Source organism: Melospiza georgiana, chromosome 1 (genome assembly GCF_028018845.1).
Source record: "Melospiza georgiana isolate bMelGeo1 chromosome 1, bMelGeo1.pri, whole genome shotgun sequence".
Taxonomy (NCBI): Eukaryota; Metazoa; Chordata; class Aves; order Passeriformes; family Passerellidae; genus Melospiza; species Melospiza georgiana.
Window position 1 is genome coordinate 138389310 of NC_080430.1, and position 72089 is coordinate 138461398.

Sequence of the window (72089 nt, forward strand, 5' to 3'; positions counted from 1 at the left end):
TAGCAGTGAAGTTTCTTTTATGTTTCATTTAAGAATAGGTTTTATTTCAGTAAAAAGAAATGAAAAACAAGAACAAATTTTAATGCACAGGACAGGCAATAGGGCACAAGGCATTTCTGGGCTTTTTGCCCAGATCTGTCACTGACTTCTTGATTATATCTGTGGGTCTGTTTTATGTTTTGAAGATAAAAAAATAATAATTCAGTAACGCAAATGTTAGGAAAAAGGAGAGGTTTGATTCACTGCAGTGTGATCTGCAGGGTCATGTTGCAGGCTGGGTTAAGAGACCTTCAGTATATTTCAGTCCTTATCTGTATCCATTTTGATCTATTTTGCCTTTTTTCTTTATTATGTCCTGGCCCCATATCTGTTTTCTTCAGGGCCAATGCTCTCTCTGGCTGTGTGGGTGCAGCAAAGTAGCCATGCAGGACAGAGACATCTGTGCTGGCTTCAGAGTGCATGTCTCATTACAGAGGGCACTCCTGCAGGCAAAGACACCAGGGTTCTCTGAGGTGCTGAAGGGCCATGCTGAACTGGGGGAGACCCTTTGTATGTTTGAGTTAGCTCAGAGCCATGATGCAATATTCAGCATAGACATGGGAATTTTATACAGGATGGTGTAAACAGAGCACTCCATTCTCCAGGAGGACTCAGGAAGGGCTGCTTGCACCTTACTGATCCTTGTCACAACCTGTTCCTCTTGGTGAATTTGGGGAATGGGCTCCGTGCACACAGGTGTGCTCACAGGCAATGCCACCAGAAAACAGCAAGAGGAAGAGTTTGGAGAGAGAGTGCCTGTGGAAGTCTCACAAAAAGATGATGAGCTCTGGAGACTTGTGTTTCTCTTGAATCTGAGGTAGCTGATAAACTCAGACCAGCAAGAGCCTTGCAGATTGTCCAAAGCCATCACCTTGGCATGGCAAGAGCATCAGCACAGTGCTTTGTAACTCACACCATAGTCAAGGAGGTGGTGGCTGCCATATTAGACAGAGCCCAGTCTACAGGGGTGACACAAGGGAGGAAGGGACTTCTGAACACCTTCCTAAAAGCTACTGGTGCATTACTGTGAACCTCTGCTTCTCAGCGAATATCCAGAGCTGGCCTCCCCACTGCTGCTCCAGCTGGGTAGAATGAGTGACTGAGAGGGGCAACTGAGTGGGCCGCACCAACAATTACCTGCTGTTAACAGCAACTGCTTTTTTCTCTTATTAATATTTTATTGATATTTATTCTCTCATTAATAACTGTGTAACTCATAAAATGTGTTCCAATAAATGTTGGTGGTAATCTGTATTTCCCCCAACTGCTTCCCTTGTCTGGAAAATTTACCTCCTTCTCCCCCATAGTTGGAGACAAGCAGACAGTGAAAAGATGATTCCATTCTGTCCTTGTTGGGAATTGGGAAGGCAGGGATGACGCTCTGGAGCAAGAGGCAGGAGAGAGGAAAGCTTTTACAGGGGCAGAGAAGGAGAGGCCAGAAACACATCCCAGGTATGAGCCCAATGACTTGACCTAGGGGTGACTCAAAACATCTAGGTACTGATAGAAATATAATACATACATTGACAATAATGGTGACATTAAATGACCAAACTCCTTAGACAGATGGTACTACAGGACGTTCTGCCTCTTTCATTTGGTGCTTTAAGCACACATAAATAGATAGTCATGTAAAAGATTGCTAAGAATTCCTGTTCACAGATGTCTTTTTGCAGAGACTGATTTTTAGATGGTGTTTAATTTTTGGAAACAGAACATTTCAGTCCACAGAATGGGCTCATGAATGGACAGTAAAATCTTTGCCTTTATATTCTCCAGCCCCATTGCTAAGAGCTATATGAGTTACAAACTGTTCATACAAAATTTCACATTTTTCTTCACTAAAACTCCAACAGGAAGAAAAAAAATCTGCTGACATTGATGAAGATTTTGAATAAGCTCCTATGGTTTTGGCCACACCAGGCCAAATTATAAACAGTTCCCAGTTTATATTCTGGGATTATTATCACAGTTTCATTTCCACAACAAAAAGGCTCCATTCTTTTCTTCAAGGTTTGGCCTTTAGCCCTGTCCTTGGTGTTCTGCATCAGAAATGCACTTGTGTTGTCAGCCCCTCTATTAGCTCTCACTTATCGAGGGTGCCAAGGGAAAGTAAAAGAAAAGGACAAGTGTCTTCACAGGTTGCTATAGTTTCTTTTGTGCTCTCAAAATTTGTAGGCTTCAGGCATTTAAAAATGTAATTAACATTTGTGCATATGATAAATTTTAAAAATGGGTGAAGTTTTCACACTTGAATGTTAACAATTTCCATTGTCTGTTACCAGTAAATTTCAATGGCTGGTAATTTTTACTCAACAGATTTTGATCAGGCTACAATGCTGATAGGTTGTACTGAGCAGACTATGCCAGGTTGGGTGAGAAGGTAGGAAGGCATTGCAGAGGAATCCAGTCTGGATTCATGGGCCAAGACCAACTGCATGAGTTCAACAAGGGCTGGGTCCTGCACTTGGGTCACAACAACCCCATGCAGTCCTACAGGCTGGGAAGGGACCTGGGGGTGCTGTCAGCAGTGACTGAACATGAGCCAGGGTGCGCCCAGGTGGCCAAGAACGCCAATGGCATCCTGGCCTGGATCAGAAACAGTGTGGCCAGCAGGAGCAGGGCAGGGATTGTCCCTCTGTACTCAGCACTGGTGAGGCCACACCTCGAGAGCTGTGTCCAGTTCTGGGCCTTTCACCACAAGAAGGACACTGAGGGGCTGGAGCGTGTCCAGAGAAGGGCAACAGAGCTGGGGAAGGGTCTGGAGCACAACTCAGGTGAGGAGCAGCTGAGGGAGCTGGGGATGTTTGGCCTGGAGAAAAGGAGGCTCAGGGGGGACCTTGTCACTCCCTACAACTCCCGGAGAGGAGGCTGGAGCCAGGTGGGGTTGGTCTCTTCTCTCAGGTAACAGTGACAGGGTGAGAGGATACAGTCTCAAACTGTGCCAGGGGAGATACAGGTTGGATATCAGGGTGAATTTCTTCAAGAAACAGGTTGTTAAACATTGGAACAGAATGCCCTGGGAGGTGGTGGACTCACCATGCTTGGAGGTGTTCCAGAGATGACTGGATGTGACATTTAGTGCCATGGTGTAGTTGACAAGGTGGTGATTGTTCAAAGTTTGGACTCAATAATCTCAGAGGTCTTTTTCAACCTAAATTATTCTGTGATTTTACAGACACAGAACAGGAAACAACCGTTTAAAAACCGTTCAGTGTAAAATAAAAGGTATTTTCCCTCCAAAAGTGAAAGAAAGTAATTTCAATTATTGCAGGCTGGTAGGTGGGAGGCATCTTGCTAATATTACATATTGCTAATTCTTTTTCCTTTCACTGCCATTTTATACAGTCATTTAGTCACAAGCTATGAAAATGTGTGAATAATCCACTTCTGCTATGCCAACTTAACACTGCTCCATAAGCAAATCAAATATGATCTTGGCAACATCTGAAGGAACAGCAAAATTAATGCAGTGGAGAATGGAGAGATCATGCAGCCAGAGATCTCACATGACAGTGTTCTTCCTTTGAAGTATCCCTGTTAAATTCCAGAACAGTCTAACTATTAATGGAAATATCATTTTACAGTTGTCCTACAAGGAGTCCAGAGGTTTTAGCATTGTCTAGTTTAAAGCACTGTGGTATCTGCAGCACAAAACTGTATCATGGGTGACAGCCTGGCTGGCAAACTCACCAGCAAATCCAATAACTATTGCACTAGCTCTTGGTGCCAGCATTTGCAGGTCAGAGTAAGGTAACACAGCACCAGGAAGCCTGCACTGTGCATATTCTGTGGTACCAACCTGAACTTCTCTCTGAGACTGGCAGTGATGCCTAAGAAAGGTGTTGAAATGCAGCTGAAGCTCAGACATTATACCCATCTGAGCAATGAGGTTTGGAAAGAGACAGAATTAAGTCAGTACTACTGAATTTTGTTGTCTCTTTAAAGATTGGTGCCCAAGAGAAAGAAAAAATGCTGTAACAGAGAATTTGGAAGTAAACACCTCAGCATTTTAATAACTGTAAAAGCCATTTTTGCTAGAATACCATGGACATTATTGCTGTAAGACAAAGGGAAGGACAGTCCTATAAACAATACATAAAAAGACAAAGACACTGCTTGTAACACTGCTTTTTTCAGGGCTAAAATGCTGCCTACAAGTTACTATTGCCCTATTTTAATGTTCCCAGCTGGCTTCTGCAGGGAAATGCTTACTTTTTCTCATGAAGGAATGAGAGTATACCTTCATCTAATACAATTCATCAGGGAAGACAGAAGAACTATTTCCCTGTTACCTTTTTGTTTCCCATCTCCCTGGATGGTGAGACAAAGGTATACTAATTGCAGATCACCAGCAGTGATATGACGAGAATTTCTGGAAAAACCTGTAAATAAATCAATGTTTAATCAAAGGGTTGTAATAAATTCAGTTGAGAAGCCTCACTCCATCGCATCTCTCCATGGTCTCTCTAGTTATAGGATGTCTAGTATATCTGCTGGTGGCAGGTGTGACCATCTCAACAGCATTAAAGGCATTCATCTGCCTGCTCATATCAGAGATAGGATGAAAAAACAGAACCCAGAATATTTATTCCTCCCTAAATGAGACCTGGAAAGAAAGGACAATGAAATAAAGAGCTTGGGAGTTAAAAAAAAAAAAAAAAAAAAAAAAAAAAGGGGGTGGGGGGAGGAGAGAGATGAAGAACAGGCTGCGGCTTGAGGTAAATTCTGAGAGGTTCTTGGAGGGACAGATTATCCAAGGCATTCAAAAGGTTTACAGATTTGGACTCATGAAGCAGGTGAAATTATTCAGATTGGAAGAAGACATGATTAGAAGAGAAGGTGAAGAAGAGTTTAGCAAATTTGTTTCAATCACCAAAAGGATGATTAGAAATGAGGGCAGAAAAAGATAAGTATTTTGACAACAAAGATAAATTGTCATGAATAGGCTTGGTGATGCTACGTAGAATAAAATAATTATATTTACTAAGTGAGTAGATGGAGATACAGAATGAGAAGTCAAACATAACAGTAAGGCTACAAGAAAAGGAGGAGAGTAAAATTCTGAACAAACAGAAAAGGGACAAAAGAACATCCTGACGACATCTAAAAAAAAGTCTCACGTTGGAGAGAGTTTGAAATCGCAAGGTAATACCAAAGAAGCTATATCAGAGACAAAAATTCACAACAGGAGGAAAAAAAGAGTTGTAAGCAACAGAAATGGTTGGGGAGGATGAGGATGAGGTAGTCAAAATAAAGACTATAAAGATAAAAGGAGGAGGGCTGAGGGTGAAAACTTGAACAGATAATGGACAGGGATCTACCAGAGGAGATGCTGAAGAGAACCTCCTCCTGAGAGTGTTTGATATTAAAGTAAAAAGCAGAGAGCAGAGTTCACCAAAAGGTAAGATGGAAAGGAAGAAGACATGGAGAAGTGCCAGTGGTCCTGGAGACTGCATCAAGGGCATCCCGACTGAAAGAAGCCCTCCAGCTTGGCTAGGAAAGAACATAGGTGAAGGGGGTGTCCACAGATACTGAAACTAGATAAAACAGAAAGTCTGACAAGATGGGAATGAATATTTGGAAGTCTAATTGGGCGTGAGAAAAGCTCAGTGGAGAAGTGCAACTATGGTTCCATGTGGGGGGATAGAATGTAAGAAAATAAAGAAAATAAAGGTAGTGCAGAAGGTAATCTCACCCCTGAGGAGTTGCAGATGTACTAATCACCAAAAATTAGGATCACACAGCTGTGTCCAATGAGGATGAATGAGTGGGTTAGCTGAGTGAGCAGAGAGTTGGAGTTTGTTGGTTGTGCTGTGAAGAAGGAGTCAGTTCTGTGAGGAGATGCCCCTGAGAGATCACCAAGAAGGTATGGAACTTTTGCAATAAGGTGGCAACAGTTCCAAGCTGACTGAAAAAAGCTGGAGAAGGGAGGCAGGGCAGAAGAGGAACTGTTGAGGAATGAAAGAACAAAGGGTATTGATTGGACTGTGTCAAACAAGAAGTAGAGAGGAAACACCAAAAAAATCTTACCCTCTGAGGTAAAAAAAGCAAGATGAGTTTGGATTTAATTGAGAGTAAATAGAAGAGGTGGGAAAATCAAAGTGGTATTAATTGTCTTAAAGCAGATTTTGCTCTTTCATACTAGTAAAGGATTGCACACTTTGAAATTGTCACTTACAACTGCAAGATCCAGAAATCTCGATAGATGCAGACCTGTAGACCCATATATTAAACTGATGCTATGGTTGACCTTGTTTTCTGAAGGAGAGACAAGAGATTAATTTATATGGAAGCCTTCCAGCCACTAAAAGCACAATTGAACTAGACAAAATATCATAAAATCTGCCTCAGTTATGGGGCAATCTAGCCATTAGCACTGGGCTGAAAACATTTTGGAGAATGATTAGGGTTGAATAGATTTATAGCCCTGGGAATTGCAGAATAAAACTCTATGGGAGCCCTTATTTTCAGGCTTTTTCTGAGGAGAGTACAGGACTACTGGGACCATAGCAGCCCAGTATCCATGCAAGGTGGTTTTGCTCAGTAACTAGAAGTTTGACTCACCTGGCATGGGTTGGATGGAGAAATTGTGCCTAGATTATTAGTTTAGGAAGTTAGCACAGATCTTTTGTGGTTTTTCAGTTATTAAATGATCGTGACAAAGAAGCCTAACTCCCAATTTCCAAGCCACTTGTGGCTTACCAAGCAGTTGATGCTTCTCAGAAGGGCTGCTGTTGAGACAAGCTCTACTTGCACATTGGCACCAACTATTTTATGCCCTGGTTCCATGGCAAGGTGATGACCGTGTGATGTGCTGCGCTTGTACTTGAGTGCTATGCCTGTACTTCCATGGAGGCTGCAGGCCCCTGACAGCTGCAGCTGATGCCTTGGGGAGGCTGCCTGGAACAGAGGATAGACAAAGTTAAAAGAATAAAGAAGGTATTTATTAAAAGGCCTTCAAAGATACACCTTGGGCAGTGCAAAGCCTTGCAGAGGCTACATCCAAGATGGGCAATAGTCACAAGTTTCTCAGACAGACATAAGTCTGGTCTATTTGCATATCAGAGGTTAATTGTCCAATTAATTATAGCTTTAGGTAATGAAGTCATATTTCCCTGGTTTGCTTCCCCCCGATTCACTTTTGTTTAAACTTCTCGGGGCCTGAGGCCGATGGTGTGACCTTGGTTCCCAGGCCCAGAAGGATTGCTTAGTCTGACCTAAATGTCAAGAAAGCTAACTAGTGTTCTATCTAGAGTTCAGATTTCTACACTAATGCAGTACAGAAACTGAAAAATGTAAAAGCTAAAAAACTTAAGGCATCACAGTGAATTTGCCTCAAACATCCATCACTGCAGTGCCAGCTGCTGTTGGCCACACCTCGCGTGGTTTGCAGGGAGTGTTAGCAGGGCTGACAGCTTTGCTCCAGGTGAGCACAGAACCTGGCCCACAGTAAGCCACTGACTAAGGCTGTCATGTCTTTCTCTGAAATATAAAAGTGAATTTATGTATCCAGCAGAGAAAATGTGAGAGCACACCCCCATTACCAACCAGAAACATATCCTTGCAAATTACTCCCCTGCCACAGGACGAGACAAAGAAATTGTAAAATGAGCTTTATAAATATATTGTTCTATTTTGTTTTGGTTGAAGAGTACCAAATAATGAATCACATGAGAATAAAAAATGCTTTTTAAAAATTCCACCTGCTTAAGTATGCTATAGCATAATTAAGTTCATTTAACAGGGCAGTGACTTGCCTCTTCTACCTATCCTCTTGCAGGCTGATCTTGTTAAAGATGTTAAAGAACACATTTTTAAGAAGCAATCACTCTTCAAATCACTTAAACAAAAATATTGAGTTTTATCTGCTTTGAAAGTTAATATTTTTTAGAAATACAAAATCAGTAATACAGTAGTCAGCTTTCTATTTTGAAACAGCATGACACGAGGAGGCTTTCAGGTTGTTGGTTTTTTGGGGTTTTCTTGTTTTTGTTTTTTGTTTGTTTTGCAAAAATTAAATAGTCATTATGATTTAAGTAGAGAAACAGCCTAGCCTTGTTAAGAAGCTGGGCTGACAAAAATTTCAGAGGCTCTATACAAATCTATACATTAATACATCAAATGATTACAGTGTGTGAATTTCTCACAACTCAGATTAACTTATATCTATTAAGAGGCAAGAACTTTTGCAAAACTTCTAGTCAGAAGAAGAACCCAAAATCTGTTTCCAGAAAAAGTGCAGTTTCTCTCAATTGCGCCATTCTGTCCTAGAGGGAAATACAGAGATATAATTTCCCTATTCTTGCCTCTCATATAGATGTTGATAGAACTTCTACTTTCCTTTTCAAATCCCCACTCTGAGAAGTGCAAAGGAAATATAAGAGGATGACAAAATCTGTCAGATGAGATTTGCCACAAAATGCTTGAAAGCCAAAAGCATGCATGATTGATGAAAAGGCATGGCATCCTGAGATCCATCAGAAATTTAGAGAGAGCATGCACTGCATACTGCTCACAAACCTGCAGTTTTTCCCATGACTCAAAAACCAATCATCTCAGCTGAAAAATATCCTGGGCGCCACAAACCCACGACAAATCCAGGTTGGATTTTAATGACTGAAATTCATCAATAATGGCTGGCTAGTAAAAAGCCAGCTGTGGTCCAATTGCAGGTCCCTGTGAGTTCATTGCTGCATGGAAAAGCCAACACAGCATTTGACCAATGGTGACTGATGGTGGATCTCCAGGAGCTAAGAACCACACAGGTACAAAGCTGCAAGGTTTTCTCACACATGATGTTACTGGGGCACCTGTACTGGTGGCACATGGTAATAACTTGCAGTTTTAAAATTTTCATTGTATTTGTTCTACAAATCATCATAGGATTTTGCTCAACTTCCTTATGATGGCACCTTTAGGTACCAGCTAAGTGACAAAACTGTACATGATCATGCAAATGAGGAGAATTAAACCTAGGGAGAACAAATGGAACTCAGGATTCTGAGATTTACATTTCATTTATTTTAAAACTGCTAGAACTCTACTTAAGTCTTATTATACACCTTAAAAAATTAGGATATACCCATTTTTAACATAATAATCTTTGTAGAACCTACAAATTTTTACTTTGTGCATATAATTTCTTTCCTTTACTAACCCTTTCTTCAGCCTGACCTGACCTGGCTGGGTTTAGGAGCTGTCCCAGGGAGGTTTCAGTCTGGAAGGTGGCACTGGAGGTCCCCTCCACACCCCCACCTGAGCACTGGAGATGTGGCCCCAGTGCAATCCTCCCCAGAGCCTCTCTGAGGAGAGAGGGGAAAGAGAGCATAGCTTGAGTGGCACAGACAGCCAGGAGCTATAACACTCCTCACATGCCTCAAGGACACTGCAGATATTGGCAGAGGACCAGGAGTGTGGATATCACATGGGCACTGCCATCCAAGGATCCTAATGCTGTTGCTTAGTGGATAAACTCTGTATTTGGTTTTGTGTCCCTCTGTATTTGGTTTTGTTGCCCATCACAATCAGACCACGGTGCCAGTTCTGTCATGCTGACAGAGCCCTCCAGTGGGAGGACAGCAAACACCAGACAAGCATTTTCTGCAAAGCCAGTTCAAGTGGCTCTCCACAGAGCTCACCCTCAGGGTTCTGCAGCTGACCCTGCTGACCATAGGTGTGGGCTTTTCCCTCCAGCCCTGGCTGGTCACAGACACCACACAGAAACACTCTGTACTCACCAGCCTTGGCATCTGGGGGTGCAGGGAGCTGAATTCATTACAGAGAATGGCTGCACTGGGTTATTGGCATTGCAGAGCTGGGAGCAAGGGCATTTATTCCCATGAAGGGACAGGGCAGAACTGGAGGAGTGCAAAGCAGGGGTGTGTGGTGTGCACAGAGCAGTATGACAGGAGATGGGTGAGGTTTGCCAAGCTGTCAGCAGCAGGGGGAGTTGGCATGTAAGGACACTGTGAATTGAATGTCTGTCGTGCTGTATAGCCCCTCACTGACCAAAGAAGTTTTAAAACCAACTTTGTCCTACTATGCAAGGATTTAAAGCATAAGCTCTGACATTAATCCCAAACATTATCCTAATCTTCAATTAAATAGCTGCCATTTTATTTCAACTCTACATGGATTCTCTGAATTTCTTTCATCAGGAATGGCTAAAACAGTTCAGATACCCCTGGCATCAGTCTGGCATATGTGGTGTATACTGAGACTTCTTCTTCACCCACATTTATTCTGGTGTAAAACTGACATAATAGAGTACTAAGTCCCCAGCCTCTGTGTTTGATTTATCAGACATTAGCTTGAGTATAGGAAAAAAAAAAAATCAATGCATCTGTTACATATTTCTTGTCTTTCTTATCTCCAAAGGCAAAATCATTTTGGATAGTTGCCCTAGGGAGCACAAAGACCATATGTTTTCAGCTTTTGTGATATTTGTTGCTTATTGGATCAGAAGATTACACAGTAATCCAAAAAAAAATCCACCCAGAAAAAACCTCCAATAATAATATCCAAATGTTATAGCTGTCTGAAGAAAAAACATCTTCCGTGAAGACTGCAATGAATTAACAGGTGATAGAGAAGTTAATTTGGAAGTAATTCTTAAGGTTATTTGACTTGTGACTTGGAGCAGCACTACTGAAGAAAGCATGTTAAACCTCTCTGGTAGGAGTTTATTTCAATCGCTAGCAAAGGTCCTGTCAAAAAGCTGTAGCAGTGGTCCACAGTTCCCAGGGAGCAGCTGATGCAGGCACTGCACATATGCAGCCTTCAGCACACAGCCCAGGATGCTCAGCTGTTGCTCTGCCTCTGCTCTCCCATCATCTCTTCTCTTTGCCCAAAAAAAGGCTCATGGAGCTGACTTCGTGCCTCCCTCCAGCCCCAAACTTCACAGTTTTCTCCTGATTTCTAAGAATATGCAAGTATAATCTTAGATAAGAACTTGTTTCCTAAATCTAAGCTCTATGAAAAACAGTTAGATGCTTAGTGAAAGCATTATTTCTCTTCATTCCTATTCATGTTGCAAAATAACAGCAAACACAACAAGGGCTCCCTCCTTCCCCCTGAGCAAACACTCGCTGACACTCCAGTGGCTGTGGTTAAACTGATGAGTGAGCTGCAAGCACAAACTGCTGGCACAAAGGGGCTCAGGGCCAGGCACGTGTTTCTCACAGCTGTTACCTAGCAAACATGAAATTTACTGTTAGAAAAGACACTTCCTTTTTTGAAATTGTTGCTAACTTTGAGAAAAAATAACACATTTGAAGCTTTCTTTGCATATTGTAAGAGAGCACAAACCACAATGGCAAGATTGCAAACAACATTTAGAGATTCTTTGCCAGTCACCTTTAAAAGCCTGCTAGTTTTTGTAAAAGGATTCTGCTGCATATTTTTTACCATTAAATCCTGTATATCTCAGGCCTTCTCAGTTCTTTGTTTCTGCTAGGTGGGGAAAGGTGTGTTAGCAATGCAATATGCCAGGGATGTGATGTGGCATACTGCTTCAGCACAGTTTAAGGAATCATCTGGGCTGAAGTCAGATATTATTTTATATTCAATTATTGTCTTAAAAGATGTGTTACACTCTTTTGGGAAAATGAGGGGAAAAAAACAAGATCCAAAAATGCCAGGGGAAGTAAACTGTAGAGACATACACTTTTTCATAAAGAGACACTAAAAATATGCTAAAGGGCCCGAAAATATGGAAGCTCACTTCTGTACTCATATGTCTTTTCTGATAGATGTTCAAATCAAGATCTACTTGAGGAAAATACAGCTGCTATGACAGCAGTCCTTTTCTAGACTGAAATATCATCCTCACCTACATTTTCATTCCTGTCACAGATTGATGTACATCTTGGGAAGATTCATCTTTTCCCAAGATGTACATCTGCACCCAGCACTGTCAGTGGTAAAGTCTCTCTAAAATTTCTAAATGAACCTTTATGTGGTCATCCATGGTGCCTTCATCTTCACATTTTGTAATCTAAAATTTGGCCATCTAGTCCAAACCAGCTGTCCAGCACCAGTAAGAGGAACTGCCTTCTGGATGGACCTCCATCAGCTCACCAAATGTGGAGACAGCTAGGTGAGACAAGCTCAGCCTCTGCATGCCAGAACATGGGGGAGATAAAGCTCACCACAAATGTAACCTTGCACCTGGGCTGCTGTAAGGCTCAGATTCACTCCATCTTTATTTAGGTCAACATCCAAGGTACCTATGGGAGAAGTCATTTCCCAGAGGGACTTTCTATAAAGACTGAAGAATAACAGGCACATCCTGAGAGTGAGCCCTACCACAAAAGAATGTGAGAAAAACACGCAAATTCTATCCAGGCCACCAAACACCTGCTGGGAGACCACAGCCAAACCAGTGTCACCCTGTTCCATTTCAGGCAACCTGGACAAAGGGTTGGCATGTGTGATGAATCCCAGCCTAAACTCCACTAAACTGGATTTCACATGTAATGTACAGCACTAAATATATTATCATAGCTTGACATAAGATAAACAATACCTAACTAAGTATAAGGCAAGTTCATAATTGCCTGAAATGGTAGCTCTTAGAGACCTCTTATATAGCAGAGGAAACCAGATGTTGATTTTATGGAAGCAATAAACTGTTTTAAAAACCATAGTACAATAGGATTTCAGCTGTTCAAACAGATTCTGCTAAGTCATCTATGCCCAAGGAGAAAACCTGCCCTTAATGACCATGTTTCTGCTTATTTTTAACTGGCAACTTAAAAACATCAGTCAGCATGAAGTATTGGATCCAAGGGGTCACCTGCTATGTTTATTAATTAATTTCAGTACAAAGCCATTTAGCTTTGTTTTTTGACATTGAGATCTATGCACCATACTCCCTGATAATTCTGCTCACACTAGTGTGGTGCATGAAGATATGCACAGAGGTTGTGTCAGACCAAAGTCACTGAAGTGTTTCTGTTCCAAAGCATCAAAGTCAAGAGTCCAAATGAGTATCCAAACCAGCACAGCAGGAGTCTGGCTAACCCATGAAGTCCAGTTGCTATGGTTTAGCATTCTTGTCCACCCACACACTCTGCTCAGCTGTAATACCACTCTCAGCTGAATGCAAACCTTTTTTTCTCCAGCCTTCCCAGGTCTAAGCCCTACTCTGAAGTGCAGCTGCTTGGTTATTTCTGTGTTTACTGATATAACTGCTGTTACCTCAGTCCTGTTGGATCATAGAAGTAAAGTCAATGCTGCTGCTAACCTAGGCTGGGCTCCAGTGTGCAAAGAGCCAAGGCCAGTTTAGTCCACTCCTTCAGCTTCACTCTGCAAACCTCATTAGTTAAAACCAGATATCCAGCTCCTCCTTCTCCTCACCAAGCTGTCCATTCAGTCATGCAGAAGATGCTTTATGCCATATACCTGTTCATTAATTTTCTTTCATTACTAAGAAAACAACAGCATCCCAATTATATTTGAGGAAAACATAAACAAATAATACATAAAGATAAATTATGAATATGAAGTAGTGCAATTAATGCAAGTGAATAGAACTAACAGCTACTTTTCTCCCTTCCCACACATGGTGGAGTTTTCTGTGCTTCTAAATAATGTTACTGTAATTACTATTAATATTACTATAATTAGATCTCATAGAAATTGACTTCAGATCTCTATCTGGGTCATTTTGGACATTTTCCCATCACCACTGATTTGCAAGTGCTTTCCTACAGTCTGATTTTTTTTTTATTGTGCTAAGCTAAACTTACCTTACTTAGAAAGAACATTAAAACCAAATCTATAGCAACATGTGGTGTTTAACTGCTGGAAACTGAGGATATTATATACTGAAGGTTTACTGGAAAGTTCAGAGCTCTGGTATTTCTACATATTAGTTATGACATCTCTAGGAATATTTAGATTTTGAATCAGAACTCAGGTGGGTTTTTGTGACATCAATTTTACCTTCAAAGGAATATTACCACAATACATACTGGTTTGTTCCTATATAAAGGAAAACTTAATTTTTATCAAAAATAATGTTCTGATTTGGTGAACTTCTCTGCTGCGCTGGAAGATATTACAAGGTTTGTGCAAAATCTTATTCTGGTTATATGTAGAGACCTCAGAATAGGATGTGAGGAGGTGTGTATATGTTTGGCTTTCATTCTCAAAACATTACAGTGATAATGGCAAGAAAAAAAGTGGGATTGTTGTGCTCCAGTTAGCTTGTTAAATGTTCATACTAATAGATAAAGCTACTAACTGGAAAAAGAGCTCTTGATGATGAGACTGATATATATTGGTTGGAGATAAGCAGGAGTTTCTAGACTGAAACTAGAACAGGCATAGGTACGTAGGCAGGTGATTTCAAGCAAAGTCAATTTATCTCTTTCTTGCAATAGAGGGAGTCACAAGATAGGAAAAATACTGATTTATCACATGTTAAGCCATGTGGATGTGTTTAGCAGCTTTAGTTTTCCAATGACTTGAAGCAGGAATTTGGAGTCTGGCATAATATAAGCATGATCCTACTGATCTGTGTTTGGCTTTCTCTGTGAAATGCTGCCTACAGCAGAGCAAGCTGATAGCCTGGATTTGAAAGGAAATGAGGATTATTTAATTAAGTTCTCTGTCAATCCTTCCCTAATAAGTTTTGAAGCAGATGGCCAGTTGAAAAAAAAGAAAGGTAAATGGGATTTAAGTCTCTGCAGCTGGAAGTTCCTGGAAGATTTTGGAAAAGCCATAAATGCAAAAGGAAAGAAGGATTAAATATGGCATGGCCAGTGGAGAAGACAAGTGAGTTCAAATTACCTGTTGTGTTTGGCAGCCCCCCAGCAGCAATATTTAGATTTGAAATTACTGCATGCAGCATTTTTTTTTAGATATAACTATTATGGGGAAGCATGAAAACTCTTCCAGCAAATGAAAACTGATTCTAAAATACCCACGGTATGATCCATGGAATAGTATCCCAATACTTCCAAGGAACCATCATCCTGGCAGCTCAGAATCAGCCACAGTACCTGTTTCCTCTTGCCCAGCCTAAGGGGAAAACTGGGTCAAAAAAAAATGGCTTTTAGGAAATGAGGAAGAAACATTTTGAGAAAAAGGGAAGTGCTAGGGGCTGTGAGAGAGGCTAGTGCTCTCCCAGGTGAGGGTACAGGGAATATGTAGTAACAGAGACACAAATTGATAGGAAATGAGATTTAAGTATTTCTGCATGTGCATTTTTAATGTGGCTTCCTGCTTATTAAACATAATCATCATAGGACCATATGTAAGCATTTTCACTGACCTGAGCTTTTGCAAGTATACATATGCATCTATATATAAATCATCTATACATGTACATATTTAGATCTGATTAGCCCCACTTTATCTCAACATCAGGCACATAACATTATTTCCAGTGGTAACAGGAAAGGCACTTTAAGGAAAGGAAGAACAAGAGGTAGAAATTGAAAATGTTCTTTTTCTCTCCTAACTGTAAGATAAAATTTGGGGTTGCAGTATTTGAATTTGAAACTACTGCTTGTCGTTTTTTCCATATAACTATTTCAGTGAGCATGAAAGCTCCTCCATCAAATTATAACTGATTCTAAAATATCTTCAGGATCACCAGAGTCAGGAACTCCTTTATGCTTTGCATCACCTCAAAAAGAAAGAAAGCTTGAAAAATGCTTTGCAATGTAACAGATGAGTTTGCAGACCTACAAGGAAGGGAGACCAGTATGGTAGTGCCAATTTATTTTACTGCATTTTCTATTGCTGTACATCATATTTTACTTTCTCCTATTGCTTTCATGTTGCTGCTAGTTCTACTAGACAATGTATATTCTATATTAAAATTTGTTTTCTGTATTAAAATTTGCTATCAGAGTATCATAGAATAAAACTCTGACTAGTAATAGTTGTCAATAGAAGATGCTGGAAGCGCTGAAGTAAAGAATTGTAGGGCAGACAGTTTGGAGACCAACCTGCATATAGGAGAAAATGTTCCCTTGTTTTCCTAACACACGAGTACTGGTTTTGTGTAAAGATATTCTGCAGAAAAATCTGTCTAAAAGAGTGGATATTATATACATAAACAACAAATTTTTTACATACCTTAGCCCTTGATCCAAGTCTAATCATGAATGCCCTGGGTCAGCCCTTGCATAAGATGCTTCATGTTTTCTTTAATGAATTTTATAAATATTCCCTTCTAATTGTATTGAAGGTTCCACTGCAAGCTTTTGCTAGTGGCTAATTTTGGCAGCCTATCACAGACTAGAGGCAGGCTGCATTCTCATCTCCTTCTCAATCTTGTCCCTTTATTGAGCTTATTTAAGGCTGGAAGGCCAAGTTTACAAACTTAGTCTAGAACAACTAACAGTAGATAAATTCTACCAGACACTTGAAATCCCGAAGATATAAATAAGACTTTTTCCATTGATCTTTTGGGATAGTAGCCGGAGCCATAAAAAACCTTTCTGTCTCCTGGCACCCTGCGGCTGCACTTGGCTAATGGTGTGTGTTTGCCTCTTGTATCACTTGTCTTACAGTGCTCCTTGCTGAACCACCACTCAGACCCAACCTCTCAGTTTTCCATCACAGCTTGATTGCTTTGCTCCTTTGCTGACAAGATTCTCACAGCTCACAGGAGCAGTGATTGAGTGATTGAGAAAGCAGTTCAGAACTAGGCCTACCAGAGTACAATTTAGGAACAAATATAATAATCTCCATCACAGTAGAAAAAATTACAATACAGAAATATTACTAATGTGGGTTTTTTGTACTGAAATGATACCAAAACAGCTTATGAACTTTTCAGATATTTGTATTTGAAATTTGAATGCTCTTCCTGAATTATCTGTAAAGATTTAGGAAATAAAATCACTGCTTTTAGGATTGTGAAATAGGAAACAATCTGCCAATCATGTTATATTACTTCCTTTACAAACTAACCAATTTTTGTATGAAAAACAGTTCCAGAGTTTTTTTTTACTCACATTTCTATCCTAGAATCACAGTTTTCTCACCTTTGGAAATTTTAATTTCACAGTTTTCTTGTGAAAAATTTTTCCATGTTTGTCCTTGTGTCATTGCTGCTAGTTGGCTGAAGTGAATTTTCACCTTCACTGGCATTTACCTCTCTTGCAAAAAACAAACTGCATTGTACACCTCTCTGCTTTTGTTTCATGAACTTAAATACAACAATCCTTTTTACTCTCTTGACATGAATGGGTTCCCTGTTCTCCGGACTCTCTCAGTACTCCCAGCTCCCAGGCTGAACTGCAAACCTGTTCCTGGCACAACTTCAGCCCACACCATCCAGTTTTCTTCTAGGCATTGCAGGTCATGGGACAGAGCAGGTCATGGGCACTTCCAGGAGATGCTTTGGGATGGGTCCTGGACTTCTCTTTTAGGTGTGGCACTGGGGAAGAGGCAATACATTTTAGCCTTATGAGACATTTGCTTTCATATGAAGGCATAACCACAACATTTCAGACATTAATGACACTTCACTTAGATGCTGAGATACTCTGATTCAGTTGATGATTGCATTTTCTGTTTTCATGAACATACCACATGTATGATACCACATCAACTGACCTTCTGCAGAAGCTGCTTTGGTTTACACTTCAACTTAACTGTAGCTGAACTAATTTCTGATCACTCATTTCAAAGTATTTTTCAATGACCCACCTTTTCAATAACATCACAACACAAAGTTAGATTTATATAGTACTATTTCTGATGGGTTCTCTAAATGTTTGATGCATGTTCTTTATAATACCAGGCTCAGAAGTATCTACGTTTTAACATTTGTTCTCCAGTCTATACCAGAATGACAGACACTATAGTGAATTGCATCTATGTCTAAATCAAAATTTGAGGGCAAATCTCTGGCAAATTTCATCCTCTCCCTTCAGGAAACTTTCTTGCTCTTTTTAGGAATCAGTCATCAAAAGGGACAGTAAATTAGTAAATTAGCAAAACTATTTTTTTCTTTTTGAAGTCCCCCTTAGAGGGAATACCCACTTATCCACTTCAGCACTTATCTATCTGTTCCACTCCAAACTTCCTTTAACATTTCTTCTGAAAATGTGATTTCAAATTATTTATTTCTGAACATTTTATGCTTTACAAAGATGATTGCTATTCACTACTTTCCTGTTCTTTTTCTAACATCTTGTTTCATATTCTGCATTGATTGGTCTTCTTGCTTTAGTGCAAACCCCTTATAATTACTATATAGATACTTCAGTTGCTTTTTACTTTTTATAGAAAAATTCTCAGACAGACAAGACACTGTCCTTGTTATATCTTCTTTTAATTAATATAAATACATGCTTCTAGCTATGAATGTTTTCCTACTCTTTAACCTATTCTTTTTCTTGTCTGTGTACTTTTCAATCAAATTTTGTTTTCTTCCTGGTAAAACCAGATGTCTTTTCCACTCCTTGCAATTTTTCTCACTTCATCACTGTCATAACAGACTCCCAAGAGGCCAGCATCCCTGATGCTCAGTGCTGAGCATAACTGTTTTCTAGAAGACAGATATCCCAAAGCCTTTTTTTTTTTTCACGAAGACAATTCCTGTGACTATGTCATATAATTACAGGAAAGATAATAATAATAATAATAATAATAATAATAATAATAATAATAATAGTAATAGTAATAATAGTAGTAGTAGTAGCTGCAGAAGTTACTGCAGATCATCAGATCCAACCAGATCACCAAATCTAACCATGCTGTTCAAGGCAAGGACAGATCTCAGGCTGTGGAAGCAGCAGCAGGAAGTATCAAAGGCGAGAGTGTCACAGACATCTTTTGTGGATTTTTCCCCCTTCTGGGAAGCTGAGGCCCCAGAAGAAGAATGTAAACAATGGTTATCTGCTGCTGTGGAATGTAACAGGTGCACCTGTGATTGGCCCATGTTCCATGTTTACAATTAAGGGCCAATCAAAAGACCAAGCTCTCTCTGAGAGAATCAGAGAGAGCTCCTTTGTTGATTCATTCCTATTCTATTCTTAGCATAGCAGCTTCTGAACTTTTCTCTCTATTCCTATTAGTATAGTTTTAATGTAACTTATATCATAAATTAATAAATCCAGCCTTCTGATCATGGAGTCAAGATTCTCATCTCTCTCTTCACCCCTGAGGAACCCTTGCAAGCCCAGTAACATGAGAGAAGAGCAATAGGGATGACCTAGGAACAGGAATGTAGCGCCTGATTCTGGAGACCATTGCTACCCACATGGATGACAAGAAGGTGCTCAGGTTGCTCAAACATGATTTACCTTTAATGAAACAACTGAAATTATTTACCTTCTACAATGAAACAATTACCTGGAGAGATGAGGGGATAGCAGTGGTTATTGTCTCCCCTGACTTCAACAAGGCTTTCTACACTGTCACTCACAATGTCCTAATAGGCAAACTCAGGAAGTGTGTACTGGATGAGTGGACAGTGAGGTGGATTGAGAACTGGCTGAACAGCAGATCCCAGAGGGTCACAGTCAGTGGCACATGCTGTAGCTGGAGGCCTATCAGTAGTGCTGCTCCCCAAAGTTCAATACTGGGCCCAGTATTGTTTAACTTATTGATTACTTGAATAAAGAGTGCCTCTGTGATGGACCAAACTTTGATTGGATGCGCTGGCTAAGCCTGTGACCGATTGTTTCCCAAGGTGGGTTTGTGCCAGCTGAGGGAAAATGCTGATAAGAAGCAGATTCTGCGATGTGGGGTAATGCTTGTTATATTCCAATCTCTTCCTTCCCAATATCTGACAGTGTAAAACTCCCCCAAGGGAGGTATTGGATCACTCCCATATATATGGGGAATATATACATTGGGATTATATACATATGAACATATGTAACCCACTGAACTCTTTATTGCATGGTGCCCACTTCACAACAGATCAAGACTGGAAGTCTCACTGACCATGGACACTGAAATTGCAACTGTTAAGTCTTGTCACTGGATCCACAGGTAGTGATATCTTCTCTCTCTGTTATCTGCTCTTGTCCCTTCCTTCTTTTTCTTTCTTTTCCTTATATTTTTCCTCATGGTATTTTTATATAATTATAGAAAACCAAAATTAGTACATATCTCTTTTCTCTTGCAACCAAATAGTTTTAAAATAAACCTGCCTCATATAGGCACTGGTAATCCAGTGTCATTTCACTCGAATTCACCCCAAAGAATCTGTTAACAAGAACCTGTTACCCTGCCTCAGAGGTGGGACATAACAGCCTTCTCAGTAAGTTTGCTGATCTGGCAGGAGTGGCCCATTCCCCAGAGGGTATGAATGTATTGAATATGCTGAATGTACTGAAGGCAAGTAGAGATTAGCAGTTCTTTATGATCCTAACACACGTACAGCAGCTTCTGAGGACACTCACACAAGAGACAAAAAAGAGTGAGTAAATGCTGACAGCTCATAGAGGTGAGATGTGGGATAGAATTGAAAAACTCATTGCTTAGATGCTCTAAAGGATAGAGAAAGGCATGTGTAAAAATCAACTTTAGCTCTCAACCTAAGAAGAGACCAGGAGAGAAGATGGGGCCTCAATAGCCAGTGTCATTGTCCTTCAACAGGACATCTGTATTCAAGCATCCTGATGCCTGCCTGCTGGACAGACTACCTGGGTATATATGCCCTGGTGCTAGTTTGTGGAAGTCTGAGAGTCCATGTGTGAAATCAGCAATGTTTTTAAGTAAATCACCTTCCAATCCTGTTTTTCTGAAACTGCTGCTTCTTTTACTACCTTGTCACTTCTTTTACTACCCTGTCACTTCCAAAGCCCCTTTCAGCAGTGTAAGACTGCTCTTGGAGCTGACTGGAACCTGCTATTCCCTTGGCTGAAGTCCACTTTGTTCTGCCTGTCCTCACATGCCACCTCTTCCAGCTCTTCACCAAAGAGTTTAGAACTCCCTGTTCTGCCTGGGCCCAGCCTTTAGAAATGCTTGGGATGTGACCTCACCCTTGCTAAGCAGAGGACAAATGACAAGAGATTCTCCATTTCCTGAGCAGCTCTGCCTTGACCGCCATTACCATTGCTGATCTGTTCCAGGTCACGTCGTTTGTAGGCAGAAGTGTGACAACCAGGGGAGACTGCTCTGGTTCATCAGTCTACAAATGTAAATAAACTATGTCTTTGTCACCCTTCAAGGCTGACATAACAGCCAGTATGTCTATGGCTTCCTTATGACCTTGGTATATGAAAATCTCTAACATCTTCCACTTACATGCTTCCAGGCACCTTCAGCTTATTCTATATGTAATTCACTTATAACATTTATTGATCATCTATTAATTTCACATTAAGTATTTATAAATGCACCCTTCTTATAAAGTATGATTCATTCATCCACAAAAATTTATTGTTTGTGGGGTTATCTTATATAAAACAGATCTTTATTATTAACAGAATGAAATTACAACATCCTGTAAAAATCATTCATGATTATGAAGATAGAGAAACTACACTGACATGTTTAATAGTACTAGAAATTAAGTAGTACAGCTATTATACTGTATATATAATATATAGGTTTTTATGGCTGAACAGCTTTTGGCTTCATTCTTTATTTAATAGCTATTTTCATCCCCTACATTGCACTAACTTCCATCATAATTCTCTATAAATCATGTCACCCACTTAAATGCTGTAATTGATTGTCCTACTTGATCAAAGAAACAAATATAGCCATACCTATATATAACACTAAAATATCCAGGAGAAAACTTCAACAGATAGTCCCAGACAATTTGTACTGAAAAATATTTAAATTACAACTTTGAAGTGTAAAGCAACTGCAAATAGGAATTGTGAAATGTAAGAACACACACAAAAAAAGTGCATAGCTAAAAAAAAAGAATAATTTCAGTGAGGAAATGGCTTTTTCACTCCTAAAAGATTTTAAGACCTGATACTCATTTGATATGAAATATTGTATTTCTAGTAACTTCCAGTACTTGATTTAATGGCAGGCTGATTTATGCCACTGGACAACCTTGTTCAACATCCATTAATGTTACATAGTTTGACTCAGAATCTCTATTCCACAATTCTTCTCAAGACTTCAACCTTGCCTACAAGGTTACCTTTACAGTAGGAATATTCACTTTATTCATGTCACACTAATGGGGATGTTTCATCCATGGTCAACGTGATGATTTTTATTTCACCATGATGCCCCTGCATACAGAGAATGGAATTTATTTTGAATTACATGATCAGCTTGGGGAAGGATTGCTTGTCTGTTCACTCCCCTTTCAAACACCACTTTTTGCAGGATAGATTCTATGAAGACTCAGAGGACACTTAACAAGCTAAGCTGGAAGTCAATGTAATTCTCAGTATGAAATCGAGATTTGTTTCCAGACATCACTTACAATTGCATCAAAGTATAATCCTGATATAATTTTTCATGCTCTTTTAAGAGCCCCCTGTGCTGCAAGAACAGTGTCTGAGAGCAGGACACAACCTGTACCTTCTGTCTCTGATATGTCACTAGGGCATGACTGCACCTCTGGGGGCAGACACAGCTGCCGATGGTGGCTTCCAAAACAGCACCCACGTGTTAACCCTGGCATTAACTCAGCTGGACAGACCATGGTGCTAATAATGCCAAGGTTGTGGATTTAATCCCTGCATGGGCCTGACTTACAAATTGGACTTGATGATCCCTGTGGGTCCTTTCCAGCTCGGAATATCCTCTAACAGCTGTATTGTCCCTGTGGTGTCAGAGACGGACCCCAGTGGGAGCTGCTGTCGGAGAAGATTTATTCTGTGCAAAGCGGTTCCCAGACTTGTGAAGCACTGACAGGTACATTCAGTACAGGAGCTGCAATGTGACCAGAAGGGAGATCACTCCATGGTTATTGCTTGCACCGTGGTTATCACTTTGAGCAAATGCTGGAATGCAGAAAAGTATAATTTGGAAAGCTGACAAGTGTAACTTGCCAAAGAACCAGATTTGTCTTTGACAAATTCAACTGAAAAGACATGCCTACCAACAGAGCACAAGTACTATAAGTACTACAAGTACAGTAGATTAGTAAAACAATAGTTTCGATCCAAATACAGCTTTCATGTCAACACACACAAAAGAAATTATCTTAATTGGCATCACAGGAGCCTGAGAAGTCAGATGAAAGAGACATTGCCTGACAACTGGACCAACAATATATACTTTACTCTGTGTCATGAATTCTAATATCTTCTGATCCATCTAATTGCCAAAATCTTGTGAGTTTGTTTTTTATCTTCCAGAGATGTACTAGCCTCAGAGCCACAGTTAAAGAAGCTTTCATGATTACTTAATGAATTTAATTATGTACTCTTTTTTTGAAAAAGTTCTCAATTTAGTGAAATATATGGTGGATTACAATTGTTAGGAAATTATGAAACTCCTTGTGCAGTGTAGTTTGGGAATGTTTTCAGACATTATCAATAAGAGATAATTTTCATATACATCAGCAATACATGCCTTTCTAGTTCTATGGATCAGGTAAAACTATCCTAACTGCATTTCAGTATCAAACTGTTCCCACGGCAAGTAGTACATGAATACCACTTCACTGATGGAGATCTAAGGTATACTCTCATTTCTGCAAAATTTACATTACTGTAAGACTGCTCTCAACTAAACTGCTGTAGAGCATCAGCACTCTATATTTTAAAAGTTGGCATATTTGACTGAAAATACAGTTAAAAATCAATGTGTCTTCTGTATTTCTGAAGCTTGCCTTCAGTCTCTCCCTGCAGAGTTGTCCTTGTGCTCTTTTCCCTGGACCATTTACTACCTGCCAGTTTCCTCATTAGTTCCACCATCTGATCAACTCTAGAAGTTAAAAATGACCACAAACTGTGGCTAGCAGGTTTGGAGGAGAAAGCTAAGAATGCGTAGGACGAGTGTAACCAAAGACAGGAAAGAAGAAAGACTGCAATTTAGCAGCACGTAGAAACCTTTAGCCCCAAGGAATAATTACAAGTGTTTATAGGTGTTAAATCTGAAACCTATTAAGCTCCAGTATGAAAAAAATTGCCACTTGATCAGCTGCAATTATTAAAAAAAAAAAAAAAAAAGCCTTTCCAGAAAATTAATATTACGAAATTAATATTACAAATGGTTAAACACATATTTCAGTTTACTGGAAACAAAATGTGCTAGGAAGAAAAAGGAAGCATGTTTTTGGTTTTCTTCTTGAATAAAAGCCATAAACTTAAATATTTTTAAAATTATTAAGCAGAAGTGGGCTGATACATAATGCAATCAAAAAGGCCAGTCACAAGAATGCTGAGTCTATAGATAGTTTTAAATTCTTATACTATTTCTTCTCAGCTGGGAAAAAATATTCCTCATTTTAAGAAACAAAAATCACAGAAACCTTGAAAACCCCAATACAAACACATTTACTTGTATTGGTTATGGGATGCATGATTTACTGTGTCAGATCCTAACAACATTCCATCTATCCAGGATTAGCAAATACTGAGAGCTGAATTTCGAGGGCAATTTCATCAGTTCAAATTTTCTTTGCCTCATTTATATGTCTTTGTGTTCCTCAGTAATGGTCTAATCAGGTCTGGCAACAAAGTACCACACAGTCATTCATTCCCCATCCCAGTGGGAAGAAAAACTGTAAAAAGTAAAACTTAACTATTTGAGATAAGAACAATGTAGTAATGGAAAAAAAAGAAAATAATAATTATTTTAATATTAACAATAGTAGTAATAATAATAAATAATGTCATGAAAAGGAGAGAGAGAAGAAAAAAACCCATGAAAAACAAGTGATGTATGGTACAGTTGCTCACCACACTGACTGATGCCCAGCCCATCCCTGTGGTCATTGGCTCTTGGGCAATTCTTCTGGCTTATATAATGGGCATGATGTTCTATGATATAGAATATGCCAGTCAGCCATGCTGGCCATGCTCCCTCCAAGCTTTTTGTGCAACTGCTCACTGGCAGAGCTTGGGAAACTGAAAATCCTTGATTTAAAGTAAGCGCTACTTATTACAACCAAACACCAGTGTGTTATCAATGTTATTCTCATAATAAATTCAAAACACCACACTGTACCAGATAAAAGTTAACTCTGTCCCAGCCAAAACCAGGACATTCTCAAATTAAATACACTGATAGGAAACATCTCTGACTTGCCATGTAAAGAATTCCCAGCAAGCATAAACCCTTTTTGCTTGTAGCTTTTGGTAAAAGGCTGTATTGTGAACTAAAGGCCAAGAAACCAGTGTTGTCAGGTATTCTCAATTTTCATGTACTTCACATGGGATCTGTGGCAGGTGGCCCACACTGAAATCTAGGATCTTAACTACCAGCCAGAGTGCAAATATTTGCATTCAAATGTCTGCCTAATGCTCAGAACAGAGTACCACAGTGATTTTGTGGTACATTTGAATGCCATTTTCAGAAACCATTTCACCTATGGATGACCTAAGGGCAGTCATGGCTTACAGCTGAAAACTTCTGTCCATATGCTCTTGCATAGCAGGTCCCTTTCCAGGACCTCTGGCTCTCCTGTACAGCTGCAGCAAAGCTGGCTTGCTGTAAACAGAGGCTAAAATTGCTCCTCAGACAAGGTCCCAACATACTGGACAAACTTTGGATTATCTGCCTTGAAACGCTGAAGTTTTTAGAGGATCAAATCACAAGTTATGGCATTTTTCCTTCTACTTCACATGTTAGAAGTGTGACTGTGACTATCCTGAATTTCTTGTTTGAAGGTTCAAAAAAGCAATTTATTGTTGCCAATACTTGGAAGTGATTGGGCAAAGCAGCTTAGATTGGAAGGAACTGGAGGATGGGCATGCGACTCATGAGCGGATTTGGATCTCAAATTTCAAGGGAGAATGTTTGTCAGGGAAAAATGATTATTTCAGTTAATCCAAAGTAATGAAAACATGTTGTCCTTTCTCCTAAGAGAAAGTTATTTATATATATGGACGAAGTTGTTCTGCACTTGCAAATTTGTGATTGCCTGACAGAAACACTTTACCAAAGCTGAAAACAAAAATAGGCTTCTTGCCTCAGTTTCTTCCTAAATGTCACTGCATAATGTGATCTGCTATATGCTAGCAGGAGTGTACATCCTAGTCACAAACTTGCTTTTTTAAGTACCATCTGGAATGCATGTGTCTGAGCAGAGCCCGAGGAGAAACTCAGCAAAGAGCGGAGCGCCGCATACAAATCAGAGCTGGTGGCAGCTCCTGAGAAGGAAAATGGGGACAGGGAGATCAGTTACATTGTGTGTCTCAGGCCAGGGCATTCAGAGCACTTTCAAGCTGAGTTAAAAAACCCCAAAACTGCAAACAAAGTTAGTAAGGGAGAGTTTATTGGTTTTTTTTAAGAATTGACCTTCATGAGAACCTAAGTGCAAAAGGTTGAAAAATATTTGACTTAATAAAAAAAAATTGAAAGAGCCATGTGGTAATTTAATGCATTATTAATAATGAAGAAAACTTATTTTTGGTATTTTAAAATTGATAGGTCAGTGGATGGAACTCAGTGGACATGAGCTCTAACACACACTGTATTTTGATCTTCCTTATTTACTGTACAGTAATTGCTTCAATTTTTAGCAGAATATCTGAAAATTATGCTGAAGTTTAAAAACCAATTTGTTCATGAAGTGCATTTACCTCCAAAGTACAAATGAAACATTGTAATATCAGGCAATTAATGTTAGACCATGCAAATGAATTGTCTTCATTTTTAATTTTGATGAAGGAAGCATTCCTTTTAGATGAAACATAAAAACATCAAACTGAATAGACATTGGAAAAAATAAATAATACTAAATTAGACTGGCATTATTTTGAAATACATTCAAGAATAAATTAGAGGACAAGATTAGTGGCTGATCTTCGGAGTAGTCACATACTGCCACGAGAAACAGATGTGATAACAATTCAAATCCTTTAGATTTAAACTGAGCCAAATTTAGACTATAAACTCTCCGGGATTTGCATATATTTGCTTCTTTGAAGTATGTACATTTAAAGCCCTATAATAACAAAGAATGGAAAAACTGAAAACTAAACTTTGGAAAAATGGAAAACCAACTACAGAGAGTAATCTGGAAAAGATTGGACCTATATATAACCTTAATGCTTTTAACTACATGGTAGGTAGTGCCAAAAATTTAACTAGAGCTTCCTAGTTTTTCTCTCAAAAAAGATGTCCTTTATAGAAAGAACTGCTTGCTCAAACAGTAGAGAGCATAAGAAAAAGAACAGACACATTTTCATTATTTTATTTTTTTTTAGTGGGCAGCTATTGAGGAATTGGTTGTGACAACTAAAGAAAAAATAGTAATAATAATTCCTTCCTGTCGTTAGCTTCTGCTCAGTCAATGGTGTAGGGCTTCTAAACAGGTAAGTGGTAGACAGTAGCTAGAAAGGCAATTTTGACCAATCCTCAGTGTCTGCTGAGCCAGAGGAAGGAGGATTTCCCACTAAAAGGGACCCAAGCGAGGTAAGGTGAGGAGGATTTCCCACTGAAAGGGACCCAAGTGAGCAGGGCAGGAGGCAGAACCCATCTGTGCTGTGGCCGTGGCAGCAGCACCGCGGGCCAGGGCGGGCAGCGCTGAGGTTTCTGGCTGCACCTCTCTGCACTGCAGGGCACTCTGCTGCCATTTCCTACAGCAGCAAATGAGGCAGCTTCGCTGGTCCACATTCCTGGAGGACCTTGGTGCAATCCAGTGTATCAGCACTGTTAAATTAATGAGAGTGTCTTATCAGCAGGCCAGTGGCCGATGGCCTGGACACTCCCTGGGTCAGTGCCCAACTCCACATGGAGATACAGGAGAGCAATGGCACAGCAAATGTTTTCTTGCAGAAGAAAAACCTTGACATATTACTACACCTGGCAGAAATCCACGTGGGACATACACAGAATCAATGTTTATTTTGAATAAAGATTCTAGTGAGACATTATGAACATAAATGAATGCTGAAATCTTCAAAATTGAATCTAAGGAAAGAGAACCAGGAGACTGAACCTGCATGTTATTAACTATTATTTGCTGATGTTATCATCCCTTAAGATATATTATCTGAATGTCACAAATAGCAGTAATACTCCTTAAACCCTCAGTAGGCAGATTATCTTGCTATTCTGACATTATCTTTGTAAACTGATGATCCATTGCACTAGAAGTATAGTTTCAGAGGTTATTTTAAAGGTTATTTTGAGGTTTTTGAATTTTCTGTCTCTTTGGGCCAAAGGCTGTTTGGTGTTCATCCAGAATTGTATATACTCATAGAATTAGACTTCCTAATGCCTTGGAGAGACCAGAAAAATCCATTTCCCAAAGCAGCCCTTGTTTTCCCTGTCCATTGCTTTTACCTACTGATTGACTCCTTCTGTTAGAGTCCTGTTGTAGCCATAGTTCCTCCTCCATCACATTATACGTGGCCATCACAAATCTACAGTCGAAATCAAATTGGTCTAAACAAAGAAAGTGAGCGGCGCCCGCAGTTGTTCCCCTTGAGAACAAACCACCCCACAGCACGAACGCCTCCAGCACGCCGGCGGCAGGGGGGAAGCTGCGGGGATCAGGAGCATCTCCCGGGGCCGGGCCGTGAGGGCACAGAGCGATTCTTTATCACGTTTTACAGCCGACATCGCAGAGCCCGCCCGGGGCCCAACGGGGGCGGGGCGCCCTCACAGCCCGGCCGCGCCCCCGTCGAGGCCCCGCGGGCCCGCGCGCCGCTGTCACTCAGCGGCCGTTTCGTCACCCCCGCGGCTCTGCCCCGCCTCCCGGGGCCGCGCGCACGCGCAGTGGCGGGGCTGGGGCCGGTTGGGGGGGGGGAATTTGACCGTAAACATCCTGCGGTTTGAACGGCGCCTTCGCGCGCAGGAAGGACCGCGGCCGCCATCTTGTTTGCTTGGACGAGCGGCTCGGCTCCACTTCGGCTTCATTCGGCTCGGCCCGGCTCGGATTCGGCTCAGCTTCGGTTCGGTTCGGCGCCGCTCGACTCGGCTCGGGCTCGGCCCGGCCCGGCTCGGCTCGGCTCGGCAGGAGCAACGAGCGGGCCCCGGGCCCGGAGCAGGGTAAGGAGTGGCTCCGGCCGCCGCGGTCGCTGCCGGCGCTCGAAGGGGCCCGGCGGGGCCCAGCTGCAGCCCCGCTCTCGGGCTGCTGCCGTCATGCTCGGGCTCGGAGCTCTTCGGCTGAACCCTCCCGGCAGGGAGGGCCCGCCCGGTGCTCCGCGACACCGGGGGCTCCCCGGGAAGGGCAGGGCCGCCCCGGGACCCTGCGCGGGGCCGGTGTCCGGGGCGGTCTGAGGCGGGGCCCTGAGCGCGGCCTGGCGGCGGCACGGACGCGGCTTGTGGGGAGCGGCGTCCGCGCACCTGGAGCGGCCACGCGAGCAGAGCCGCGGGGACCTTCCCAGGGAGAGCCGGGCCACGGGGCAGCCGAGGAGCCGCGGGGACCTGCCCGGGGAGAGCCGGGCCACGGGGCAGCCGAGGAGCCGCGGGGACCTTCCCAGGGAGAGCCGGGCCACGGGGCAGCCGAGGAGCCGCGGGGACCTGCCCGGGGAGAGCCGGGCCACGGGGCAGCCGAGGAGCCGCGGGGACCTGCCCGGGGAGAGCCGGGCCACGGGGCAGCCGAGGAGCCGCGGGAACCTGCCCGGGGGCCGCCGCGCTGTAACCGAGCCCCGCCGTGCTGTAACCGAGCCCCGCTAAACGGGCTGCGAGGCTGCTGCGGTCTGGGCAGTGGGACAGGAGCAAAGTTCCATTTGCCACTCTTCTGGTTTTGAGTGCAGTTTTCCCTCTGCCATGGATGGGGCAGGGTACTGAGTGTTCTCACAGGCTCTCTAGTGACAATGAGCTCCCTTCTGGACGCTGTGGCTGTTTAGCTGCAAATAAAAGGGCCTTTAAAAATGCCGGCCTTTTGGAGAACCAGGATCTTGCTCTTATGGACACTGTTGGAAATCTTGCTATTGTTTTTAAGATTTCTCTGGTCCTGATTAGAAACGCTTCTATTAAATATAAAATAGAGCGTTGTTTTAATCAATAACAAAGGAAACTTGGGGTCACTGTGACTTATTGGCATTTTTCATTGAAAACAGCTTTTCTTTAAATTCAGACACATAAAGAAACTACTGTAAATTTGGAGAAATTACCATTTAGGCCCACATTGTGCAAATGCACAATGGTGCATTGCAAATGCACAATGTGGTGATAAGCACACTTTCATTAATCTCCTACTCAGAACTCATTATCAAAACCGGGGGACATCAAGGCGTTATTGGGGCCAGGCTTCTGTTTTATTTTATGAAGGTTCATTCATAAATATTAGACATTTTACAAAATTTGGGAAAGCAAGGCCCACTCATCTAAAGTTTTAACTACAGAGGAGATAGGTTTGATAGGGGTAATAAAAGGAGGAGCAAAAAGCTAGTGAGACCTACAATAAACTTAAATTACCGCACAAATTAATCATGTCTTGCTTATACTGTGGGATTTCCCACAGAAATTAAGAGTATTTGCTTTAGTTACCACATCAGTTTAACCTCGGAAAGTTGAAATTTTTAAAAGTTTTTTACATTTGGGCTCCTAGGATGAACAGTGCAGAGAAATAACTGCAAAAGATGGAGTAATATAAGGAATGTTCAACTTACATACCTTTAAAAGAGTGTGTTAGTACATGGTTTATGCACATTTATTAGTTTGAATTGGATCTGGAATTGCACAAAATAGGTTGGGATAATGGAGACAGACCTTAAACCAGTAAGACGTATTTTCTACTGGTTGAGCATTCTGAGTGTAGGGGCAAGGGCAGGATACCTGCTGAGGGTTAGGTGGGAATGTGGAATTGAGGGAGGAGGACAGTGATGTTCAGAGGGTTCAGTAATTTCCAGCTCTTACAGTACTGGTGAGTGATCTGCCTGTTGAATTGGTAACCTGAGTGGGGCGCTGCTTCTATCTGATTGTGTGGGTGTGGGGTGTATTGTAATTGGAGACCGGTGGGTGCAGTTCCTCTAACGGAGGGGTTTGGTTTGAGGAATTAATAGACCTGGTGGTGCAGCCTCAGCCATAGAGTTTCTGACAGATTGTTGATGCAAGAAACAAGATCTAGAGACAAAGGAAAAATGTTGTATGTATTTACCAAAGGTATGTAAAGTTGAGCTAGTTCAGTTTTATCTTTTTCAATAATCGAATTTTTAGACAAAAGAAATTAAGGTGACTTGACACTGAGCTTTAGTAAAGCTGCAGGTGGCACAAAGAAATATATTAAAATTCAGATAAATGTGGATTAACCAGACTATTCTAAAGGTGATTGGAGGAAGGAGATCAGATAAAGTAGTGGCAAAACGAAGCCTGGAGCTGTAAGGTGATGTTAGTGGAGTTTGTGATGATTTTTTTTTCAGTGGCACCAGATGTTCAGTGTGGTACCAAAACCTGCCAGGGAGGCAGCGTTAGTGAGGGCCCACACATGGGAAGTTTAGTGATGTAAGAAGGATTGGAGAGTGAAGGGGTTATGAGTTAAAGTTGAAGAATTCAAAGAACAGTTTCAGGGTCAGGGTGGTTTTTCTGAACTTCTGCAGTCTGGTAGGGCCAGCTCAGACTGATGCAGGTGCACAGGGTGATCTCGAACTTCCCCAGATCACCCAGGGCTGCCTGAGCTTAGCAAAGCAGAAACAGCTTAGGAGGAAAATATGCAGGTGGGGAGAAACCAGCAAAGAAGAGAAATTGAAGGATAGCATAAGGACAAATTAATTAAAATGACTGGCTAATTTTTTAAACTGTAGTGTGGAATTTGTCTACTCATACGTGTGTGACTGTGGTTTTGGAAAAGCTTTACAAGGACCAAAAGTAGGTGACAGTAAAAAAACAGAAGACTGAACTTCAGTTGTGGACTGGTGTGTGTGTGTACATAACCTAGGGAGAGCAGCTGATGAGTGGGTTTAATGAGCTAGAGTGAGCCACAGTCAAATAAAAATATGCTGAATGTTCTGCCTATTGTCAGCCCCTAGTTCATTAAGCACCTTTCTGCATGCCTTGAAGAATGGGACTCACTATGCCAGTGTGCTCTTCAGAGGTTAGACAGCTGTTCTAGTCAGAACAAGGATTTTAAGATGAGATATATGAGTTGAGGGTTAAGATGAAGCCCATAGTTACACCATCTACCAAATTTTGTTACTGCTACTTTAGAAGGAGCAATTGGCAGTCTCAGGTGTGAAGGTGAAGCGGGCACATTCTGGCTCAGACCCTGGGTATGACCAGTATTATTTAGTTCTGCTTTACATTCACTTACTTGGTGTGTAGAAGTGCAGTGAAGAGTATTGAGTAGAGGAGATTTTTTGACACATCTGTATTTTTTAAATTGTGCAGTTGTTGACCAAGTTAGGCAGAGAAAACTTGCGATTAATTGTGGCACATTGAAGCAAATTCAAAGCTAATGGCAATAAAGTTGCAGGTATTTTAAAAGGTTGATTTGGCAAGCTCAGGATGTGGTCCTGCCTGGCCGTGTGTGAGTACATACTCCTTTCGCCTTAGAGGAATCAAGCAAAAAAAAAAAAGCCAAAGTTCTTAAAACAAGTTTTGTGGTCCCATTTCATACCCAGTCAATTTCAAAAATTGACAGTTGTATTTTACTTTACAAGCTTTTTAAGTCATCAGCTACCCTTTTGTGGATTCTTAGGAGTTGCTTTTCAGCCAATGATATATTCTGTGTGTCTGCTTGAGCACTCTGCCACTTGTAGAAACTCTTGGTTCCTTTAACATTCGTCCCAGTCTCAAATTATGCCAGAAAATCTATTTCTCCCTTTATGCCACTGCATCAACATACTGTGCTATGAATTAAAGATCAGACAAAAAGCCTGAAATGCAGAAAAGGGAGTATCTGAAAAGAACGACAAAGTCTGGAGAAAGCAGGAGCAGCCTTTGGGGCTCACTTTGAAGAGCTGAGGTGCCAAACAGCTGAGCTGTAAAGGTGGGATTGTACAGTTGCTGTAACCCAGCTATTGCCATGCAGAGCATCTGCTGGAATTTGGAAGTGGCAGGGACTCATGTGACAAGAAATTATTGCTTTAGGTAATAGAATCCTTATTTGCTAATAGCAGTTCAGATTGAAACACACCTTAAACTATCTGTGGTGTGATTGTCAGTTTCCCTTTGTGTATTTCAGTATGCAAGGCTTCAGTGATGAAAGAAGAGAAACAGATTTGAAGTGATAGATCAATAGATTTTGTCCAAGTTGTCTAAATTGTGAGTTTCACATTTAACAGGAAACTTAAGTATGTTTTCAGTTAATTGTAAGTTTGAAGTTTTGTGAAACCCATGTTATCTGTTTTAATAATTGTGCCAAACTCCACTAATCAAAGTACATTATTTTGCAGCTGTTATTGAATGCTTTTAATGGATTAATACAAGTGGTTTTGCTTACTCTATGTTTGTGTTCTCCCCTGTTCCTCAGGTTCAGAGGTAATTACAGGCTCACTGTTGCATGGTTTTGGTAGCAACTCAAGATATTAAAATGCTGTGCTGCAAAGTTATGTCTCTGCATATACAAAAATACTGAGGCCTTCAAAAATATGCAAGGATTGAATTGTCTGCTGGCCTTCTGACAGTGTGATGTCTTTCAGAATATCCTGGGGAAAAAAAAAAAGGCAGAATACCTTCCTTTAGATAATGTTTATCCAAAATTTATTTCATTGTGCTTCCTGGAAAAACTTGCTCTTGCCCATCTTTTTTGGACTTGACTTTGAGATGTCCATTTTTTCATTTATTCTCCAGATGTCTGGAGGTTGGCTTTATTTCCAGTGTATCAGTAATGTCAGAGCTTCTCTTGCCCCTGTACTTAAATTCTGAGCAGTATCAATTGTGACTTGCTGTGCTTCCTCTGGCTGTGTTTCTGTAGGCGTAGAGGAGGTAAAAACTAAAGTGCATTTTTTGTGCCTTTTCTGTTCTTCTCTTTTGATTCATTTTCCTGGGTTATAGAACCTACTGGAAAAACTCTTTGTGGAGATTCTTGTACTTTTTTAAAGCAAACTTTTCTTTACTTGTAGTTAACTGAATCATATCTTTACCTCATGCATGGAAGTGGCATGTTTAGATCATAAGGCATCATGCTGTTCTGATTCCCCATGGTTTGATGTGTTGGCATCTTATCAGTTGTAACAAAGTAATAAATAGATAAGAATGTCTTTTTTTTTTTTTTTTTTCTGGTGAAGGAGAAAGAAAATGGAATCCTAAGGAAGTTTGGAATAATGCAGTCAATTTTCTCACCACTTTTGTCAACACTTGATTTTAAAAAATAAGAGATGGAGAATGGTCTGCTCAGAAATGGAAGACATGATTGTGCTTTCTGTTTAGGAAGGAAATTGTAGTGAAGTCCAAAAATATTTAGGGCTGTATATTTTATAAAGGTGAATCTTTTGCTGGAACAATGTACCATATATGCTGGTATAGTAGAGTAGTAGCTACTGAACTAAAAGTAGAAAGAAGTGAAAGTCATAGGAAACTACTGTGGAGTGAAAACTGAGATGTGCTTCTTTGCATTAGGAGAGTTTGGTATCATTACCTTAAAGGTAAAAAGATTCAAGATTATGTTTTCTTGAGGGATGGTAAACATTTCTAAGTTGTGTATGTGGCTGTTAGTGGGTGTTATTTCTGCTTTGTAATTCTTCTGTAATAAATACATTACATTACACTATCCATTACAATACATTACATTATCCATGTAATATGCACTTACAGGGATACCATTTGTAAGTGTTGGCTTCTTAAACATATTAAACAACTAGTCTGACCTCAGTGGTTAAAAATATGTGTACTTCTTCTGAGGATAAAGGGGGTATTTGCAAGGATATTCCTCATAAAATAAAAGATGTGGAAAGAAATACTTGCCTTTCTCTTTGCAGGTTTGCACTTTGTTTTAGACATCTGGGACCATGTTCTATGCCCACTTTGTCCTGAGCAAACGTGGGCCGCTGGCCAAAATCTGGCTGGCGGCCCACTGGGACAAGAAGCTGACCAAAGCCCATGTGTTTGAATGTAACCTGGAGAGCAGCGTGGAGAGCATCATTTCCCCAAAGGTATCTGTTCTGCACCAGTCTCATGGCACCTTGCACTGAAAAGAACTTGAGTGTACACATGGTAATTACTGTTTGGGTCACTGAAGCAAATAAAGTTCTTCATGTTGCTATTTTAAAGGGTGGAAAGGTGTGTTTGGATGTGCAATAATACTCTATTGTGAAATGGGAGGAAATTTTAAGTAGCTTAATGTTTTTACATGTTTTTCTTCCCCTCTACTACTCATGACAATGAAATTGTTCATCTTAAAACCAATGGTAGGGTTGTGATTTTTGTCACTTAGCAGATGTCAATGTCTTAAAAAAAGCAACTACTTGAAAGCAAAAGAAAACTTACTTATATCTTTTATTTTGGTTGATACAAATGTTAACAGTTTTTACAGTGCTACTCTAGATTTTAGAAGAGGTGCTAAGTGTAAGCAAACAGTGTATTGTACAATCACAAGATGCTTACTCTTCTAGAAAAGTGATTTGTTTCATTATCACTTTTGGAAGGATTTAGGAAGAAGATCATCTTCATAGTCTCACTAGTGAGCTGGAGCATTCTTTTAGAGAAAGGAGAAACTAATAGGCATTTCTTCATATATTTAACTTTGTGTGTAACAGTTCATGAGCTGAAATTTTAGAAAGATATTGGAGGAAGTAAAAATCTTGAATTCTTACGTTGATGTTAAATCCTGTATTGCTCACTCTTTCTGTGAGATGATTATTCCATGTACCATTCAACACAAATTTCATGCTCTTTCAGCCTGACATACTTAAAGAAGAGTCCTTCTGTGAATTACTTTTTTTCAGTTTTATGTTCCCACAGTAGGTACTTCATTACACAGTAAAGCAGTGAGATTGAAGAGGAAGGGAACTTAAAATTGTTTTATGGTGGCAGTGCTTGTTTATGGCACTCCACATCTTCCACTGTTTCTCATTTCAGGACAGAAAATGGAGAAGTAGCTAACAGTTTTTAACCAGGTTTTACTTAATCAAATCATTATTTATGGCTGCCCAACTTTTTGTATTTTTCACTTTTTCCACAATTGAAGTAGCAAAGGTGGGAGAAAAGAAAATGTTGTAAAAATAGGCTTTGTCACTTATTTTTTAACTAGACAGAGCAGTGTTTGGGAATTCCTGGGGTGAGCTGCTATTAATTTAGTGATATTTGCTAGGTCATCTATAAATAATGTAATAGAGTATCATCTTGAACTGTAGACTTTGCATTCTTTGTTTCTTCAATTTCTGCTGATTTTTATACTTGTTTTAGATATTTGATTTTACTGAGAAAATTCATGGAAATGTGACTGAGGTGTCATTTAAGGGAATACTGAGGATACATCTAATTCACTGATGTGCAATGTGTTTTTAGGTGAAGATGGCACTTCGAACCTCAGGACATCTTTTACTAGGCGTTGTTAGAATCTACCACAGGAAAGCAAAATATCTTCTTGCAGACTGTAATGAGGCTTTCATTAAGATTAAGATGGCTTTTCGTCCAGGTATCTGTCTGTATCTAAGCACTCTCTGAAATGCTACATTGATAAATGTATTTATTAAGAAGGCATACAATTCTGCCTTCTTATGTCTGTGTAATTACATAAAGGTGTAGGTTATAGGAGAAGTAATTATTGCAGCTGGCTGGCTGAGTTGTCTGCTGAAGAACATATTTTAACTGAATTCTGAACAAAAACTTCTCTTATCAAAGCTGATTCAGTAAAATCCCACTTACAGTTTTGGCTGTGGCTGGTGTATGATGTTAAATGGAAGTACACTGCATGGTTTTTACCTTCTGTCTGAAAAAGGCCAGTGCCCTACTGAATAGAAGCACAGAAGGCGACTGGTTTCCATCAGGGGTCAGGATTCTTTTCCTATGAGTTACAAAAGAAATTTGAAAGTAAGCTGGTTTTTTGCCACTTTCATATAATAGTTTCTGAAAATAATGTGGACTGTAATGTTGGCATCAAAGATAGTTTTCTTTTTTATCTTTGCAACATAATTTCCCACTCTGTAGTTGCTTACTTAAATATTTTGTATTAAAATGTGGTGCCATATTAGTACCTGAAATTAGTTTTCTGTCCAGCAGTCAATTAATTATTTGGCTTTCATTCTTTTGTGTCTTTATAGATAGTTCTCTTTAAGTTTGGCCTGGGAAACTTTTTCTCAACTGAAGTGTAGCTGTGGCACTGATGCTGCTGGATGCTCACAGCTGCTAAATCATATTCTACCTTTTTAAGTTAGTGAGTGCAATAGATTTAAAAGCTGAAATTGAGGGAGACTTTTTGTTTTTCAAAAAGGCAACTCTTGAAAGCCAGTACAGCAGTTACTTGAGAAAAGTTAAGGTATGTAATGCCTTTATCTTCATTTCCTGATCTACAGGTTGTGATTCAGGCACTGAATTCTAGTACTGAATTTTATGTAGCTTTCAGTGGCAATTTGTTGACTCTTGCTAATTTTTTCTTTATTACTATGTTTTAACTTCCCTGGGTTATAATAAGAACATAATTTTAATATCACAAGGCAGCCAGTTTTCCCTCTCCTAACAGAGTGCATGTCAAAGCACCTTGAAATCAAGATTTACAAAGAGTGGCATGCTGGCCTGACAGAAGCTGAGGCACTGGTCTTTATTTTCAGATTATCAGCTTTCTGCCTTAGGCATTGAGTCTTTCTGTTCTGAGAATCATTTACATGTTTCATTTTAAGCAGCAGACAAGTAAAAATATTGAACAGCCCTGAAAGGATGGACTAGATGTCTTCATTCCTAGTCAAGTGCCATGATGAGTAAGCTACAGACTCATGCTTGTTCCTGGTCTCTGTGGACAGTGGTTCTTTGATTATTCATTGCAGAGGGGAGCACAGTGAGCAGAGTGTTTCTGAAGTATCTGTACCTCAGAATTGCCTGTGTTATATGTGTGGGTCAGAAGGCAGAGCATAGAGCTCAAATCTTCTGCAAGTTACAGAAGGAATTGAACCTGCATTTCCCATGCACTTTCAAGTGCCCTGACCTTTTAAGACTTTGAATAAAACAGAGAGACCAACTGCTGGCACTGGTTTTGTGATGCCCAATCTGATATTCATGCTCTGAGAATGCCTGCTGAATAAGAGTAAGCATCTCTGGAGGATAAGAAAAGGTATGTGGTGGTTTTGGTAATACAGCTCTTTTATGTGCAGAAGCCTGTGAGTTAGTGAGCCCCAAGTGCAATCAGTTGTGTTCCAGGACTTCTGGAGCTGGTGGAACTGAATAAAGGACCAATAGCAAAGTAGTCACGCTGTGCTGCCCCTGCAGTGTAGAACCCTGCAGCTCATACCATGTATCATGATTAAATTCTTTTGGAGCAGGTACCTGTAGTGTTGTGAAATATGATGCCTGTGTTGGCTGCACAGCTCAGCATAGTGCTACACAAACATTATTTTATACAGACAGTGCAAGGGCTTGAGGATATTTGTTTTGAATTTAGTTTGAATTTCACTTGCTACCATTATCTAAGGTTTCTTTGTAGGTATCCCAGCATCAGTTCAGTTCAACAAATTTAAAGACAGTAGGCCCTTGCAGAGAGAAAATGCTAATGGCGCAATTAATGCTGTTCTTTTAAGGAATGGGAACTGATGTTTGGGTGTTCTTCCTTGCAGGAGTTGTTGATTTGCCTGAGGAAAACAGAGAGGCTGCTTATAATGCTATTACCTTGCCTGAGGAGTTTCACGATTTTGACCAACCACTCCCTGATCTAGAGTAAGCTTGGGGTTTTGTCCATTTCCATGACATTGAGAATTGGTTTTAGTTGAGGAGAACCTGGTTTGAAACAGCTAACTCATTGCTGAATGTAAAAATATAGTCTGTAGGTAACTTCTATTCTTAGGTCTTTCTTATATACTGATAAGGAAGTGTGCAGTCATTTTTGTGTTGATTTTAAGTTCATAGCAGCATTGACTTTAACTGAAATTAAAGCTGTCCTTACAGGAGCTTTTCAAAAACTCAGATGCCTGTTATTACATCCTTAGGTTGGACAAGATTAATTTTATGGGGATGTTATTGACCTTTCAAAGTGGCACTTTTAATTCTTAAATCTTCTTAATACTTACGGGTTACTTTTACATATAACACGTATACAACAAGTGTACAACCTGAATAGTTCTTAATCTTTAAAAAATTGATGGTTTTTATTATTTTATTTCTTTAATTTGAGTTATTCATCATGGAGTTTTTAGAATCCAGCTTACTCAGTGTTCAATTTAGCTTAAATTCAAATTAGAGTATAGACTAATTTGAAAGTGCAAAAATTTCTGTGTATTTATAAGAAATGTACCTTAATACACCACAAAGGTTGTTAGCTTGATAGTGGTGCAAAATACAGTGTTTGATAAACTGTATTAATAGGTTTTGAAGTTGAAGGGGTGGAAGGCTTTTCTTAATTGTTAATTTGCTCTTTGAAATTAGTAATCCCAACGCAGCAAGGAGTCAGAGGGGTTACTGATACATTTCCCATAAGCTAATGCAATTTGGATGATAGGTTTGAACCATTAATAGTCTTGCTGTTTTAAGTAGTAGTTTCTATTCAGTGTTCACCTTTATTTTTTTCAATAATGGACTTGAATGTAAAATTGTTTTTTACTGAATAATGTCATGTTTATTTCAGCAGCCTTTATCTGTTCTTTGTTTTTTAATGAGATTCTTAATAATTGCCTTCTGTTTGTTTAAGTGATATTGATGTGGCTCAGCAGTTCAGTTTGAACCAGAGTAGAGTGGAAGAAATTACAATGAGAGAAGAAGTAGGCAACATCAGTATCCTCCAGGATAATGACTTTGGTAAAGATCTCATGTGTTTTTATGTGTTACTAGCTAATTTAGTTATTGTAAGATATGGTTTTGTAATTACTATGGAATGCCCAATGAATTCTAAACAAATTAGATCAAACACGCTGTGGTTTTGTATGTTTAATTTTTAGTTCATGTCAGTTTTTCCAGAAGGTTGTCCTCTAATGCTCAGCAAACTTCTAGCTGCCTAGAATAGGCAGAAAGAAAAGCTGAAGAATATTCAGTCAAGTTAATAATTGAAGTACTGTGACAATTATAATTTTCAAAATGTGATGTGAATATGAAGGGAGCTGTTGCTTTAATCATAAGCATGCTCTCACTCAGAAACCAGTGGGACATTTCTAAAGCTGAATCAGTCACTGGTGACAAGTTTGCTATTTTAGATATCTTTTCAAGGACAGTATTCTAACATCTGAATCAAAACCGAAAGACAGTTTTATTGGAATATCTGGTTCCTAACCTGCAGTATTGTAAACCATAATTCAGTAATAGTTTTGAAAGAATAACCTAAAAATGGTGTTGTCTGGGTGTTGGTTCGCTCCCTGTAATTGAAGCCCAGCCTTGAGGCTTAAGGCACAATGTCTTTGAATTCCATTGCATTCTTTGGTTTCTGTGCAGATAAAGTTTAGTAGGATCTTGCTAATAACGATTCAAATAAGAACAATAAAATGCTTTGAAAAGGAGATAGTTATTTTTATGATTGTTTGAACAGTACTTTTGCTATGATATTGCTGGTCACAATTCCTTAACATCTTGTCATTAACTCTGCAAATAGGATTAATTGAATTAAAGTTTGGTCCTACATATGGGCCTTTGTTGATCAGTTAGGTAGGACTCTTGCATTTTGAATTTTGTAGCACTTAGAGCAGTGCAATTGTATTCTTGCAGGTGACTTTGGGATGGATGATCGTGAGATGATGAGAGAAGGTGGTAGTGCATTTGAGGATGACATGCTGGTGAGCACAAGTGCTTCCAATCTCCTCTTGGAACCTGAACAGAGCACCAGTCACCTCAACGAGAAATCTAATCACCTGGAGTATGAAGACCAATACAAAGATGATAATTTTGGGGAAGGAAATGATGGTGGAATATTGGGTAAGTTTGAGAAATTTGTTTTTCCTCTATCCTACTTCCTACCTTAATTAATTAGTTCTTGGGTAGTGAGGGGAAGTTGTTTCCTTTGTTGCCAGATCCTGTAAAAGTTATGCCTTGTACAGTGAGTATTTATACTCTGTGTGTGTGTGTATATATATATATATATGTATGTGTGTGTATGTGCACTGAGCATATATTCTGGTTTGTGAGTACTACAGCAGTATAGATGACTCACAGCATATTAAGTGTTGGCATATTTAAAACAAAGTTCTAAAAAATTAGATATAAGATGCAAATATGTGGCAAGTGTATGGTAATAAATGTTATCTGTAAGCTCAGAATTAGAGCTGAAAAGCCCCTTGAAAGAACACTCTTACCTTCTTCTATGTCAGCATTGAAAGTTCTTTCTGACTGTTGCACTAGCTTCATCTGTGCTGTAATAAACTTGTCTGTACTTCTTTGTAAGTTTGGCTATACTTATTTCATGAATTTGTGGATGCAAAACTGATTATTTCATATGGTTTCTTTAGATGACAAACTTCTTAGTAATAATGATGGTGGTATTTTTGATGACCCACCTGCACTCTCAGAAAGTGGAGTCATGATGCCAGAGCAACCTCCCCACGATGATATGGATGATGATGATAATGTGTCAAGTGAGTATGATCCAGAACCAGACCTAGAATTACTTTCAGCTCATGTAGTTTGGATTCTAATTCCTGAAGAGCATACTAAGCTCAAAAGTGTGAAGTGTGGGGATGCCCCTGAAGGTGTTGAGGAGGGCAGGGAGGGGTGGCCCAGCCTGTTACGTTCTGACCTAGTGCGAGGCTCTCGTTGTCGCCGGCAGTGGGAGGCCCGGACAGCCCCGACTCGGTGGATCCCGTGGAGCCGTTACCAACCATGACTGACCAGACAACGCTCGTCCCCAATGAGGAGGAGGCTTTTGCTCTGGAGCCTATTGACATAACTGGTGAGTGAGCTGCTGTGCAGTTTGTCAGAGACCACCTTAGCTTGATGGAGTGGAAATGAATGTCTAGCACTGCTGCTGACTCTGCTTCTCACTTGGGAGAGAAAGCTGGGATCAAGTGCTGAATTCCATTATTCTAATAGTAGCCCTCCAGTACCTTCCAGAAAGGTAGCTTACATGGATTATGTCAGAGAATACTAGTTTGTAGCTTCTGCAGTCAGTGCATGTAACAGCATGATACTGTAGCTTTAGATAAATATGCTAGTTAAAATGCACTGAGTTGAAATGGAGCTCAGCATGTCTTTCATTCTAATATGGTATCTGTAGTGCAGCACAGTTCTTGATAAGCTGTGTTTGAAGGACAGGACGACTGTTTACACTGAGAATGACTGCTGTTCTAGTGATTTGTAGCTTTAATGAATTGCTGATTTCAGGAGGTGCACCTTGTATTTGAATTTCTACTAGTTAGGGATTTTCCTTATATTTTTCTTTAATGCAAGAAATTTGCTTATTTTAACAGATACTATTTGGCTCATTATATACTGACCCCTGCTTTATTAAAAAATTAATACCTGGAAAGAAAGTAGCTTGTCCTGTGCTTTTAGGCTGAGCTCCAGGCCCTGATTCCCTGCTTGGCCGGTGGGAGAGCCATGGCACTGCCCTCTCGTGGCAGGCTGGCAGCAGGGGAACACCTCATCTGCTGGTCCTGCAAAGAGCATTTACCAGAGCCTCAGGGTCTGCTGCAGAGTACCAGGCTGTGAGCACAGTCATGTTATCCTAGAACAGGGTTAGAAGTTTACAGTTAAAATAACCACCCACATTAATTCTACCAAAGCTCAGGTAGGGCTTAAGGGAAAAAGTGGGTATGGTGTTTTAAATCTGTGATTAGAGGCATAGCTGGGATTGGAAGGAATCATGAAGATCTAGTTCCAACTCTGTTGGCATGAGCAGGGGCGCTTTCCATTAGACCAGGTTGCTCAGAGCCCCATCCAGCCTGGCCTTGAGCACTGACAGGGATGGGGCATCCACAGCTCCTCTGAGCAGCCTGTTCCAGTGCCTCACCACACTCACAGCAGAGAATTTCTTCCCCATATCTAGTCTGAATGTACTCTCTGTCAGTTGGCAGCCATCCCATCCCCCTTACCCTGTCACTACATGTCTTTGTAAAAAGTCCCTTCCATTTTCCTTGTAGGCTCCCTTCAGGTACTGGTAGGCCACAATTAAGCCTCTCCAAAGCTCACTTTTCTTTAGGCTGAACAAAACCAAATCTCTCAGCCTTTCTCATAAGAGAGGTGCTCCATCTTCTGTTCAACTTGGTGGCCAGTGTTTGCACCAGCCTATCAAGCAAACCATGGGAGAGAGGGGCATGTGCAGCTGAGGGCATTGAGGCTTAGATAGATTTAAATTCACAGAAGAATTTGCAGGTTATGGGAGAGCCTTCATAGTGTTTGATGTTTTGTACTGCACATAGCTTTTAATCCTTCTCCCAAAGCTGGTGTTGCCTTAGATTCTTGAGGCAGCTTTATATGTGGGCAGGCAAGACCTGTAAAGAACTTGCAGGATTCTTTTACAGCATGGTACCTGTTTGAGCTAACCTGCATTGCTTGCTAAAAATCTCAACAGTCAAGGAAACCAAAGCAAAGAGGAAGAGAAAGCTGATTGTGGACAGTGTGAAAGAACTGGACAGCAAGACTATTCGAGCCCAATTAAGTGACTACTCTGATATTGTCACTACTTTGGACTTGGCACCTCCTACCAAGAAATTGATGATGTGGAAAGAAACTGGTGGGGTTGAAAAGCTTTTCTCTCTGCCTGCACAGCCTTTGTGGAATAACAGACTACTGAAGGTAATGTTTTTGTTCAAGTTTATTTTTAAATGGAGCTATATTCAGAATTGTGCTTCATGTATAGCAAATGTCAGCATATAAATAGTGATATAGTGATGGCAGTATTCATAATTGGAAGAAAAAATACATTAAAAGAATTAAGATAAATATTTTGAACATTGCTGTGATCAGTTACAAAGATAAATAAAATTTTAGAAGTTAGTACTGTTGGAGAGGAGATTCAAAACTGATAAAAAAATATAGGCCATAATTACTTAATCAAAAATGAAATAAAAGGACACTGAGAACTGCAATAGTGAATAATGTCATGTTTCTTTTGTAGCTCTTTACTCGCTGTCTTACACCTCTGGTACCAGAAGACCTGAGAAAGAGGAGGAAAGGTGGAGAAGCTGACAATCTTGATGAGTTCCTTAAAGACTTTGAAAACCCAGAGGTTCCCAGAGAGGAGCAGCAACAGCAGCAGCAGCAACGAGATGTCATTGGTTTGTGTCTTGTCAAAGATGCTCTGCTTTCCTTTGGAGCATATATTTCTCTTTTATCTGTGCTTTGTATTAAGTCATCAAAGATTATGTATGAAACAACGAGCTTTGTAATGGTTGTTTAGCTTGATGTCATGCAATCTCTGACATAAAATAACTTCTTTTTCCTATAAATAGGGGATGCTTAGGAATTGCTTTAACCAGTGGATTAAAATTGCAGGCTGTTGAGAGTGCTCAATTCTAAAATAATTGGATTTTGGTACAGTTTCTAATAACATTCCTAAGTATCTAAAGAAGATTTGTTGTGAATGCAGATGAACCTATTGTGGAAGAGCCAAGCCGTCTGCAGGAGTCGATGATGGAGGGCAGCAGAACCAACCTGGACGAGTCGGTCATGCCGCCGCCGCCAGCCCAGACCGGGGTCAAGCGCAAACTGCAGCAAGTGGAGCCAGAGCCAGTGCTACCTGTGAGCAACCTTTTACTGCTTTGTGTGGGGAATGGGAACGAGCAGTGCTTTTGAGTAGGAAATGACAGATTTGAGCTTTCTGTGATCCTTTGAGATTCACTGTAGTAGTATCAGAGCATTTGTCCCTGGGTATCATTCTGGTGCCTTTGTTAGCTGAAAAGCTTATTGAAATGTTTGAAATGCTGGTAGGATAAAGAAATTATACTTCTTCCTCCAGTAAAAGTCTTCAAGAAATCTAGTGGATTGCTTATCAAGTCATGCTTGGCAAGTGTATATGAACAGCTTCCATGAAGCAAGGATAGCGTTAGCTCCATAAATGTCTTCTGAGACAGCCCTAGTGTTCCAGGCTTAAGGCTTCAAAGAAAATCTTTAATTATCTGGAGAGATTTCCTGGTTGTGAATAGACTTGGACACTAGCTGTGATGCAGTGTCAAAGGAAACTGTTTGTATAGGGGAGAAGAAGGAAATGGGCAAAATGAAAGGTGTATTTTTCTGTATGCTTTCATGGTGAGAACAGTCCTGTTCATGCTGTGTCTCATGTTTGTGCATTTTTTAACCTCACTTTTCACATTCCTTGGCTGACAGGTTGTTCACTGTAGAATGGGACTGGTAGATGTTACATTATCTTAGTAAGCAGGGTGGCAGCTGCTGCTCCTTCTGCCCCTTCATGGGGTGAAATCAGCATCGACTGTGCTAAGTCAGTGTCATTGGGGGTGTTGGTGTGTTGGGAATTCTGTGAGTATCTTAGAGGCCAGGTCAGACCTCTAGCAACAACCTGTAGTGATAGTTGCTGTGTGACTACATCAGAAGTTGCTTTGCCATTTTTAGGGTACGTGTAGAAACACTTTCACGTGTCAAGGTAACTTTACTGGCAAACACTTAATTGTTTATAGATTCAGGGGGAGAGTACCATATATATTAATTTTACTAAAACTGTCTACATAAATCCTATTAAATTTCTTTTCTGTATTTTCCTCTTGACATAGATATTTTCTGAGAATATACTTCAGCACCAAAGTAATTAATATCTTTTCAGAAACTTTGTAGGTACCAATGTTTTAATCCCTTCATTTTCATATTGATGAGAACAGCATTTTGATATTTTGAAGATGACTAGTTCCAGTGAGTTAAAGTGTGTTCGTGTAGCATTGCATCTGGTGATGTGGGATTTTAAATTTGCATGTGCTGATCCAAGGAATGAGATCAGTAGTTTGGATGGTGGCATAAGTGAAGTTACTGCAAAGCCTTTTTACTTTACAGTGGTGTCATAATTTCTGGTTTGAGTAGAATCTAAAGGATTGAAAATATGGACAGCAAAACAAAATTGCTTTTTGGTTTTCAAAAATGAAAAATCCTGACAAATGGCTAAGATTATATACTTGGATTTTATTAAACTGGTCTGTAGCACCATTGTTCTATTGTAAAAGAACTCACATAATGATACTGTTTGTTTAACTGTATTGTGTGCTCTTAAAGCATCCACCATCACAACAGCTGGAAATACCACCTGTAGAAATGCCTCCAGAGGAGCCCCAAAACATCTGCCAGCTAATACCAGAGCTAGAACTTCTGCCAGAAAAAGAGAAGGAGAAGGAAAAGGAGAAAGAGGAAGAGGAGGAGGAAGAAGTAAGAACTCTGTAGAATCAGTTTGTGTGTTTCCCAGAAGTGGATGAATATTTGACTCTGGATTCAGTAAAAGGCATAAGAAGTAACTCTTTTGTCTGTCCTCATAAATAGCCCTTGGAAATATAATTCTTAAATTATTTCATGAGCATTTAATAATATTTATATTATTTAATTGTTTTAATTACATATACATTCTGTTCTGAATTAGTGTTCTCTTGTTCTCACCCATGGCTGGATTAAACCACTAAATGTTTATGATGCCTTAGGTAAGAACTTTTGAACTTTAATGGTGTGGTTCATTTTAAATAGCTTGTCCTACTTAATGAAAGTAGCTTTTTGCAAGAAAACCAGCCTGCCTTCAAATAGGATAACTTGTCTCTTAGTTGCACTATTTAATATCCTATGGTAACAAACTCCATTGATGTCTTTCATTTTACACCTGCTTCCAGGAGGAAGATGGCACAGGGGGTGATCAGGATCAAGAAGAAAGGAGATGGAACAAGAGGACTCAACAAATGCTCCATGGCCTTCAGGTACACATGATCATTTGCTTTCTCTTAAAGCAGCTTTGGAGTGTGTCCACTGATGCTTTTGAGCTGAGTTAAAATGTCAAGAAAGAGCTTTCTGTGCAGTCAGTGTTACAGAATACCAGTTATCTTAGAGGGGGAATCTGGTATCTAAAATACCAATTATCTTAGAGGGGAAAGAATGCATGTAGTTGATTAAATCTATATCAAATAATTGTATTAAAATGAAATCTATACTTTTATAATTGTCACTTATTGTTTAGAGAACATTTGACTTAAATATTTTCACCTAAATGTTTTTCAACCTTCAAGTCCACACTCCATATGCACAGAAATTGAAATTATAAAATAACTGATTGTATTTTTGATGAAATCATAGTGCCTCCCAGAAACTGAAATTATAAAATAACTGATTGTATTTTTGATGAAATCATAGTGCCTCTGACTTTTTGCTATATGTCTTTAAGCAAACCCTCGTTAGAGTCTAGGGATAACACCAGTGTACAGGATGTTTACTTCCTGTCTAGGCTAGTTTGAAAACTGTTATGCCATGGGAAGCTGAATCTATTAACAGCTGTGGAAATGTGACTTTGGCTGGTTTCTAGCATGTGGATTCAGTCTGCACAGACATACCTGTCTGTAGGATGGATTCTTGCTTGCTGGAACTAAAGAGGCTTTTTCTGATGTGATGACTGAACACCACAATGTTCACCCTGAAGTGCAAACTGCTCCTTTGCTTATCAGTCTCTGTGTTTGTCCTCCACATACTCTTGGGCTACCTTTGCCTTGCAGCCTGGTTTGTAGCTCCTTTGTTCCCTTAAACATTTTGGCAGCTGGTGAGATTTGGCTGTCACTGAATGCCACATCCCACATAGTCACACACCCCCTCTTCTCTCGCCCAGCTTTAAATGCAGAGCACGAAGCCACAGGGCCTGGATTGTCCTCTTGGCCATTTAGGGTCAGCTGTCCTGGCTCTGTCCCCTCCCAGCTCCTTGTGCACCTCCAGCCTACTTGATGCAAAACAGCACCATGTGAGCTGTTGTGAAGAAAATTACCTCTGCCCCAAACCAAATCAGCACAACTGATTAAAATAAAAAAAGCGTAAAAATAATTTCTAAAGTATGCAGATGTTGAGTTGGTAGTGTTGTGTAATGTTTTCCTCTCTGAATGTTTTATCACAGTTTCTGAAGAGAGCTTTAGAAATCTCTTTGGCCATAACTGGCTTTTTTCAGTTCTTTCTTCCATGTCCTCAAAAGAGCATCACATTGGATGGCTGAAACATGAAATCTGCAATGAGATTTGGAGTTAAGGTCTGATTCATATAAAGTAATTTGGTTTGGCCAGCCAAATATCTTTTCAACTTGTTGAAATTCATTCCAGGACAGACAGTTCTGCTTTAAGTTGAACACTTCAGTTGTTGTCCTGGCCAGCAAAAAGATGTATAATCATGATTTGTTTTTTTAAATATATTCTTGCCAAGACTTTGAGAAAATCTTAGTGACTTTGGGTACTTAGTTTAAGACAGAGGAGTCTTAGAAATAAGCAGGCTTTCACTTTGGGAAATTATGCATCTTAAAGATTCTTAAAGAATGTTAACTTTTGAAATTTTACTTTATTGTTTTTGGAATTACATTTCTTTTGAGAAATAAAGGTTGATTTTTCTTTATTTTATTCCTATTAAGAAAAAATTGTCCTGTAGTCAAAAAAGACTGGTTAGCTATTGTTGCAGCAATAAAATCTTGTGCTAGTCAACAGTGTTTCTGGAATACATTCAGCAGATTCAAGAATGATTTTCACACATCCCTGGGAAGCCTACTAGGTTTCATTTAGCTAAGATCCATAAAGAAATTTTCATGTACATGTTGTAATGTTCCCATTCTTCTGAATCCCTCTGTGTCCTGGGGTTGTCAACAAACAGAATCTTGCCAAGAGACATTGTTGTTTCTGTGTAGTTCTCTATTTAACTTGTGGTATCAACGTTGTGTTTTTCAGAGAGCCCTTGCTAAGACTGGAGCAGAATCTATCAGTTTGCTTGAGCTGTGCAGAAATACAAATAGAAAACAAGCAGCTGCAAAGTTCTACAGTTTCCTGGTACTGAAAAAGCAGCAAGCTATAGAGCTGACACAGGAGGAGCCCTACAGTGACATCATTGCCACCCCTGGTCCCAGGTTTCACATTATCTGAATGGTTCCCTAGGGCAGAGCTCGTGCTCCTCTCACCAGTGCGTGTGTACTGCCCTGTCCATAGGGCCCACAAGACCATTGCAGAAAATTTAGATTTTATTGTCTGTATAAAGTCCTTGGTTTTCTCTTGGGGTTATTTTGGGGTTTGTATTTTAACTTTACCACTCAAATTTTTAGTGAAACTGCTGGCTGGGTTGGGTGACTTGAGTTCCAGCTGCAGAAACAACACATCTCAAGCACCCAGATAAAGATTGTTTTAGCAGCTCAGAGCAGATGTGTGCAATATTGGTGCATGTGATGTTGAGTATCAATGAAAATGTCTTACAATAATTTGACTAGCTGATTCAGTAGAGATATTTTTAACCTATACAAGTAAATCTGAATGGCCAACCTTTTGTCTGATTAAAAACGTTGCCAAACTCATCTGAAATGTTCGGTCTGCTTCTCATAGTAGTAGTTTTTTCTCCCCTTCTCTCGATCTTTGTGCATACTGTGGGTCTCTTAAAGCTGCCAATATGAAAGGTAGTGCCTGATATGTCAGCTTGCTGTGTCACTGCATTTTTGCAGTCAGATTTTTGTAGCCCTTGATGCTAAGGGGAAATGAGTGTCTGTGGAAAGCACTTCCTCTATGTGATACACAAAAGGACAGAACATGTGAAGCGTTTTAGACTAAACATTCCTTTTCACTTATCACCTTGTTATGGTCCACTACTGATAATGGCTAATTACTGTTAACAAGTGACAAATGAAAACTAGTAATGTCATTTAACCATTTAAGAAATCATAATGCTTTAGGTTTGTTAGAGCTGTATATAAACTCCAGACTTTTTAAAACAGACTTCTAGATTGTAAATTATCTGATTTTTTTATTAAGCAAGCATCCGACAGTAAGAATAAGAAAAATTGCTAAAATCAGATACCACCTGTACCAAAAGGGCAACAAACTTTGAATATAGAGTACAGATGGACACAATTCCACTTAATTGTGTAGTGTATTAATAGCTCTTTGGATATATTTATGGTTTTAGTGTCAATTTTTTCTGATAATGTACACTCCCATGTTCAAAACGTTTTATCAGTTTTGCGAAAGAAGTCCGGTTTGATTTTTATTTCTAAAGAATGAAGCTTTACTGTTAGACCAGGTAGCACCAGAAATTATGTGAATATGTTGATTATGGAGACCTGTCTTAACTTTTTTTAGGGCAAAATTATTCACAGTGAAGGTTCTGGTTTTAATGTTGGCACTTTTGTGAAATAATTTTGGGACTCTTAAATTTCAGTGTATACTCAACTGTAAAATTATGTGAATGTTTAAAATCTCTGAGACTACATGATGACCATGTTTTACTAATCCTTGGAAAAGTTAATTGTATAAAGTTACTGCAGCTTTATTTTCAACATGATGTGCCTGTAAAACCATAATTTTCTCCTTTGTAAAAAGAGACATTGTAGATAACTTGAATGTTTAATTATAGAAAAGGTCATTAGTTTCTTGTTACACATTTTTAGTCTGTTTTTGTTGCTTTTCAAAGTTAATATTCTTGAAAATAGTTGATGCTGTTATGTATAACTTTTCTAATAAAAGTTGTGTTATAAGCTGTTATGTATTAGCTCTGTATCTTGTTTGAACACCTCCCATTTATGTAGGAGAGACTGAGCACTTAGAAATTGATTATTTTGGTATTATGTATGGAAAGATTTAGCTCTTTAAAAGGTTAAACTCGAATATGTAAATAGAATTCTTACCATTAGGAAGGAAGTGTTACTCTACTGGCTGTGCTGTGCTTTTGTTCAAGGATTCTTTGCTAGAAATGTGTGTCCTAGGAAAATTATGGGAAACTGTCTATAAAATGTGATTCATCTGCATTCTTGTCCCTTCTGAATGCCAGAACATCTCCAGCTTGGATTCTTTTCTGTTCCCTTGCTTCTGGAATGGCCTCTGCATGTATGTCAGTGCCTCTGAAGTTACATGCTCCTCCTGGTACATCCAGACTCTTGGATCCAAGCCTGTGGCTGCAGCCCATGGAGTCAGTTGTTGGTTCCCTCTAGAGTTTACATATATATATAATATATATATATATATATATGTATATATATATGGGGGCAGTGAATTCTGAGTGACACAGGCTGAGTGAGCTGGCTTAGTCTGGGTTCCACACACAAAGGGAGTGTCCTGCTGTTAAGTGACCTGTGGAAGCAGGCAGGCCCACTCTGTGTGTGCTGTAATTCCTGTGGGATGCAGGCTGGCCTGTGCTGAGCCAGCCCGTGTGTGTGTGTGCAGGTGCAGCACTGGAAAAGTGACTTCCATTATTTTGGCTCAATCTCTGTGAGAGATAACTGTGGGAATTTGGGCACTCAGACTAGGATGAAAGCTCTTCTGTCTTTCCTTATATCAATAGGTTATATCAATAGTCTAGTACAGTTTTATCACCAGTTTGGCTCTTTGTTACACCACTGTGATCAACACTTATGATAAATTGATTTTGCTCCAACGTATGTCTGGTGACACTAATCTGGGACACTGAATGCAAGCTCTTCTTTATCCTGTACAGGATTTGTTACTGTTCTGACCATGGTACAAGTAGTACCAAGAGGCTTGCATTTCTTGGGAAGGGGGCTTTGTGGTAATGCACTGATCAGCTGTTGGATGAGGTCTAAGGAATGGTGATGGAGCGTTGGTGTGGATGATGAGATGGAGAAGGGCTTTCTGTTGCACAGTGTTCATTGTTTTCCCTATGGCTGCTGCTGCTTTTTTTTTTTAACGTGCTTCAATATCTTGGTAAAGAAGGACAGCATCTGCATTTTATTATAGTTCCTCAAACAAATGTTGAAATGGTTTTAAAGAAATTACCATAAGCATTCACTTAGTGTTTACTAGATAGAGGACATTTTTGTCGCAGCTCAGTGAGTAACATCTCTTTTCAGAACGCTGTCTTGGGAAGGATTTAGATTTGATGGAGAGCATTACTGTAGAATGTGCTCCTCACTGCTTCCCAGCCAGGCTGGACTGGCTCTGGTGCCTTTGGCTGTAGTGCTGCACTGCAGCAGTGAGGAGAAGGAACTGCTGGGAATGCTGCTCTGTGCTCCATCCTCCCATTAGTGGCAGTTTTGTTCTGTCTGCAAAGCTTAACTGCTCACAGTGGGGTACTATGGATGCCCTGCTTTCCAAATTACTCCTCCTTGGTGTGTAAAAAAGAATAGTTGAGGATTCTAATGAAGTATTTATTTCTTCGAGGAGATAGAGCCACTGAATGAATTCCTGCCCTATGTGTGTGATCACCTTGAAGCCACACTGCTTTTTATTCCAGCTGGGGTGGAAAGAAGGCAGGTGATGCTATCTACAGCTGCAGGTTAAATAGTGCTCTCTCTCTGGGAAGAGCATGCATAGAGGATTCTTCCTAATTCACAAGATATGATTTAAACCAGCTTATTAAGCAATGAACTAGCAGCTGTTGTGTGCAATTTTGCTTCAGGGACTTTGTTGGAGGGTCAGGTATATGGTGCTGAGGATGCTGATCTGTGCCCATCTTCTGTGGGCACAAAATTGCCTTTTCTGCTTGGGTGTTTCCAGCTGACATCCTACTGTGGCAAATCAAAGAAGTCAAATTTCCACGTTTTTTTTTTTCCTCCCTGTTGTTCCACTGCTACACACCTGAGTCTGTGTCATGGTACTTAATATTACTTTTTTGGGGGTAGTGGGGTTAAGGTAAATTTTTCTGTTTCTAAATCTCTTAAGGGTCCATAGATTGTACATCTCTGCTCAAGTGGTTGTGTTTATCTTTGTGCTTTTTCAGACCTTTTTCTGTTTCACCTCCAAGAAGCGTCTGGAGTGAATATACTGTGAATTTCTGCAACATGATCATATAGAAAAGCTGAACTACCAAGAAATAAATTGTCCCAACACACAAGGAAAAAAGGACAGTTCTCTGCATTTCTTGCTGGCCTCTAAAGGTCGAGTAAAGCTGTAGGAGAGACAAGAACAGGAGGTAGAAGGGAAGATTTTTGATTTTCTATAGTTCTTATAACAGCACCTGGTTTTATATTTGTTTTAGCTTAAAATATCTTCATGCAGAATAAAAAAAAAAAATCCAAAATCTCAGGTAGGAGAAAATATATTAGCCAAATACTAATTTTAGTGTTCTGAGTAGAATAAGGTGCCAGAAACTTTCTGGGAGAACGCACCCTCCAATTTCATTTGGCCCTAGATATTCCCCAGCAGCCAGGAAAGATGCAAGAGGTAGTTTGGTTGTCATGAGCTGGGTCTCTACATGTTTTATTTTCCCCAGCCCCCCTGCTTTTCTTGTTTGCCTAATTTTTGTTTTCAATAAAAACATTAAAGATCATAACATTGCCTGAAACTAACACAAAATAATTGAGGATGTGTGGTTGACCTTTAATCATGGATGTTTATAAATGTTTGACAGTGATCAAGAAGACATGTGATGAGAAACAGAGAGTTGCTCATGACATTTGGCATTGTTCTGGAGCAGATGGGGATTTAAAGCCAGTGGTGTTCTCCATGCAGGGACTGCTCTCTAAATTAAAGTGTTCTGCTGCATTCTTGAAACACTTTCTCCTTCCCTGCCTTGCAGTGCCCAGATAGTGCTGGCAATTATGTGTACAATTTCGTTTTCTAGGTGTGGGGATATTGGGAACTGATTCAGGGTAAAACCCACCAAAAGAAACACAGGGGTTTTTTTTTTCCCCAGCTGGATCAATTTCTACATCCTGTGCACTGGGCAGCCACACAGAAACTTGTGCCAGCATAACACAAGAAGCACCAGGCAGGAGAATAGAGAAGGGAAGGAGTAAGGATTTCTTTTTCATATGGCTGTGCCAACTTTGCATGTGTGTTAAATCAGTTTAAGAAAACTACTCACAAAGTTGCAGTTTGAATTCAGGAGTCCCAGCCCTGGCTAAAACTGTGTACTGGCCTGTTCATCATCAGCTTGCACACCACTTATTAATATTCTGTTTTTCCAAGGCAGACGTTGGAAGTTCTCCCTGAAATCAGGTATTTCTATGGCAGAGCCCAAGCCCAGCCTCTGCCAGCAGATGTGTCTGCACTAATTTTCTGTTCATTTTGTGCAAGCTAATATATCCAGACCTCAGGTTCCTGGAGAGGAAGCCAGAATCGCAGTCCATTCGCCGGCAGCATGTACCACACATCGCACTGGACTGCGAGCTCTGAAACGAAGGGATCACATTACCATAAAACGTTCCACTGCTGAGCATTTCTGCAGAAAAGTTCAGCTAAATTTGTCTTTGTACAAATTAAGCTGCTTCTCATATTTCTTGACTATGGCACTAATCTCCAAAACAAAAGAAATGCTGATGTTTAAGGAATAAGAAACCACAGTCAATGTTATAAGAAAAAATAGAAGAAGAATCAGCTTAGCATTTGGATTTCAAAGCCAAATTTGATGCTTAGGAATGTTTCTCTGGTCAAATAACTAATGAGAGACCCTGAAAATAAACTAATGGTACCATTTTGCATTTTGTAATTACATGAATGCAAACTTGTACCTAGTCCCGCTGATGCTGAGGGGGGCAGCAATGAGCTGGAAAAGGCGCACAAAGATTTGTTATGGTGGCAGTCACTCAGCAACATAAACTGCAGGCTTGATCATATCTCGAGACTGAATAAGTGCAGGAGACACCAGTGCTTCCAGTGCTCAGTTTCATCTCCACATCTGCGAGGAGCGCTTCCAGTTCATTAACTGTGGCAGGCTGCTCCCTGGGGTGTGAGTTGGGGCTGGGACCCTGGGATCTCTTGCCTTCACCACTGAGCCTATGGAGTCATATGGAGGCTCTCTGAAAAAAAAAGGTTTAAAAACCAAGCCCGAAAAGAGCAGACCCACCACATGCAAGAGGAATCTATCAGGAATATTTAAATAATCTTCATGTCAGCAGCAAAGCCACCACCATTCCCATGTCTCTTGTGCTATTCCCTTGGCAGGACGGTGTGACCATCGGAGTGTCGCAGGTGTTGGGCAGGTTCTGCTGATCACCCACGAGCAGCTTTGGCGAGGCACAGCTGAGCAAGCAGCTCAGCCCCAGTGCACACAGCTGTGCAGGAAGACTTTGCTTGTACTCCTGACCCCATTGCTCAGAGCTCTTCCCTGGAGGCTGATGCATGTTACTCTCAACAGAGCTGGGGAAGAGGAGGAGGAGGATAAGCCTTCTGCAGAGAACAATGTTACGTCCAGCAAGAGGGGTGCACATATAGTCTTACATGAAATTATTCTGCATTTATGGCACTTTATTCTTATGTCTTAGTACTGCCATTTCTGTTAGGAAAGGACCCTTCTGGCTCAGTGTGATGCGCAGATCATTCATGCCCTGAGGGAAATACAGCAGGTACCAAACCCAGCCAGGTGTGCTGGGCATGTGTATAATGGAGCAATAGGACTCTGAATCCCTAAGGCTGGACTGAAAGTGAGAGAACTGTTGAGTTTTCATTGCAAGCAAGATGGAGACACAAAGTCTGCCAGCTGTGGAGGTAGATTCAGCAGGATGAGAGACAGGACCTGCAGTTTGACTGCTGGGACAAGGATATGAGAAAGTTTCCCACCTCCTCAATAGATCACGAGTTCAAATATGGACACACTGTCTCTGTGGTCTTTCCTCAAAATCCCTCTCTGCTTCTATCATCCCTGAGCCCCAGTTTTTCAGCAGTAGCAAAGTTTTCTGCCTAATTTGAGGGCAAAGACATTTTCAATTGAAGGACAGAAGGGTAATTAAACATTGGGATGGGTTGCCCAGGGAAGTGATGGAGTCACGGTACTTGGAGGTACTTAAGAAAAGACCAGATGTGGCACTTTGTGCCATGGTCTAGTTCATGTGGTGGTGGTTAATCACAGGTTGGACTCAATGATCTCAGAGGTCTTTTCCAACCCAATTGATCCTGTGATGACATTTCTGGAACCAAGGTGTACTGCAAAGCAAAGCACACCCTTACCTCACCTGCAAAATAAGGTATCATCAGTGGAAAACCACAACCAAAACAAGCTTACCATACCGGAAGGAAAAGTGAGACTACACTTTCTAGATTTTCATGGTTACACGCTCTTATCTCCTCAGTGTGGTACTTCCATTTTTGTTTTGTGTGTGGTTTTAGTTAAAAACTAAACAACAGTAATTTTTTGAACTTGACACTTTCTTCCTTATGGTAAGGGAAACGAAGCAGCAAAATGCCTGAGTAAATGGCAAAGCAGTACTTGGGATCTGTGAAGAAAATGGGACGTGGTATGGGAGGTTGTGTCTGGTTGAGGCAGCACTCTATGAGAAGGGCATCACAGCTGCTGGATTGTGGTAGTGGGTAAAAATGGATAAAACACAACATTCCTGGCTACACAGGTGAGAACCCTGGCCTGCTCTTTTGCCCAAAGGGAAAATGGATGCTGTTATGCAGTGGCCCCAAGTCTGGTAGTCAGCTGTGAGCTGCCAAGAGATCCCTGCTGCCTTGGACTCAGGGTTTGCCAGCTCCACAGGAGCAGACTGTGCAAGGACACAGGAGGAAACACTGCTCCATGAATGGCAAGCCACCTGGACTACCAAGTTCCACTCTCCTCCTTCCCCTCCAGCAGAGGAATTTCCCAGCCTGTCCTGGGAAATTTTAGTAAGAAAGCCCAGTTGTGGCTAGCGAGGGTGAAGCCCATGTGAGAGAACCCTGTGAAGATGACTGAGCTGTGTGCCTGGCATTGCTCTCCTGCATCCTGTCACCTCAAGCACATCACAGCTGCAGAGGAAAGCCACTACTCTGTTCCTCATCACAGCACAGCCTGCCAGTGGCAGAGGTGAGGAGCAGGGTGGAGAGATCACCCCTCAGTTAGGATAGAGGCCTTGCACCAAAGTCATCGATGGACAATCGGGTCTTTGTCACTTGGGAAAGGCTTAGACTAGAGTACCAAGACAAGGTACTTCCAAGCAAAAATCACCTGAATGTTACACAGATGTGAGTAATGAATGCTCATCCATTATTCTTTTCCACCCACTCCAATAGAGAAGTATCAAGTCCACATCAAGTTTTAAATCCACCAACATAACTTAAAATGCTACAGTAAACTTGGGTCTGACATTTAAAGAAAAAAATAGTGTTTGAAGGTCATTGAACAAACCTACTATAAAAACTATGCATCATTTGAAAACTTTAGCTTCTAATTGATGTTTTTCAAAATAATTCTGTTCCAAATACAGGATAGAGAAATCCAGTTTAACCAAAAGGTACAAATAGCAAACAAGCATGACATATTTGATTGCAGAATGTATAATTTAATAAATCATCACCATAATGTAGTCTAGGCATGTTTAAAGCATATCCTCCTATAACCAGGCCACAGATTCCATTAAATGTAGTAGAAGCAGCTAACATTTAAAAGTCCTCTACAAACTGTATTTTCTCCATAGTTTTTTTTCCTTCAATCAGCTAAATTAGAGCTTTTTCAGGCTGAGGGTTTAGAAGCTCAGTTGTCTGGTAGGTATGAGTTTTTGATGAAAGCCATGTAACAGTGGGCAAAAAGTCAAGAAAACATTGCAAGCTGTTCATTTCCTGGTGCCTGAAGGGTGTGTGTGAGGTCAGATCTTTTGTTGTGACTCCATATTCTCTTCTGGAAGGGAAAGGATAGTTGTCTTTGTGACATTTCTGCAAGGATATTTTAATTTTAGAAGATCTCACTGTAAAAAGAAGGACCAAGAAGCTGACCAACCCAGGGAAGGCTCTTAAATTCTTGAAATATTTAAAGTACTATGAGGTGGAAACAGTCCACAGAAAAATATCATCAGCTTCTTGCTAACAACCTAAATATCTCCCTGCTTCACCACTGAGGACTGAGCTAACCTACTCCCTCCATGTCTGGATTGGTCTCAAAAAGCCAGAAACTTTTCTCAGAAAAAGTCTTTCCCAGAAATCACATTCCTGAATATCCTTTCCGTGAGTTTGCAACTGCAGTCATTTGGCTTTCAGTTATTTTTCTCCAGCACTGGCAATTTGTTGTTTCTCTCAAATGTTCATCTGGCTCTGTTTTGCTTAATCATAGTGTCTCCCAAAGGTCTGCTCTAATGAGTTTCTGCATTCGTACCATATGCTTTCCTTGCCATGGAGAGGTTTTGTTGTACACAAAACAGATTTTGAGACTCTTTCTATTCCCTTTCTCTTCTATCCTCATATCTGAAAGGTTTTCTAGGCAAAAGAGTTTTCTCAGGTCTCTTTACCCAGCCAGTTAGACCACATCTAAACAATGCTCCCATTTAATTTAGGTGTGCGACAAAACTTTGAAAGTAATTGTCCAGTTGCTTGATTTGAATTTAGGTTAAGTAGCATTTTGGAGTCCTCATTTGAAATCCCAGAGGTCAAGGCCATCCACACACTAAGAATGTGGTGGCAACTCCCAGTGACAGGAGACACCAAATTCCTAATGAAGGAGCTGAGCTTCTAAGGGTGGTAGAATTATATAAAAGCAATAAATTCTTTACTGTGAGGGTGCTGAGACAAGTTAGTTGCCCAGAGAAGTTGTGGAGACCCCATCCTTGGAAGCATTCAAGGCCAAATGGGACAAGGCATTGAGTTGGAAAGTGTTCCTGCCCATGGCAGGGGAGTTGGAATGAGATGATCTTTAAGGTCCCTTCCAATATATACCATTCTATAACTCTGATTCTCTGATTACCATAATTTCTGGCAATTTTTCTCTCTCCATGCCCACAAATTCCCATTCCAAGTCACTTCTGCCACAGATCTATTATTGACAGCACTGCTTAGCTTACAGAAGGATCTCAATTCCAGTTCCAGTATCACAAAGGAATGCTTTCCTGCATTTTTCCTACATAAAACACTGTCTCTAGTTTTCTCTTTTAGATTCAATGGAAGCAGTGTTCAAATGACATTTCAGTTATTCTGATTGTTCATCAAGCTGAAAGCCTCCATGAATGTTCTTTCCACAGCCTGTTCTCTGGTACAAAATGCAATTTGTTGTCTGGGAACGTGGGGATGCATGGAAGAACCTGGTGCTTTTAGTCTTAGGAGCAGCAGGGAGGAAAACATCTAGTTCCAATACAGCAGTGTCAGGAAGCCTTCTGGGAGGGAGCCATTCATGTGCTGGCCAAGTGTGAAATACAGGAAGATGTTGGCTGACCTGCAGGATGGAGGCAAGGACAGTGGCACTGATGTGCACTGGAGCTGGGACAATTGTGTAGAGGAGTTCATACTGGTGAGCATTGGGAACATCAGAACAGATTTGTTTAGAATAACGTTGGGGAGAAGTAACAGTTTTCCTATAGTGAACTAGATTATGGTACTAGATTAAAAACAGCAACACTCCCTGATATTCCTCAGAAAGACACAATTTACCTTTTGGAAGCTGTCATTTGTTACTGGAGGCTCATGCAGGTCTTTGTCACCATCCCAGAGCAGCATCCAGGAGAGTCAACAACCCCCTCAGCAGTGGTGCCAACTACAGCCCAGCTCAGAGCTGTGCTGGACCTACCTTTGCATCCGTTCATGGCACTGGGAAGGATATCTCAGACCCTCCTGGTGATGAGAACCCTGCCTAAGGAGGAGACTCACCACAGCTGAAGTTCACTGGTGATGTCCCACCCTCTCTGCTTTGCAAGTCCCTTGGCAAGTAAGCGGAGCATTGACACCAGAGGATGGTGTTTGTGTCTGAGACATTACCTAACTACCAGCCAATGGTACCAAATCTTACCTGCTTATCTAGGCACTGCCAGAAGAACAAAACTGTGCTTATGTCTCCAAGATCAGTTCTGGTTTGTCTGCTGAAGTTACTGTGGCTACAACATTTTACGGTATTTGAGATTTTTTGCCATGCTGTTTGTCGTACTTTTTTTTTTTTTTCAGTCAAGAGTGGATTTTCAAATTATCTAGTTTCTTCATTTGCCTGGTTTTAAAGACACTTCCCAGTGTTTGGGCTACTTTAATACAAACACTAGGCTTACCTGTAGGATGTCCCCTGGCAAACTTGACTATTAGTTATACAAGATCAGATTTTTCATAAGCTGGCAAGACCTCTTGGAACACTCCAAAATATGTTGCATTAATGTATGGGAAGAGGCTTAATCTACTTTTATATCCATTTTCAATAAACCACAATTTTCTCCAAAAGATCTGCCTAAAACCCTTGTCTCCCAGCTTGAAATATGTTTCTGAAAGCAATAACATTTTCCATTACACCAGCAAAGTAGATATTAACTTTTATTTCTCTGAGTATCAGAACTTTCCATCCCTAAAGGGATGGCTTCTTTGTATCACTGCAAACTTGATAAATGACGTGCAATGAATCAAATTCATGTCCCACCTTCAATGCAGGGTTATTATAAAACAGAGGGAGCTACAGTAAGTGGAGTCAGAAAAACATCTCCTTCTGTTCTGAGCATACTTGGAGATTTCTGGCAAAAATGAGGACAAGGTGTTACTTCTGTATGTGCCCTTAACTGTAAGGGCAGCTTGCCACACGCTTCACTCATTTAGAGAAAACATCTCTGTGATGGATGACCCAACTATATAAAAATAACAGCCTAGTGATAAATTTAATGTGCAGCTTTGACCTCCTGCCTTTCTAATACTCATGTGCTGCCGTTTTGCTTTAGCTGTCAGAGGAGGAGGGAGTCAAAGCAGGGACCTCCTCTGCTGACCCACCACCCACACCATGACCACTACTGGAGAAAGGAGGACAGAAGGGGATCTCTTTCCTCAGGAAAAGAAACCTACCAAGAACTACAAATTCTGAATTATAATTAAACCCCCAGTGCAGAGAAGGAAGACCATCCCTTGATTTTTTGCATGTTGAGTAAGACAGAAAAAACAGTGGTAGTTCTCAGGGTTTAGAAAGGACAGAACAAATTGCCTGTTGCAATCAGAAGCCACTTGCTCTCTGAAGAGACAGGCACAAGATCAGCTGCTGGGTGAATATCACGGTTCAGCACTGATCACTGGTTTGTTATTTGATTTTCCTGTTTTGTTGTCCTACTGTAGCTGTGGTCTGCCTATTGTCTCCATGTCCAGTTGAAATCTCCATGGTCACCCTCCTCTCAAGGTGACTGGTGTGGTGAAGGCACGTGAGTCGGGCAAGTGCTGTAACAGAAGCCTGTCCTCCAACCCTGCACCTCAGATGTCTTCTAGTCAGGCTGTCCTGCTCAGCAGGTACATTGAAAAACTCCAGTGGGAAACAGATCTGGCTGCTCTCAAAGAGCAGGACATTGGATGAGATGTTTGTTCATTCTTTAAAACAACCTTAGGCAAACTGCAGCTTCCTTGGACTATACTTCTATCCAGATATGCAGGTAAGCTAAGTATGGTGGAGGTCTCTGGTGCCTCTCTGGTGATTCTCCTCACACTTTATCAGAAGCAAAACAAAAATGCTCTTGATGCTGAAATAAATTACCCTGAGGTACAGATGCCTGTGTAGTGGTCAGTCTGATGTCCAGACACATTCCTGGAAGACCCTCAGATTCCTGACATATTTTGTTCAACCCAAACCCAACCCATCCAGTTCTGGTGCTTGTTGAAAGGTGGGTACCAAACCAAACAGACACTGGGTTTGGTCTCCTGCCCTTAAAACACCCCAGCTTTCTTAAACCCATTGTGTCCACCTCTTCCAGTCAAGTTCCAACCTGCACAGTGGACTCTGCTTTCCAGCAGCGAGCCAGGGCTAGTGCAGCATTCATGTCTGATGGAAATGGCAGTTTCATTACTTCTAAAATTATTTGCTCAATGTTCAATGGGAGTGCTTGGCACAGAAAGATGCATAGCAGATACTACAGTTAAAGCCAAAGGGTTTGGGGATATCTCATGCCTGCTAAAAGGCACGGCCAGAGAAAGACCCACTCATTTCCCTCTAAAATGTTTGTGTGCAGGTAGCAAAGAAATGCAGCCTGAATTCTGATGGTAGATGAAAAAGTTATAAAATCCATTTTCAGGTCACATCTAGCAGACAGACAGGCTGTCATCAGCTCTGATTTTGCCATTTCATTTTCACTCACTCTCATTCATGTGGAAAGATCCTGGAGCGCCCTGGGCTGTGATCTGCTCAGTTCTATTTTTGGCTGTCTCCTTTCTGAAGGAAGGTGATTTCTCACATGTGGTGTTTTCCAATTATCACTTGTTGAGACATACCCCCTGGTTATATTACAAAGAGAATCAGGTGGCAAGTACATATTTACAAGTCTTTATTCTAGGGCACGGGAGTACTTTATTGATCTGAGCTTTGAACTGAAGCTCTGGGTACTCTTGAGAATCATGTTTCTTCTGAGTGAGTTGATCCAGCCTCTTACTCTTCTGTGAGAGATAGAGAAAATTAAGTATCATCTAATTTACTTGTGTGTATATGTGAATAGGCTGTTGGTGGTCAATTGTACAATATGTAAAATATGCAAGTGTCTCCTACAATATCCTCTCTTGTATGTGATATTAAACAGGCTTTTTTTTCCCAGTTACTGTTCACCCACTGCCCACCAAGCTGTGACTCAGCTGCTTCCTTCGTTTTAAGAGCTTAATCTTTTTGGTCTAAAGTATTACTTTGTAAAGTACTTTATCAGAAAAAGCAAGGATTTGTGGTAGGATGAGTGGGTGAGCAAGCACCTTGTTGAGGCCTTTCTGTTTTCTCTGTCCCACTCTCAAGATACACAGGATTACCTTGGAGCTCTCTCAGCAGCATAAGTTTGAAAACTGAAAAAAGCATGATAATGATGATAAATGAAATATTTCCATTATTAGAAAATATTATTAGGAAATTGTGTATTTTGCATCAAAAATTAGCTTAATTATTAACAACATTACAGTAACACATCAAAGACAGGAAAACAAAACTCAGCAAGGAGGCTGGGGTCACACAAGAATTTGGGAGGGGACAAAGCTGGGACAGCTGGCCCCAACTGACCAAAGTGATATTCCATAACATATGGTGTCACCATCAGTGTACAAAGGTGGGGGGAAAAGAAGGAAGGAGGGAATATTCAGAGGGGTGGCATTTGTCAAGTCACTGTTACATGGGAGGGAGCCCTGCCTTCCTGGGGAAATCTGAACACCCACCTGCCCATGGGAAGGCTTGAATCAACTCCTTGTTTTGCTTTGCTCATGTGCACAGTTTTGCTTTACCTAGTAAGCAGTCTTTGTCTCAGTCCACACAAGATTTCTCACTTTAACACCTCCTGTTCTTTCCACCATCCCATCGGGGGGGGTTGATTGCGTGGCTGTGTGGGACTGAGCTGCCAGCTGGGGTTAAACCATGACGCTTCCCCACCATCTGCTGAACCAGCAGTCCTGGGCTGGTCTCAGAAGTCTCCCAGTGCATCTCAGCTGTGACAACAGGACCAGCAGGGTCTTGCTTGGGCCTTGTCAACAGTTGAGGGTCCCTTCTGTGTAAATGTGCAGATCAGCAAAATCTCCAGTCACTGGTTTTCCTCCACTCCACAAGTTCCAGAAGTGGCAAAAGTCCCAGTGAGAGCTATTGAGAAGAGAGGATTTGCTTTGTTGATGCTGTGGATGCTTCATGGCTAATAACCTTTGACTAATAATCTTTTGGCAGCCACCTTTTCCTTTGCACCACAGTGGACAGCAGTTGTCCATTCTTGTTGAAACTTGAACAACTTTAACATATTTCTGCAGCTGCTCTTACTTTGACGAGCAATTTATCCCAGGATCTTTTCACCATCAGTTTCCCTCTTCTGGCTGTTTGCTCGCATCTCTTGGAATGATTTCATTAGATCAGCTTCAAGCTCATAGCAGTCAATATCCCAGTTTCTTTTACAGGTCATTGAGATGTGGTTCATTTTCTTGCTTGTAGCTTTGGAGACTGAAATTGAGATGCATCAACATTCCCTTAATTTCTGATTCTTTTCTACCAATCTTTTCATTTAGGGACATCCTACCTTTTCTAGGCCAATAATAGACCCTTTATGTCCCTTCTTTTTATGCATTTTTTTCATTCAGAAAATTGGAGGACCAACTCATAGAGCTTATCATCTACAAGTACAAATATTCAGTCTGTGGTTAGTTGTTTTGGTTCTTGTTCAAATCAAAAAATTACCAGATGTAAATATGATACCTGTAGGGCCTGGGAAATCAAAAGAGAAAACCAGATTTTTTCTGAGAGTGCACACAGTAAGTGTAGGAACTTCCTCTCTAAGATAAGAAGTCTGGACTGTGCAGCGTTACTTTGTACTGGGGCACCAGTTTTGGAGATTTCTGTGAGCAACAGTGAACAGAAAGGGTGCTGAGAGAGAAAAAATCATGCTACAAAAAACATAGGCAACAAATTGCAAAGTTCAATAATAGCATCAGATAGCCGGGATGGAAAATGCCCTAAGAATATACGATTACTTTCTGCAGAGGCTTGCAGTTGAAATCTCAATAAACTAAGTGGACTATTTCCTTATCAAATGTGACAGAGGGCAGAGCAGACTGTACAAATAAGCCATTATTTAAAGTCACCCTACTGAACAGTCTGACATCTGAAAATTCATCTACCAGCAAGATACCATGCCTAAGTCGTTGTCCATGCCTAAGTCATATTTCTGAACCTTTTCTACCTGTCAGTCATTAAGTCAGAAATCATTATGAGATTGAATAGTATGTTACTGGAAAAATAAATGGTATGAGGAAAAAAAGGTCATTTTCCTCTACTCAGCTTTGTTTTCCATGCTGCCTTCTGTGTTTTTCCTGCTTTCTATGTATAGGATGGATTCATCCTAATCTGAAAAGTCCAGTGGACACTTCTATATGTGCATTTCTGATCCAAGGCATCACAGAATCACAGATTCAACTAGGTTGGAAAAAACCTTTGAGACCTCATCAAGTTCAACCTATGACCAAACATCATCTGTCAATTAGACCATGGCACTGAGTACCACATCCAGTCTTTTCTTAAACAACCTCCAGGGATGGTGACTCCATCACCTCCCTAGGCAGCCCATTCCTATGCCCAATCACCCTTTCTGTGAAGAACTTCTTCCTAATGTCCAACCTAAACCTTCTCTGATGCAGCCTGTGTCCTCTTGTCCTATCGCTAGCTGCCTGCAGCTGCCTGACACAATAAACCAGCGTGGTGGATTTTATTGAAATGGATTTTATTGCAAAGAATAAGCAAGGGAGTTCATTTTTAAGGCAGCAAGGGTAAATCTGCTACAATTTTTCAAAGTTAATTAAAAACTGAACAGTCTCATGATTGCATCAGTGTTCCTATTACGACTAAATCAATAAACCAATGGGTTCGAATCACGGAATTGGTAAATTAATGCAGTGAATAATCAAACTGGAGGTTGGAAGTGAAAGGAATTACTTTATGTTAGTCCTGTTTTCAGTTCTCATGAGAAAAAGGAGCAGAATTCAAGGAAAAGGCAGCTTCCTTTCCATCTCTGGTTGCAGGCTGCAGTCTAACCAACTCATGAAACTATTTAGTCGGTGAGGAATCATTTTGGTTTCAGGGCCATGCCAAGGAGACATTGCAATCCCATCCTGTTTCACTTTGAGGAAATCTGATTTAGAGAGTTCTCAGAGGTCCCTCTTTAACACAGCTTCTTCATGCTGAGCTGCTGCCAGTGGTTTGGGGTTAACTGCTCTCACAAAAGTTATAAACTTCCCAAAGATGAAAAAAGACTCCTTCCACGACTTGCAAAATAAATGTTACTAAGAAGACCCACTGCCCCCAGGCTATCTGCTTTTTCCCCTCCCCAAGCACTTCTTCCCATCAGCAAATTGCCAGGTACTGCTCTCATGACCCATCTGCCTTGTGGAAAGGCTATTCCAGCACAGAGCTAAACATGTCCTGTAGCAATTATTCCAGCTGAGTGGCTTTGGAAGTGGAAAAATTACCTGTGATTAAAGACATTTTCCTTGATTATATCCATGACTCTGAATTTGCTATTCCAGTACAAAATGTCCATCTAGTTATCTGCGGCACATGAAAGCCACTCACATGGATGTCACAGAACATCCTCCCTCCAGACCTGGACTAAGTGCCCCTACATGGACCTGCTGTCCCTGCCCTCTGTGCCCACTGATGAGCCAAATATGTGACAAAACTTCAGAACAATTTGAAATAATGACTTTGTTTTATTTAAAGCCCCTTTAAAGCTCAAGCTGTCTTATTTCTCAGAAGGGAGACCTAAGCCTCCTTGCTGTGTCTGTGACTTGCTGCCCTGTCTTTATCCAGGCAATTTCAGGAGGCTATACTCTGTAAAACTAGATGCCCTGCTATTTTCCAAACATTTCATGCACTTTCTTGTCAATACAGAGTAAGGCAAGGAAAACAGTGAATTTTTCCTGGTGGAGATTTAATTCAGGCTTCGCTGGTAAAATCTGGAGGGACACATTTTTCAAGATACTTCCTGGCAGGACTTTTAGCACTATCTTCACATCTGATTTGTAAGCTTTTGAGTTTCTAGCTGTCACTCAGATGAGCTCCTTCAGAAATCAGGTGTAATGCCAAATTACACCTGATGGGTGGTGGCTGTGAGAAAATGTAAAATTGTCCTATTTGTTTACCCATGTTTCAAACCTCTCTGTTACTCAAGCATGCTACTGTACAAAGTGTCCCTATAGGTATCTTTTCCTATGTTTGTCCTTTTTGGTGTATTGCTTCAGTTGGGAGGGTGACTGACAGATCAACACGCTCTTTAAGAATAGATTAGGATATTATGATCAACACAAGATAAGGAAACCAAAATGCTGTAATTTTTATCCCTCACATGTAAAGTGGAAAAGATACTTCTGCTTTTGTTGTGTATAACATAGGGTCAGGAAAGGTTTGCCTCCCACGTCCATCAGCACAGGCTATTACAGAACGGAGGGTCAAATCCTGGTCAGGGTGGCTCTCCCCTGATGCAGTACTATCAATATTGTTCCTGTCCAAGTGCAGTGAAGTCCTCTAGGGTCACTGGACCACACCAAACAGTCAGAATTTAATAATACCAAATTATTTCCTCCTGCTGAAATCACTGTTATGGTCTAACAACTGAGGGTTCAGCCTGCTGGACACAAACTCATCACATCTGGCAGGGCAGCCAGGGCTGTGCCACCACTGAGTAATTCCAGAGAGCTGGGTAGGCCATGGTATTATTGTCAGACTTCTGTGGGAGAAGGGAAAAACATACAGGCAGGTTAGTGCACTTCACTGGATTTGACATATTTTTAATGAATTGGAAAAAAATGCATGGTAAATTCATTAAGACCTTTCTGTGGGGGTCTCTAACCAGAATCCCCTAGCTGGGATTTGAAGGACTTGAGACAAGATGTAGTTTTCCCCTTGGATGAAGCCCAGAGAACATACTGGAAAGATAAATACATGCTACTCTCCTCATCTTTTCTTTCTCTGTAAAACGTTTAGGCTTAGATCTTCCCCGGAGATAAACTGGCACAGTTTCAGTCGTTGCAGCAGAGCTGCAATAATTTACGAAGGGTCTGTGCATTTTAAATCACGGCAGTTTCGGTAGAGAGAGAAAACCGCAAACCGCGGTCACTCCTGAAGGACCACGGCCCCTCCAGCCCCGGTCCCTCGGCTGCTCTCCCTGAGCTCACTGCGAAGCCGGGCTCGGCGGAGGGTCCCTCACGCACAGCACCCAGTATTGTGAGAAGGGCACACAAATGTGTGTGGAGCAGAGCTCACCAAGGCCAAGCCGCCCCCTCTGTCTGCGGAGCGGGGCCCCGGGACCCCAGCCTGGCCCTGAGCCGCTCCCGGGGCCCGGGGAGCCCGGGCTGCCCCGCTCGTCTTCCCCAGCACAGCGGAGCGCAGCCCCGGGACCCCAGCCTGGCCCTGAGCCGCCCCCGGGGCCCGGGCTGCCCCTCTCCCCTTCCCCTTCCCCAGCACAGCGGAGCGGGGCCGCGGCCTCCCCACATCCTGCGCAGCCCTCCGGCTCCCCAGTTAGCGTCCTTCACAAGTAATTAATGCACAGGGGCGTATGCTGATTCCGCAGAGCCCATTAATCACTTTTGCTGAGGCACGGGGACTGTTTGTACAGAGTTTGCAGAGATTATCGCCCTGGCTCCGGGATTTGTCACGCTGCATTACAAATGGCGCTTTAGTGAGCTCCAGGGGTCCCTGGGGGCATAACCTGTCTGAGGCAAAGGCAAATATTGTCAAGCAGCCGAGGTTTCCCAAGAAGGGGCTTATCTGTTCCAGATTGCTTGATCATATAAATAGGACTTCAATATGAGATACATATGCAATTAATTCCTCAAGGGTTACATTTGATAATGGCACAGAAATTAATCTTCAGTCACAGAAATAACACTTAGCTGTTTCAGAGGATTCAAGTAAAAGCCTGTAGAGATATCCACTATCAAGAATATTGCTTTATATTCCCTTTTGATAGAATATTGTTATTATTATTATTGTAACCTGCTGAGATTTCTGTTCTGAACATGTTCTAACAGGGATTAGTTCATTAGTAACCAAAAGGAAGGGCACAGCAGCCACAGAACAGCCAAGCCTCAAGCACTGTCCCCCATGAGAGTCGTGGGTCCAGTCTCCTGTCCACAGTCTGGTAGAAGGATGACACAAGATGGGACACACTCAAATGTACAAAAAAGGGGTGCTTATCACTAGGCAAGTGAGCACAATGTCAAGAGAAATGTGCCCAGGGACTGGGATATACAGTTTTGGACTGGAAAAAACCATGCTGAGAAATCCTTCAGAAAAAAATGTGAAAGCAGGGCATCAGCCTTCTTCTTCAGCATAATGCTATCAGATATGTTTGTGGTGGAGGTAAGCTTGTGTGTAACTAGAGGGTAGTTGAGAAAGCCTTAAAATCAAGTGTGATTTTATAAAAACATACATTAAAAAGTTTTGTTACTTAGAAGTTTGGTAATTATGTATTTTGAGCAATCCTACCACCTGCAGCTTGAGTCAGCTAGCGACTTCAGAGAGTTCTGGAAGGCACAAGTGAACAGATGGTGTGTTTGTTGACACCATCAGGTAGTGGGCAGTGAATATTTGTAAACTGGCAAGTGCCCACCAAAAATTATTCTAAAGCACACAATTAAATAAGTTATAAATAACAACAACAGCAACAACAACCTTAAAAATAATAATTAAAAATCTCTTTAGTTGAAAAGGAAGGAGTGAGGGGAGGAACCAAGAGTTTTTTTCAGATTAATTATACAGCCTTATTTCTTACCTTTTCCTAGTCCATTACACACAGAGACCAAGTAAAAATCTAATAAATTAAACAGCCCTCAGATACTCTACATAGCTGAAGCTAATTGCCTACCATTTTTATATTGTCAAGCATATGTAATAACAATGTTCTAGTTCTCACTATCATTAAGAAGTAAATACAGACTTGAAAACAAATCCCCCAGAAATCACAAAAGACCAAATACATGGAAGAAAACTCCACTGTCTGGCATAGCACAGTGATTTGTATGAATGCTATATCCTCATTTTAAATTTACTATCTTCTCAGAAGCTTGGCAGGCCTGCCTGGGTTCTGATAGCACCAGTCTTGGTGCAAATTTATCTCTGACTCAAGCTTAACACCAGTGGTGTTGCTTGTGTTTAGGGCAACAATAAATCTGACTTCTTTACTACACAAAGAAAAAAGAAACACTGCAGTTCTGTGGGCATTCTAATGGTGATGCAGAAGTCTTTTTATTTTATATCCAGTTTAATTAATTTTAAAAAATCTAATATAAGCAGGCAACTCATATTCTGAAAAGTCGTTATGGATACTGAGAGGCAAGGCGTACAAATGGGATAAAAATACAAATGTGGGACTTGGGGAAGATTCTGGCTATGGACATGCAGCCATGAAGCCTTTGAGGACTATGAGAAGCATGGCAGGGCATGCAAAGAGGCAGTCAAGAAAGCTAAGGCTTGGCAAGAGCTGAAATTGGCCAGAGATGTCAAGAACAACAAGAAATGAATATTCAGAGACATGACCAATAAGCAGAATCCCAGGTAAGTCATGGGACCATTGCTAACCATGGCAGGGAGATTAGCTACTCCTCAGTGCAAGGCCACTGTCTGTACTAATTGAAAAGTCATAGAAATCAGGGGTGGATCCCCCAGGGATCAACACTGGGCCCCATGGTGCTGAACGTCTTCATAAATGATCTGAATGATGGGACTGATAGCAGCCTCAACAAGTTCACTGATGACACCAAACTAGATGGACTAGATGGTGAGGGGGACACATCAGAAGGGAGAGACCTGGGCAGGCTGGGAGAGCAGGAGAGCAAGAACTGGAAGAAGTTTAACAAGTGCAAGGTCCTGCGCCTGGGACAGCATAACCAAAGAGCCCAGAACAGGCCAGTGTTGCCTTCTGATACAAGGCGAGGTGACTTGGTTTTGAGGAAACGGCACGGCGACTTAAACTCTCTAGGGTCACTCGGGCCAAGAACACACGCAGACACCAGTATGGTGGACGGTTCAAGACTTTATTGTCTCGTCTCATCGGGTTTTATACTGGGAAAGTCTTTTCTCTACGTCAGGGGGTCTTATCTTACTGTAATTGGTTAGTAAGGAGTCGAAAGTTACTAGTGTTAGGGGGGACTACATTCTTGGGTGATCTTTTATCACTAGGCGTTAGGGGGAGAGGAATCCTGCTGCTTTCCGTGACATCGCGAGATTTTCTGAGCGCCTGACCCTATCTACTACAGGCTAGGATCTGTGCTTGGGGAGCAGAGTCACTGAAAGGGACCTGGGGGTGGATGACAGGCTGACCACGAGTCAGTAGTGTGTGGCTGCAGCCACAAAGGTAAATTGGATCCTAGGCTGCATCTGCAGGGGCTTAACTTGCAGTGGTGGGGACTTCACCATCCCACTCCGTGCTTGTCAGGCTGCACTTGGAGTAGTGTGTCTTGTTCTGGCCCCCACAATTCAAGAAAGATGTAAGGAGACTGGGGAGGGTCCAAAGAGGGGGCATGAAGATTATCAGAGGGCTGCAGAACCTGCTCTGTGAGGGAAGACTGAAGGAGTTAGGGGTTTTTTCCCTGGAGGAGGCTTAGAGAGAGCTCATCACTGTGTTTAAAGAGTGACTACAGGAGAACACTGCCTCTTCACAAAGATCCACATGGAGACTACAAGGGGCAACAAAAACAAGTGGCACTGGCACAGGTTTCATATCAACAGAAAAATAGACATTTTTTACACAAAGAGCAATCATTCAGTGAAACAAACTCCCCAGGGATGGGGTGGAGTCCTCATCACTGGAGGTTTTTCAGACATCATTGAACAGGGAGCTAGATAATCTCATTTAGGTTCCCTGTTCTGTGAAAGGTTGTACCAAATGATCTTCAAGGTCCCTTCCAACCTGGGCTGTTCTATGATTCTTCCTTATTCAAATTATCATTTACATCTTAATTTTAGGGTACAGGGATACAATCCTAAGCCTAGTGTGCCGCTGAGTTATATTTAGGGTTTATTGTGTATTGGCTGAAGACTGGGCTCTCAGAACAGTCTAAGCACAGTAGCCAGCTGAGCTGTGAATGCCAGTCTCTGGAGAGCTTGGGAGCCCAGGGAAGTGCATGCACTGTCATTCCATGGGCAAGAAGCCCAGACATGTTCAAGGGCAGTGGCATTTGGCTCAAGCACCCATGGAGTCTGTGACAAACAAAGAGCTGAATGCAGAGTTCCTGTCCTCACCTTTTCTCACAAGACTCTTCCTGTCCACACTCTTCTTTGAAGAACATCCATCTGAAGGCAGAGACTGGTTTTCTCAAGTGTGCCTGACTAAGCTGAAATCTGCTTTTCTTTTAGGTACTGCTGGCTGTGATGCAGAAGATACTTCAGCTTGGAAAAGAGATGAGTGAGGGGAAATATCACAGCTGTCTGTTCAGGCACAAGTGGCATGGGAAGGATGACTAAGGAATGACTCTTAAACTTTTATCCATTATAAGGGCCAGCTGGTAAGCAGCACATTCTTTATTGACACATGAAAGTATTTTTCATAAGATGTGTTCAAGTTATGCAATTTCTTGCCACAGAAAATTAGAGGTTTAAAGTTTACATGGTTTCAAGGAGAGATTGAACAAATTACTGAAACAGAAAATCATTGTCTG

The 72089-nt window shown here is 40.9% G+C and overlaps 1 protein-coding gene across 2 annotated transcripts; it reads left to right on the forward strand.

The window, feature by feature from the left end:
- Positions 1-28950: 28950 nt before the first annotated feature.
- On the forward strand, positions 28951-50684 carry RAD21 (RAD21 cohesin complex component). 2 transcript variants are annotated; one of them, XM_058023853.1, is made up of 14 exons: positions 28951-29109; positions 34923-35096; positions 36451-36580; positions 38709-38808; positions 39776-39882; positions 40780-40986; positions 41517-41642; positions 41834-41956; positions 43577-43800; positions 44123-44282; positions 44594-44745; positions 46222-46371; positions 46821-46904; positions 48891-50684. In XM_058023853.1, exons 2-14 carry the CDS (start codon positions 34953-34955, stop codon positions 49080-49082), a joined length of 1899 nt encoding a protein of 632 aa, XP_057879836.1. In that variant the 5' UTR covers positions 28951-29109; positions 34923-34952; the 3' UTR covers positions 49083-50684. The 2 variants fall into 2 exon arrangements, with proteins under 2 accessions (XP_057879836.1, XP_057879845.1); XM_058023862.1 differs by lacking the exon at positions 28951-29109 and adding an exon at positions 32415-33267.
- Positions 50685-72089: the final 21405 nt, after the last annotated feature.

Excerpts from the sequence above, each read along its gene's own strand:
- RAD21 (XM_058023853.1), top strand. The coding sequence starts at position 34,953 with ATGTTCTATGCCCACTTTGTCCTGAGCAAACGTGGGCCGCTGGCCAAA. Across the intron at positions 38,809-39,775 it reads CAACCACTCCCTGATCTAGA|TGATATTGATGTGGCTCAGC; the intron begins GTAAGCTTGGGG and ends TGTTTGTTTAAG. Across the intron at positions 41,643-41,833 it reads TGATGATGATAATGTGTCAA|TGGGAGGCCCGGACAGCCCC; the intron begins GTGAGTATGATC and ends TGTCGCCGGCAG.